At 39.2% G+C, this 60,948-nt stretch overlaps 2 protein-coding genes across 6 annotated transcripts; both read right to left on the minus strand.

The window, feature by feature from the left end:
- Positions 1–9,095: 9,095 nt before the first annotated feature.
- On the minus strand, positions 9,096–26,749 carry CLDN11 (claudin 11; the record flags this gene model as incomplete). The annotated part of the gene is made up of 3 exons (XM_081328283.1): positions 9,096–9,414; positions 20,791–20,955; positions 26,524–26,749. The coding sequence occupies 3 exons, from the start codon at positions 26,747–26,749 to the stop codon at positions 9,182–9,184; spliced, it is 624 nt and encodes a 207-aa protein (XP_081184409.1). The 3' UTR covers positions 9,096–9,181.
- A 12,328-nt stretch (positions 26,750–39,077) lies between these two features.
- SKIL (SKI like proto-oncogene) lies at positions 39,078–60,598 on the minus strand. 5 transcript variants are annotated; one of them, XM_081330037.1, is made up of 9 exons: positions 59,296–59,325; positions 58,588–58,685; positions 56,552–56,620; positions 54,793–55,898; positions 47,371–47,468; positions 44,183–44,430; positions 43,843–44,081; positions 41,701–41,925; positions 39,078–40,586 (listed from the first exon to the last, which is right to left on the minus strand). In XM_081330037.1, exons 4-9 carry the CDS (start codon positions 55,894–55,896, stop codon positions 40,431–40,433), a joined length of 2,070 nt encoding a protein of 689 aa, XP_081186163.1. In that variant the 5' UTR covers positions 55,897–55,898; positions 56,552–56,620; positions 58,588–58,685; positions 59,296–59,325; the 3' UTR covers positions 39,078–40,430. The 5 variants fall into 5 exon arrangements, with proteins under 5 accessions (XP_081186163.1, XP_081186165.1, XP_081186166.1 ...); XM_081330039.1 differs by lacking the exon at positions 58,588–58,685 and having other exon boundaries at positions 56,552–56,701; positions 59,296–59,353; XM_081330040.1 differs by lacking the exon at positions 58,588–58,685 and having other exon boundaries at positions 59,296–59,321.
- Positions 60,599–60,948: the final 350 nt, after the last annotated feature.

Consider the following 60,948-nt stretch of genomic DNA (forward strand, 5'->3'; position numbering starts at 1 on the left):
TAATAATGCCGCTTGGGGGGTGTATGAAAGCCCTAATAAGCAGGCATATACATAGAATGAAGGCTACTGCTAAGCTTGTAAGCCGCCCTGAGTCTTCGGAGAAGGGCGGGATATAAATGGAATTAAAATAAAATAAAATAAAAAATCACCTAGATAACCACTATCTACAAACATCTCTCTTGAAAATAAAGTATCAGCAGCTAATTCTAGAATGTGAAGGCTTCTTCTCTAAAACATAACTGGTTACTAGCTTCCATTATTCTTCCTTGAGTGTACTTGAAGCAAAGTTTGAACCAAGATCACAATATCTTTGATTTAGGTCATATGAGCCCTGATTAACATGAATAAATACATACTACCGGTAGGTGTAAGATTACTTCACTCAAAAGATACCTAATTTTGATTATTCTACAATAACTTGTAGTTATTTTGTATACTGATATCCTGAAAGTTCAGTCCTGCTTTATTTGCAACACATAGAGGAAACAAATGCCACCCTTCTGTTTCCTTTTATCTAAATCATAGGCCACTAAATAAAAGTGGCGTGTGTGTGTGTGTGTGTGTTTGTGTGTGTGTGTTACATCTGGAAATATATATATAGGAAGAAAGGGTTATTTTTATTTTTTTATTTTATTTTGATTTCATTTATATCCCGCCCTTCTCCGAAGACTCAGGGCGGCTTACAAGCTTAGCAGTAGCCTTCATTCTATGTATATGCCTGCTTATTAGGGCTTTCACACACACCCCCAAGCGGCATTATTACAAAGTCAGCTTAATTGCCCCCAACAATCTGGGTCCTATCTGAGGAGTTGTATGTATCTCTTTTCCATTCCTTTGCTTCTGCAGCTCCATGTTTTCTGCACTAAACTCTGTAGCCCAGGTTTATTGATAGGACTGAGCTTAAGAGTCCACAAAATCCCCTCTTCCATTATGAGTCTCATTTTTCTTCATCAAGCCCGTTGAGATTTGCACTTGGAATCTTATGAAGGCCATGAGTTCAAAAGGAGGAGGCTGCAGAACCCTTCACTGAACCCCATCATCATCATCATCATCATCATCATCGTTAACATTGTCATCTATTGAATTTATGTGCTGCCCAACTCCCAGTGATTCTAAAGCAAAGCCCAAAGGAATATTTCCGTAAGAAGGGTAGGAGATTCATTTCAGTCTGTTCTTTCTCCAAGTTTCTATTTAGCTGCAGCACGTTATCCCTGTGCTATGGCACCCTTCTCCAAAAGAAGGTCCTCTTCTTTAACTCTCATAAAATCGGACTTAGAACAAGAATAAGAAAACCCTATGGCATTTCCATGGCTTAACTTCTCTGAGTCAACAAGAACTCAATAATAATAGAATTTGTAATCTCACATTTACAGGAACAAAGGTTTCCCCATCCTTGGTCTAGAGCCCCTCCAGGGGTTGCCAACCCAAGTCAAAATGGCTAATGGTCAGAGAAACTAGCAGTTGTAGTTCAAGTGAAAACACCACTTACCCATCCAGACTAATATTGCTAGGTTGAAGTTGGCCATTTTTATTGGAATCAATGGCTATTTAATATGCTATTGCTAATAAGATTTAGGGACTAGGTGAAGACTTTGTTGTTCTGTGGTATGGGAAGATAAATTAATCTTTCTTTACCACAGATCATGATGCCATGGCTGCTATTTAGCTTTCTAAGCTACATATTAATTACAAATTTGGAGATTTTATCATGTTAGTTCCAGATGTTTAATTATCCATGTTTTCTTGCTCTAGTATTGATTTGAACTAAATTCCTCTGTCTTAAAAAAAGATTGTTATTTACAAAGCCCCTTCCCAACTGTGTCTGCATAGCTAAGTGCTGGAACTAGTACTTAGTTCCAACTCAATGGTACAAGTACTTAGAACCAACTCAATGAAACCAGTAGCACTCAATTGGCCATACCTACCTTGAGAACCGTTGACAGATCTGCTGTGTTCTCATCATAACATTTATCACAAATGATTGCTGTTCAGAGTTTTGCATCCCAGTTCAAACCGTAATTTGAAGATTTATCATGTACCGTTAGAAGCTATTTGCCTTGGAAGTGCTTCGCTGGGGTGGGTCTCCTTGTTTTCCTTGACTGCTATCACTAAAGTCATGGAAACACTTTCTAAGGTCAAAGCTTCAACCCAAAATAGGATACAGTCATCGATATAGCTCTGCTGCTCTTTATGAAGCAAACCTCGGGAATCTATCGTTGATATACAGTTTGATGGATTTTAAGAGCATGGAATTGGTCTGCACATGCATGATTATCATTAAGCGATTGTGGCATCAGATGGTGACATGCATTGTCAATGAGCCATTTCTGATCAAACGGCAGAAATGAGACCGCCATGGTAGCTTCCACTGTCACAAACACATTGCTTTTCCTGGGATCAGTTCACACATACACAGCAAAGTAGTCAATGCCAGTCAAGTGACATGTCTGTGCAACTAATGTATTTGTTTGCCCATGTATTTGTTATGGGAAAGGTGGATGGATGCATGCCCTGTTCTGCATTTACCATGTGGCTTTTCTTTGGAAGCAAATGAAAGGCTCTTAAGAGCTGCTTGCGTCACTCCTGTGTCCACAGTGAACCAGTGGAAAAAGGGCAGGGATCCTGCAATTATTTAACTATAAGGCCCTTTACTCAAGCTTTGTTGCTGCAAAAGACTGTCACTGTGCGTCAAACAAAGGCATTTGTATTCAACATGCAATTAGTAAATGGTCTTTGCTGCATTGAATTTCGGTCCGTCTCAATATTGTCTCCTTGGAAGTTGTTTTTGTTTTGTTTTTACAGGTGGCATTTCCTGCTGTGAAGATTATTTGCACTTCTTATATGAAATTGATGTATTTGTTTAAAAGGAAAAATACTTGTTCTCTTATTTATTTTTGTGATTCCCATACCCCGTTGGTGTACTATGCAATGGGCTTTTGTGGTGTGTCCTGATGACAGTTTATGCAGATATCTTAATGAAGTGACCTTTATTTTGAGAATGATTGTGTTGTTGATTATTATATAATATATACAAATATATATAATGATGTCAGAAGACACTTGGAAAAGAAATCTATATTTACCAAATGTGTATATTTTAATAGATGCATAATGCTTCATTGTGTGCCTTTATATTTACAGAAAAACAGGGATGGGGTTTTTAAAAAGCCAACATCTCAGCTGAATTGTCCATAGGTTTTAAAATGAAATATTAAACCAAAAAAGAGAGAAGAAGAAAACTCATAGTCTATACTGATATATACAAATAGTTCTTAAAATGACCAATATCAGAAGATCTGGTGTTTTTCAGCACTAAAGTGAATTAAATACATATTATGCCTTAAGAAGCTGGAAATATGTCCTTTGTAGAATAGTAGTTGAAATGGGCTGACTTTGGGGATTTATTTGCATTGTTGGGAAAGGAAAATGGTATTAGATTTTGCAATAAAACTTGGAAAACAACAACAACATGTTTAGGGCATTTCCATCATTCTCTGTCTCCTGATCTTTGTTTCTTCCACCCCTCTCACTGTCTGAACTCAACATGTCTCATTCCAGCAGTTTTAACTCTTCCCCAAGCAGTTTTAGTTCAATGAATAACAGAGTTGGATGGGACCTTGGAGGTCTTCTAGTCCAACCCCCTGCTCAAGCAGGAAACCCTATAGCATTTCAGACAAATGGTTGTCCAATCTCTTCTTAAAAACCTCCAGTGTTGCAGCACTTACAACTTGTGGGGGGCAAGTCATTCCACTGATAAATTGTTCTAACTGTCAGGAAATTTCTTCTTACTTCTAGGTTGCTTCATTCCTTGGTTAGTTTCCATCCATTGCTTCTTGTCCTACCTTTGGGCGCTTTGGAGAATAAATTGACTTGCTTTTCATTGGGGCAGCTCCCTAGATTTTGGAATTTCTAATATGAGGAGTATCTAATATGAGGATGCTGAAACCCATAATCCCCAGAAAAGAATTATTCACGCCAATAATTTACTAAGATCAAATTATTATTAAAGCAATCTCCATGACGAAATTGCACACTTTGTCATTTTGGACTTGGGAATGAATACGTCGGCTCTGTATGTTACCAGAATGGCATCTGTTGAGTCTCTGCTATTTCAAGGGAAACTCAATTCTCTTGTCAGCCATAAGTAGGCCTTGCTGAAATGAACAGAAATTGGGCCATTAGAGTATTGCAAGGAGAAGATTGGATGCTACAGAAAACTATGTCCACTTTTAGCCTGTTAAGACAGTTTGCCTTGGGCTCTCATGCAGATCAAACGGTCTATTTGGGTAAAGCATCCATGCTATTTCTCCACAGAAGCCAAACCCATTGACACTGACAATGTGAGTTTTGTGGCACATCTTCTCCAAAGCCACCAAACTCCACGCTAAGATTTCCCTCTCCTGAGGACCTAAATTTGAAGAGAGATTGAGGCTGCAGACAGGACATAAGAGTCCTTCCTGCCTAGCACCATCAGCTGCTGGCAAGGCAGAGAGGAGGAGGTGGTGCAGAAGAGCCCAAGAGAGATTTCTAACTCAGTCCCTCCTCCACTTGAAGAGCCAAGGACCTTCCTGCCCACACAATGTCCCTCAGTGATCCTACCAAGCGGCTAAGCCTCTGCATAGCCTTAGGGAAAGTCACGTGACCTACTGATAAACACTATTTATAGCCTTGTATGTGCATACAGTACCATCCTTGTTTGGGCAATGTTTGCAACAAAGAAGAATGCCATTATCTTCTCCCCCATGCCACCCACCCACAAGGCATCCACCAGAGGCAGTCAGTCCACATGCGATCATAAACCACGGCCGCAAGAGACAGGGGATGCGACCCAGAGAAGAATCACCAGAAAGCAGAAGCATCAGGGCTGTATTTGTACCCAGAGATGATCTTTAGCATGTAATGGTAAGATTTGGCTGTGTAGAAGTGTCTGCTCAGATATGATTGTCATGGGTTGTTCTACTAAATTTGGGCTCCACAGCCTGGTACCATTGACTTACAGCATGCCTGTAAGAATTTCCTTTGGTGCCTATGATGCTTTGCAGTACACACACACACACACACACACACACACACACACACACTTATTTCCCAAAAAGAAAAATCAATCTGAACTTAATCCCTTCCTTACCCAGTATAAGGATGCCTTCTTTACTGTATTCTCAGAGTATTTAAGACAATTTGAGAGATAAACTGTATGTGAAAGAAACAGATGATCCTTTCAGAGAAATACAATTTGCACGTACATGTATATACCCTTGTGGACGCAAAGATAGAAAATTATTGTAATTGCAAAAATTAAAAGTGCCACAGAACTCTTGCATCATCATTTGTTCTAATAATCCTTTCTCCCTTTTCCCCCCCTCCCTCCCAGCCTGGACATTTGCAGAAAAGAAAAAAAAAACACATCTTTGGAAACATATCAATTTGCAGAGGAAAAATGAGGGTAAACCTTGAGTACCTTTAAAATAATTTTTAAAAAGAAAAACAATCGCTCCTTAAGTGTATTTAAAATAAATATGTAAAAAAAATGAAAAAAGACAAGGTTGTGGCCACCATTTTTACTTGTTTATATTTTTAACCTCCTTCTGCCATACATAACCCCCACAGGTACAACGGTAATCCAGAATTATAACCACCACACTACTGTAGCTCCATACAGTAATTTCTCATTTGTATTCTTTGTCTATTTATTTATATTTACTTATTTTTACCCCACACATCCTCCAAGAAACTGTATTACAGTGTTCTATGCCCTTTTGCAATTCACAATGCAAAATTCATTTGAGGTGGTGATTGATTCAAGATCAGCTACTGTAGTTGTTACCTGAGGCCTGCTTTCCTATTTACAGTATCCAGTGACACTGTAACCTCTGTGCACTCCAACTGGCTGTTGAATATCAGTTCCTCAGGTCTCCTAGTTCTCCTCTTCTTGTAACAGCAGAATAACAGAGTCGAAAGGGAACTTGGAGGTCTTCTAATTCAACCCCCTACACAGGCAGGAAACCCTATACCATTTCAGACAGATGGTTGTCCAATTTCTTCTTTAAAACTTCCAGGGTTGGAGCAACCACAACTTCTGGAGACAACTTGTTCCACTGATTAATTGTTGTAAGTGTCAGGAAATTTCTCCTTGGTTCTAGGTTGCTTCTCTCCTTGATGGGTTTCCATCCATTGTTTCTTGTCCTGCCTACAGGAGCTTTGGAGAATAGGTTGACCCCCTCTTCTTTGAGGCAACCCCTTCGATATTGGAACAATGCAAAGCAGAATACATCCTTCCTGGTGGGACCCTTTCAGACAAGTCTATCTTTCTCAAAGGAAAGCAGGAACTGGGGGGGGGGGACTGAAAAATACACCTGAGATGTTTCTGGCAAGCAGGAGATATGCCTGTGAGTTGGGATACATTGTTTGGGTGGTCTACTAGACCAGAGGCCTTTTGTAGTTGAGTTGTTCCATCCTTAAGCTAGAGTACCTGACCAGACATCCTTTTGATATATGTATAGTTATGTGCATAGAATGGAAGTTAGGCATGGACCTAGAAACATGAAAAACATATTAGGTTTTGAAGAACACTAAGCAGAATTGTAAATGTAACATAAAATCATCACTGGAGAACACTAAGCATGAATGCTCACTTTAGAAGTAGGTACTCCATGTTCCTTATTTATATCTTAATTTCAGTTTTGCAGCTTCTCATGCCATTTGCCATCCAAAGTATTATGATCAATTTTAGAATAATCCAAGATAGACTGGCCATAATCTTCTAAGCATCTTTGCTCTCCAGCCATATTTGGACCCCGGTTGAGCTGCTCAACCCCCTTCCAGGCCTTTCAATGGGAGTCATTGAGCAGAAAGCGGCATACACCAAAACAACACAGGCCACAATCCTGGGCCAGTCTTCACAAAGCTGCACAGCTGTGTGTTACACATTCCTTTATAGCGCCCACATATTACAATGGCAGTGGTTATTGTTTCTTTTGGGGGTATACAACAAGCAACTGTATCGAGAGCCTATGATGTAATGAGCAGAAATGTTCTGCCAAGATGCTCTGGAATTAGAGTTCACACTGTGAACATTGTGTCAGATAGTGAGAGAATGAAAAACAATATGAAATTAAGATAACAAATTGCAGTGAGTGACAGAATACACATTTTGTTCTAAATCTGTTTGACTCCCAAGCCAGTTTGCTACTAACATGTTCAGTGCCAAAGCGGTGGTGTTCTGAACTAACAAATATCTATAGCCACTGCTGAAATGGAGATCCCAAAGCCCATTGAAAACAATGGGATCAGATGCACAAAAGCTTAAGATTGGCAATTAGGTAACTCTTGTCTGCAGTTCAAACAGAATAGGTGAAATTCCAATGGCAGGTTCAGGGCCCATTCCTGGGATAATAATCCATGGTCTACAAGCAAATCTTGGTTATCATGTATTGGTTCAATCTGAAGAGGGGATCATTTTTTCTCTCTTTCACATGTCGTCCTATATTTCATTCCCTTCTTTCACTGGACAAGTCATGCATGATCATGAGGATCTGAGTCCAGGGCTTTTTTTGTCATAGAACGCTCAGAACGGAGTTCCGGCACCTTTTTTGGATGGAACCTTGTAGGGTAGGCAAGGCAGGTTGTATGACATGTGTGAATTCCGGCACCTTTTTCGCTTACAAAAAAAGCACTGAATATAACCATCAACTACTAGGCAGGAAATATGGCCAGCTCTCAAAGAATAGGGCTAGCCTTACATTTCCTACTCTTGTTTGTAGCCACCCAGTTCTAATCTCCAAGAAAGGCTAGATTTTACCTAGCCATATTCTGGGAGCACATCCTAAATAGTTAATTTAGGTTTCGTCTGTTGTGAGAACCTAGAAAAATGGGTTCATTCAGTGAATCCATGAATTAAGTTAATCATGGGTTAGACACATTGTAGGAAAAGTGTCCTAATCACTAGATCAAACTATATTAATATTTGTTTTTTAACAGGGAAAAGGCCTGTATTCTCCAATCAGTGAGGTCTGCATGGTCAAAGCCCCACCCCTCTTCTACTCACATCAATGTCATGTACACGTAAAAGGGGCAGGACTTTACACAGTTACATCCCGCCATCTTGATTTTTTTGACCCTCCTGAACGCCTGTGTCCCCATTTATATTAGAAGCCACAACCACAACAAAACTTGCACACCACATTCTGAATTGCTAGAAGGACTGGGTTGGAGCAATTTGAAAGGGAAGATATCAACAGGCAAAATGAGAAGAAAATAAACTCGTTAATTTCAACATTTATTTCAGTATATTGCGCAGTATTTCACTTCAGAACAAAAAGCATCATTACCATCATCAGTATTCATTGGATGTGACTTGAATTGGCTCTGATTACAGTACAAAAATTTAGATAATAGTTCAATCGCTTATGTCAGAATACAAATTAATTGAAACAAAGTAAAAAAAACAAGTTGGCAGAAAGGAGACTGAAGAAAAAACATTTAGGATCGGTCCCACTGCATATATATATAAGGAGATATATACATTTTTTGTGTTATTTACCTTGCAATTAGAAATGGGTCTCTTTAATTTCCTTCATACTGATGCATGTAGACAAAAAAAAAGAACTCCCCACTGTTACTGAAATAGTCATCTTCCTTGTAGTGCTTGTTCTGTTTTCAGACTGAGAAAACAAAGAGATATCCCTTAATCTTTGGGGAAAGAAAACATTTCTGCAGTTGGAACACAGAGGCTTCTTTCACCTATCTTGGTAAGCACTGCCAGATAAGATGGCCTTGAGTGATATCAAAGGAAGGGGTAACTTGCATTCTCTGAAATCAGTTTCAGACAATTCAGATACATATTTGTTAATCCTGTTCCTAGCAAGAGGGAGGGAGGGAGGAGGAAGGAAGGGAAAAAGAAAAAGAGGCTTAATATTTTGACAGAATTATGAATGAAAAAGCCTGACCAAAGAAGACTGTGCCTGGACCTAGCTTGATCTTTATTTGCTATTTCAATTCAGAGAAATGGGGTGTTTACGCTTTACAAACACCAGGTTGTGGTTTTGTTTTTTTTCTATTTTCTACAACCGATGCAGCTTAGAAGATGGAAAGTGGAAGTAGATGGATGACCAAAAATTGAATGTAAACCTTTCCACTTGTGCCAAAAAATGTTTCTCCAAGGCCTGGGAAGTTTCAGGAGCTCTTATACGTGGGCACTCTTTGCGTGGGTGGGAGAGCTTGATCCAGAAGCATAGTAGAAGCGGTTCTCTCCAAACGTTTGGGCATCACCTGAACAACAAACAATGATGCATCCACCGAAGAGGCAAAGAGCCGAGCCGATCCAGCCGGTGTAGAGGGAATATCCAAAGCTCATAATCATGGTTTCACGGTGAGCACTCACAGGGAACCAAATGGTAGCCACAATGCCACACAGAGCTGGGGAAACATTTAAAACAAATCACTGCAGCCCATCACAGAGTCTAGAATTCCACAGCAATTTACAAATCCTAGATTTAACAAGTGTCAGAAATAAAATTAAAGGTCAGAAAATTGTGCAGTCATATCAACGGCACTTATTAGAATGTGTTGTCATGTAAGCCTTTTGATTGATTTTTCTGAATGCCCAAAGATGCTTTTTCACGAGGCAACTGGGCTTTCTTGTTTTTCTTTGAAGACATTTATCTTCTCATCCAAGAAGCTTCTTCAGCTCTGAAGCTGAAGAAGCTTCTTGGGTGAGAAGCAAAACAACTTCAAAGAAAAACAAGTCCAGTTGCCTTGTGAAAAAGCATCTTTGGGATAACTATGACCTGGATGACTGAGAATCTCCATAGACATTTTTCTGAATGAATTCTCTAAAAAGCAGACACATTAAGTACTATTTCTTAAATGCTCAAGCACTTAACAATTATCTTTCACTCATTGGCTTAAGGTGCAAAATAAACTTGTGACATTTTTTTTTAAATTGCCAAACATGGCTAAGCAGAATATGGGATTGTTAACTCTTAGATCTTCAGTCTTTGACTACACCAAAGCCTAGTGGTCTGAAGTAGCAAACTGAATTAATGCGTTATATATTGTGAAGAAATATCTCCCTTTGGTGAATCTGCAATAGACTCTTTTCTAATTTTATTGAGGATTCTAACAGAAGTCATTTTTTTCCATCTCTCTGCTACTTCTTTTCATTATGCTTTTCTTTCTTGTGTCTTTTTTTAGTATAAGGAAAGGAGATAACGTTCCTCCCTCCAGTCATATAATTTGGCCTTGCAAGAACTGGATCCCTGAATAATTAGCTAGACACTGAAATAAAATAAACATTCTAAGCATGCTCAGTCAAGAGTCCATCTCATCAAAATCAGTTATTAGTTTGAAGGAAATAAAAAATTCATTGTGCAATCTGTCTTTTATTTTACAATCATCTCTTCAACCATCCGAAATACCCTTGGCTTTCCATGTGACCATTAAATCCCAAAAGAAATCATTAAGAGAGACTTTTCCACAGTCACTTTTTAGATATATTGGAAAATGTGGGCAGCCAAAGAAGCTTCAGAGTGCAATAGAACAAAGGATTGCAGCAGCATCTTTTTCTTCCTCCAAAAGCCGAGTTGGTGTAAATGCTCCACTAAGAGAAATCCAAAAGAAATTCTCTATCGTTCTGAGGATAAGATAAAATAATAGATGCCTTTGAAATAATAGAAAATACTTGTGGCTTGGGTTTTAGATTTTGAGCAGTGGTTTGCTCTCCAAGCTTGTTTCAATTTATTTCCCGACCATTTTGTTAACCAGACTAGGTAACATCGTCTTTCCTTGTCCTATTCTCCTTAGCTTATAAATGTCTTCTGTAATAGTAATAATAGATGCCTTTTGGGGGAAGGGAGGCAGAAATTGGACATCAGATTTCAGCAAGGCATTAGAAAGCATGCTTGAGAGGGGACCACTGAAATGGGGCACACAAAACTGCACAGGTTCTTTTAATGTGGGTGTGACACATTGCATGCCCATAAAACAGAAGTGTGGCCTGGGTCACACAGTGGGAGCCACCATCCTGATCTTTTTGGCCTCCCACACCACTGTGTCGAGGGCTTTTTAAAGAGCCAAAATTATTCCGTTTTACATTTATGCCACAAGAATCCAACACTATGGAACTGTCAAAACATGAAGTCCCATCTTGGTTTAGGAAAAAGCAATGACTTGACAACTGAACTGGCCAATTATTTTATTGCCTGCAGTGGAGAGACACACTGGATTCAATCATTTAAATTCTTTGAGAACCCAAGTGTAACAAAACGCTAGGAGAACTTGTGTTGTCCCAGAGACCACATGGAAAACATAATAAGGCAGTGTCGAAATCCCAAGGTTACAAAAGGAAGAAAATTACAGGGGGGAAAAATAGAAAACAGGGATCAAATGTTTGACTTAAGAGGGATAACCCCATTGCCAGGCCTCCAGGACTAGGATATCACAAGCAAAGTTGTGGCTGTTGAAAAGAGAAAACAGCAGGACAGATGACAGGATCTTAGTAAATTCAAATAGTTTCTATCTAGGACCTCCCAGAGCATCAAACGTCCAACCCAAGTCCATGATGGACACTGTTAACTGTGTGTGAGCAACCCTGCCACAAAGTTTTCGAGCAGTGAAATGTTATGGGGAGTGTGTGTTTGTTTGGAGATTCCATTAATTCCACAGTGATTTAGGTAGTGTCAGAGAAGAGCAGAAGTGGGAACTTTAGGACTTGAAATCTCTGCACTTTCAATAGGTAACTCTCTTTGTCATATCCAGGGGCAGCATTTTAAAACAGTGTCTGGAACCAAGAAATGTTGCTGTCAGAAAACCATATCATCATAAAACCATAAGGGATTTCAGGAATCATCTAATCCAGCCCCTTGCTTGGTATAGGATCCACTAAAGTGTTTCAGAGAGGTGTGGAGTCGTTGCTGATCTCCGGGCTTGGTTGTTTTCTTGCAGACATTTCAATACCCAATTTAGCACTGATGATGTTATCTAGTTGGGTAATGAAACATCTGCAAGAAAACAACCAAGTTCAGAGAGCACCAAGCACTGCTCAGTGCAACCATGAGCTATAAATATTCTACTCTTTTGGTCTCAAGCCACTGTTTGAAGACCTCTAAGACAAGGGAAGGAAACTACTTCATGAGGAATCTAATCTCCTGATGGAAAGAGAGACCTCCTGATTCCTGCTGATTCCTAACCTGAATCTACTTTCCTACAAAGAGGAAGCAGATTTACAATGAGGCCATACACTCTTCTCTTTTTATCTCTATGTATCTCTTTCTCCATTCTCCATCTCTAACTCTTCCAGTCAGCACCTTCACCTCATCTTTGCTTTGTCCTTGTTTCACTTTGCTAACTTTTTGGGAAGGCTTGTTCTCTCAATACTTTTTGGAGGGAGAATCAGCAGCAAATGCAGCAAGCCTTGATTATTTGCTTTAGATCCTGTACTGGATTCCTCAGAACAGACCAGTACATCTACAGAGTGTCAAAAGCATCAAAACAGCAAGAATGACTGACAGTTAACTCTCTGCCTTTTTGACATGTCTCGCAGGCATCACATGTGCATAAAAAAGGGAGGGCCTTGATCATCTGGTCATGTTGCCATTTTACCCCAGATGACCCCTCATGCACATCCAGATGTTTCTGGTGCTATCCAGCCAATACATTTGGACAGACAAGCACAGCTAGGAAATACCAGCCCAGAGAAGCTGGATGGAACGAGACTATGATTGTTCTTTCAAATTAATTCATATGAATGGCTCATCTCTCACTCTTCTGGCTTCAAAGATTTCCTTGCAGAAGAATGCATTAACTAATTAGCTGCCAACAAAGGGCTCTTCCTTACAGTTGGGCTAATTTGCCTTCTTACAGTGTTTGAATTGCCACAAAAGAATACTTTATTTTATTTATATTTATTTAAATTTAGATGCTACCTCAGGGGTCTTCAAACTTGGCCCTTTTATGACTTGTGTACTTCAAGTTCCAGAATTCCTCAGCCAGGCATGCTGGCTGAGGAATTCTGGGAGTTGAAGTCCACAAGTCATAAAAGGGCCAAGTTTGAAGACCCCTGTGCTGCCCATTTCATGGTTTGTGGTGACTTGATATACACTGAGCTGCCCCAATCACCAATCCCTGTTTTGTCACAATGACAAAGCTGGTGACTAGGCCTCTCCTTACATTTTTAAGGTAGTATAATTAAAGTATAGCAACTGATGCATTTCCCCCTCCTTCCCAGTACAGGTAGTCCTTGACATATGACCACAGTTGAGCCCAAAACTTCTGTTGTTAAGAGAGACATTTGTTAACTGACTTTTGCCCCATTTTACGACCTTTCTTGCCACAGTTGTTAAGTGAATCACTACAGTTGATAAGTTAATAACCCACTTGTTAAGTGACTCTGGCTACCCCATTGACTTTGCTTGTCAGAAGTTCACAAAAAGGGACCTCAAGAACCTGGGACACTGCAATGGTCATAAATATGAGCCAGAATTTGGATCATATGATCGTGGGGATGCTGCAAAGGTCGTAACTGTGAAAAATGGTCATAAGTCACTTTTTCCAGTGCCGTTGTAACTTTGAATGGTCACTAAATGAAGTGTTGTAAGTCAAGGACTACTCGTATCACTCGTTGGCAGCAAAAACTACAATCAATCACTACCTTTAATGTAAGACAGGCTTGGTGACTACAAATGTGTGTCTGGGACAGAAGTTTTAGCCACATTCCTGGTTGCCCTGCTCCTCCTGAACGATCTTGCAGGTTATTTCTGAAAATGCATCCAGGTCAATGGATCTGTTTGTTTAAATACAGGTCTAATGGTCTTCTGGAAGTGCATTAAACCCATGTCCCCAAAATAGCCCCAATGCAGTAGAGGAGTGCAGGATGATGCTCAAATTTTAGTTTCTAAAACTAAATTAAACTAAACTTAGTTTTTTTTCCAGGAGATCTATCCTGCTTCATCCCATGTCTTTCTTACTGCTCTGCATGTGACCAGTCAGCCAGGCTGTTTTTGGGACATGAGTTTGGTGGGTCTTATGAAAATCACTAGTCCCATCTTCAAAAAATAGCTGCCAACATGGCAAAGAGCCTTGGTGGAGCAGTGGGCTAATGCCTCCTTAAGTAACACCAGCTGCCTAAAATTAGTGCAGGTTCGCATCCCACCAGGCTCAAGGTTGACTCAGCCTTCCATCCTTCCGAGGTAGGTAAAATGAGGACCCAGATTGTTGGGGGCAATTAAGCTGACTTTGTAATAATGCCGCTTGGGGTGTGTGTGAAAGCCCTAACAAGCAGGCATATACATAGAATGAAGGCTACTGCTAAGCTTGTAAGCTGCCCTGAGTCTTCAGAGAAGGGCGGGATATAAATGTAATAAAAATAAAAATAAAATAAAAATAAAGGGATTGCAAGGTGCATCAGGAGAGCTCGCTTTCCCTTCAATCCATGCCCTTTGCTATGAATGCTCATCTCTCGGACACCAGATGAAACCTGAAGGAATGAACAAAAAAAGGGGTTGCAAGAGAATTGAAGTATGGCCAATTGGTTGCAGCATCCAAATCACTCTCTCGTCCACCTTTCCTCAACAGCTTCTCCTCTGCCCTGACTTTGCTGGCAAAAAGACCAAGACAGAAGAAGAATGTGGAAGAGAGATAATAATTCTTGAAAGAAGTAAGCAAGATGGAGACTGGAAACAGCCACTACGTTTCAGTATACTGGTTTCCAGGAAAAGCAGAGAGTTAAATCGCCTGCAGATGGGAGGAACCATGGTAGGAGCAAAGCTGAGCTTGTCTGGCACTAGAGGTAAAGGAGGGGTTGACCTGGACCCAAGAAAACCTTCAGGGAACAGAGATTAATGTCTCTGGGAAGGAGAAGTGGCAGAGATTCTAGGCTGGCAGAATGGATGGCCTGGGACTGGTAGTAAAAACTCAGCTAAGAGTGTTGGAATGGAGGTTAAAGAATTATAATGCAGAAACCTCCAGGGTGTCAAACAGGAGCTAAAATAAAATGTTCCAAAAGCTTTGATTAAAGGTTGCAATCACAGGGAGTCATGGATTAGTCAGTACCAGCAACTTGGAGAAGCAAGATGGGAAAAAATCTCTCTTCTGGTGGGAAAGTAAAAGTTCTAGGCTAGGATTTGCACTCAGGTACATTCTTTTGTTTTCAGGAACATTCCTCTCCTTTATGAATGCTAGTATTGGGGAAGAGATGGCTAATTTTGCCCTTTGTTTTGCATCATTTTATGGTAAATGTACCACTCTACTTGTATTATTTTACTGTATTTTATGCTAACTCAAGCCTTGCAAGTTTTCTGCCATCTTAAGCCATTTCAGCCCAGTTCTTACTCTATTCAGTGGGGGGGAAAAGATGTTGCTTTTGACATTTCTTCCAAAAGAAATAAAACATTTTGGTGAAATTCTCATGGCCAGAATATACTCCTGAACTGATTTTGTTGCAAGTAGCCAAGAGACGGATGTGAATGTCCTATCTCCCATTGAACAATAATCTCTTTGGCAGTTTATAGTCTCTCTGGCTTCCCACATTTCGATTAAATTGTTTTTAAAAAAAGATATTATAAAGGAACTTCCCATAGTTTCCCCCCAAGATGGGAAAGATATTGAGTATGTTGAAAGCCCATCTGATGGGCTGGTTAAGGTGCTGGCCTAGGAATTAGGAGACTGTGAGTTCTACTCCTGCCTTAGGAAATGAAAACAACAGGTTGGGTAACTTTGCACCAATTATTCTCTCTCAGCCCAACATACCACACAGGATTGCTGTTGTGGGAAAAATTGGAGGAGGAAAGAGTATTATCCATGTTCCCTGCCTTGATTTACTTAAAAAGTGGTAAAGGCAGGATAAAAATCTAATACATAAATAAGTTACGCCACATCAATATCCTTTCCACTGGCAGATTGTTTCAAACCAAACTATAAAATTCCTCCACTTTCTCCTATCTGCCAGTCAAAGCATGGCACAATTATTATGGCTCTGAGTTTGAAGTTTGTGGAGGACGTCTTCAGCCAATCATTGTGCAGCTTCAATGGGCCAATAACAGAACACAGGAAATACCAGCTAATGAGCACTCATTCTCCCATTTTCTAACTTTCCCATTCTGGAAGCCTTAGGGCTTCCCTTATCCTCTTCAAGGACAAACAATTTTCTATCCCACACCCCGAACAGAGTCAATGCACTCGAACACATGTATTTGTGTTTCTTTGTAACTTTGAAGGACAACTTTTGATGCCAGGTGATTAAAGAGGAGATAGTTTATTTAAGTAGTAGCAAATACAAAGACAAGTCTAGGAAACCTCATATTTTTTTTAAAAAAAATACATTTGTGAAAAGTTCTGAAATTAATCAAAAGAACTTCTGTCACATAATCTATGAGCGACATAAATAAAGAATGATATTAGGGTTGAAGCCAAATTGTTATCATTGTCATTTTTGCCAGCCTCAAAACACTATTGTGAAGAGTTGTGGCTAAGCTGCCAAAGTCACCATTCCTTTGTTATTAAGGAAGTTATCTTTCCATTTTCAGACATAGTTTCTTTACTAAAGGCAATAGCACCATCAAAATATGCTAGACAATTTTTTTAAGAGAACTGATTGCAACTCAATTCCAGCCTCATTCAATTTTTGCATTCACACATGAGACTAAATCCAGATGTCCTTTTTTTAAAAAAAATGAACAAGCCATAGTGTCTAGTTTGTATACAGCAATCATAATGACTAGAATTATATATTATGCTAAGCCAAGTGAAAACAAACTATACAATGGTTTGTGAAAATGGAAAGATAACTTCCTTAATAATGAAGGAATGGGGACTTTGGCAGCTTAGCCACAACCCTTCACAATAGCGTTTTGAGGCTGGCAGAAACAAGAATGATAACAATTTGGCTTCAACCCTAATATCATTCTTTAGTGATGGAGGAGGAGGAGGAGGAGGAGGAGGAGGAGGAGGAGGAGAAAAAATCCTATAAATCTGCAACCACCAGATCTGTAAGAAGTGGAGTAGAATTTCACTTTCAGATCTAAGAAGTTTGGAATTACAAGTAAGAAGAGTTAGGGATGGTCTCTAAAGCAATCTTCTCTCAAGTGGCCTCCTCCAGATATGCTGAGTCTGCAGTTCCCCAAACGTCTGACCAAACAGAATAGAATAGAATAGAGCTGGAAGGGACCTTGGTCTTCTAGTCCAGCCCCCTGCTGAAGCAGGAGAACCTATACCATCTCAGATAAGTGACTGTCTAGCCTCTTTTTAAAAATCTCCAGTGATTTCTGGATCAAGCTATTCGACTAGTTAATTGTCCTCACTGTCAGGAAGTTTCTCCTTAATTCCTGGTTGCTTCTCTCTTTGATCAGTTTCCAAACATTGTTTCTTGTCCTGCCCCCTGGTGCTTTGGTGAATAACATGACCCCCTCTTCTTTGTGGCAGCCCCTCAGATACTGGAACACTGCTATCATGTCTTCCCTAGTTCTTCTTTTCTTTAGACTAGCCCAGAGGTAGGCAACCTTGGCTCTTTTATGACTTGTGAACTTCAATTCCCAGAATTCCTGAGCCAGCCACGAGTCATAAAAGAGCCAAGGTTGCCTACCCCTGGACTAGCCAAGCCCAAGTCCTGCAGCTGTTCTTTGTATGTTTTAGTCTCCAGGCCTTTGATCATCTTAGTTGCTCTTCTCTGATTTTTTTCCAAACTGTCAACATCTTTTTTGTGATATGGTGACCAAAATTGGCTGTAGTATTCCAGGTGTGGTCTTACTAGTGTTTTATAAAGCGGTACTAATACCTCTATGCCTCTGTTTATACAACCCAGGATTGTATTAGCTTTTTTGGCTGCTGCTGCACACTGCTGGCTCATGGTTAAGTGATTATCCACTAGGACTCCAAGGTCCCTCTCACAGTTACTGTTTTTAAGCCAGGTATTGCAAAGGTGCTTGTACCTTTGATTTTTCCTACCTAAATGTAAAACTTTGCTTTTCTCCACATTGAAACTCATTTTCTTGAATAGGTCCCATTGTTCAAGTTTGTCAAGACCTTTTTGGATCCTGAGTTTGTCTTCTGGGGTGTTGGCTACTCCTGCCAGTTTGGTGTCGTCTGCAAATTTGATGAGTTCCCCCTCAATTCCCTCATCTAAGTCACTGATGAAGATATTGCAGAGTACTGGGCCTAGGACAGAACCTTGTGGTACCCCACTGCTTACTTCTCTCTAAATGGCTAATATTAATAAGATAAGAGCTGAGAAAGGTGCACCCATCCAGACTATAAAGTTCCTTTGAAGTAAGCTCAGCTACTCATGTCTTCATCACTTCTTCCGTGTAGTTTCGTTGGAATAATACTGTACAATAATGCCTTTTTCTAGGATGCTTTTTCAACTTTCCAGGCTAGTCTAGAGAGCTGATTAGCAGCACTCAGGAATTATCTGGCTTCAGTTCTGCATAGCTATCTAAGATAAGCTGCTTAACTATAATTCCTAGTAGTCCCAATCATTATAACCAATGGTTAGGAACTCTTGTAGGCTGGCTACATCTTGAAATCTATAACCTCCTTATCCTTTCTGTCAGTCTGTCTAGGTCTTTGGTTGTTTAACCTGTTGGAACAGTTGGATTTTGGGCTACATATTGCAAATTGCAGAGAACTTGGAAGTCTCTACTGCAGCTGGACATGTCTTCTCCAGTATGGTGGAAACTGGGCATCCATTATAATAAAGCATGATGTCAGTGCTGGCTACCAGAAGCAGAGAGTCCACTTCAGGGCAAGGCAGCACAAAGAAGCTACTCTCCTCTTGGCCAACCCATCCTCCTCCTCAGCTAAACAAACTGGTGAAAAAAAAGACACCAAGGCTTCTTGTTGTGAGATGGCCAGGCTCAAAAATGCACAGGTGCTAATGATGGTTGTATTGGCCATTGTTGTCAGGGTGATACTGACTGGGTCTTCCATACTGATCAGAAGAAAATACATTATATGAGAATTGCTCCTGATCAACATAAGCATAACAGCCCAATAGTAGGGGGAGGAGGACACATAGGGACAATCATCTTCAGAATTCTGTATTAACAAAATGCAATTGACCTCTTTGGTTTCCTGAAAAATGACAACCCCGCTGAATTTGATAGCAGCTTCCAATTTGGCAATTGTGTGAACCAGCCAGCCCCAGTACAAGCTTCCCCATAATGTTGATCCTCAACTGTTCTGTCATCCTTGGTCATTTTTCCAGGACAGGTAGTCCTTGACTTACAACCACAACTGAACTCAACATTTCTGTTGCTAAGTGTGACAGTAGGTTTTGCCCCATTTGGCGACCTTTCTTGCCACAGTTGTTAAGTGAATCACTGCGGTTGTTAAGTTAGTAACTCAGTTGTTAAGAGAATCTGGCTTCCCCATTTATTTTGTCTGTCATGTTTATAAACCTGCAGCTGTCATAAATATGAGCCAGTTGCCAAGTGTATGAATTTTGATCCTGTGACCATGGGGATGCTGCAACAGTTGTAAGTGTGAAAAATGATCATATTTTCAGGGTCGTTGTAACTTCAAACAGTCACTAAATGAATGCTGCGTGCCAGCGGTGGTTAGAACGCAGCACTGCAGGCAAACTCTGCCCGCAGCTTGGCGTTTGATCCTGACCGGCTCAAAGGTTGACTCAGCCTTCCATCCTTCCGAAGTCAGTAAAATGAGGACCCACATTATTGGGGGCAACATGCTGACTATGTAAACTGCTTAGAGAGGGCTGTAAAGCACTGTGGAGCAGTATATAAGTGCTGCTGCTATTGGGGCAGTATAGTTTATACTGGCATCCTTTTCACTGAGTCAAGGACTGGAGATAAGAACTGGAAGGAAGGCTCTTTAGTGTGCCCACAAACCTCAAACACAGCCTCAAGGAGCTTTAAGCCTGTTAGCTCTGGCATCTAATACTTGGAAGTCAGGCAAGTTGGCAGCAGCTGGGAACAGAGGCAAGACAGGGATCAGCAACTGGAAAAGGACATTTTATGCCAGCATTGCTTTCTTCCAACTCAAGGCTGGACAGAGAGAACCCTAATTTAGTAATACAGAGAAGCCCACCACATCTGCATAAAGTAGCTACAGGCAGTATGCATGGCCCCAGTTGGAGATGGAATGGTCTGTTGCTAACCATGGCAGTTGTTAAATGAGTTGTGCCTGATTTTATGTCCTTTTAATGCCACAGTTGTTAAGTGATCACCCTAACTGTTAAGTGAATCATATAGTCATTAAGCGGATCCAGCTTCCCCCCCCCCCATTGAGTTTGCTTGCTACTGCTATTGTAAATCAAGGACTACCTGTATTCCCAAAAATTGCCTAGCATAAAATGGATGGAGTCTTGCATCAATACTTAACCAGCTCAGGAAAGGACGTAGTACATGCATTCACACATCTTAAGCTCCATTCATGTCAACATTGGTTAGATTTGTTGAGGTTTAGAGTGAGTTAGGCAGATCAGTGCCATTTGGGTAAGATATAATTCAATATATTGTATAGATCAGGGGTCTTCAAACTTGGCCCTTTTATGACTTGTGGACTTCAACTCCCAGACTTGCCTGGCTGAGGAATTCTGGGAGTTGAAGTCCACAAGTCATAAAAGGGCCAAGTTTGAAGACCCCTGGTATACAGTAGATATTCAAAACAGGTTAATGTAGCATGCTTGAATGCAGCCTTCAAGGAGAGGCTGGCTCTGTTCCAGGTTAGAGTGATGATAACTATGATCCGGGGGTCAAGCACAGCTTTGTGGATCTCTCACTTGCTAGATTAGAGTTTGATTAGCAATCAAGGAAGAGAATTGAGACATGGGGAAAACCTTACCCAAGAGGATTAGAAGGATTCCACCCAACTGAGAACGCCGATACTTAGCCACTCCAGGTTCATGGCCCATCCGAATGCAAGGCAAAACAGTCACCAAGAGGAAAACAGCTGGGAGTCCCAAAACTGTGGCAGCAATCATCAGGGCCCGACATGCCTGTACATACCCTGTGGGAAGAAAGAGTTCAGAACGTGCAAACCTACAGTGTTCGATGGTGTATATCTGCTTTAAATAACAGGGATGACCTCGACAATTGCAACTACCAAACAAAGGCCTTCCCCAGAGGGAAAAATCCATTTGCATGACTGAAAACTTCCATCTGCACTTCCTCTCAGTGGGACCTCTAAAGCAGGGGACAGACAACCTTTTTTTCCAGAGAGGAAAGGATAGTCCTTCCCTTCCAAAGGCTGCACAGATGACAACACAATAGAGGAAGCAGAGTCTACAATTTTGAACTGGTTTGTTGTTGTTGTTGTTGTTTTTCCTGTGGCAGTGGCAAACATGCTGGCTTGTTACTTTTATATCAAACTTTCCAGAAAGTGACATCAGCTATTTTTATCATTTTCTTCCTAATTGTCAGTTTTAGGATTTGGGGGTGAACTAAAACTCAACAGGAATGCCCGCTGCAGCCACAAAGTCAGGTACACGTACGGTGCTCTGTACCAGGAATCCTCAAACTTGGCCACTTTAAGACTTGTGGACTTCAACTCCCAGAATTCACCAGCCAGCCATGCTGGCTGTGGAGTTCTGGGAGTTGAAGTCCACAAGTTTTAAAGTGGCCAGGTTTGAGGACCCCTGCTCTGTACTGAAGCCCCTAGGCATGCCAGGTACCTTCTAAAAGGGAAAGGTGGAAACTTTCTTACTTGGAATAATAGGCTGGCAAGCAGACTGAAACCAATCAGCTCAAAATAATAATCTCCAAGGCTAAAAAATGTAGCAAAAAGTGAAGCAAGAATGCCTAGGAATTCTCTGAGCTCACAAATTGATTTCTAAATTAAGTATAGGGCATGGGTAGGCAACCTTGGGTCTTTTATGACTCATGGACTTCAACTCCCAGAATTCCTGAGCCAGCCATGCTGAGGGGAAAGGGAGAGGTTTCCAAGCTGAGCCATGCTGGCTCAGGAATTCTGGGAGTTGAAGTCCACGAGTCATAAAAGAGCCAAGGTTGCCTACCCTTGGTATAGGGTGATAATAGGTTGTCTTCTTCCAACTACGGGTTGACTTACAATCACAACTGAGCCCCAAAAGCAAGAGAGTTGTTAAGCTGTGCCCCATTTTAATGACCTGTTTTGCCATGGTTGTTAAGTGAATCATGCGGTTAAGTGAATCTGGCTTCTCCATGGACTGTTTGGCAAAAGGCAGCTGGGAAGGTTACAAGTGATCCTGGGATGGCACAACAGTTATAAATATAAGCCAGTTGCCAAGCACCCAAATTTTTATCATGTGACCATGGGGGATGCTTCACTGGTCGTAAGTGTGAAAACTGGTCCTAAATCACTTTTTCCAATGTTGTTGTAACTTCAAACAGCCACTAAATGAACAGCTGTAAATCGAGGACTACTTGAACCATGTTCCTGTCACTTGCAGAATTGCAGTTACAGAAAATAACAGTAAATCATCTTCAATATTAGGAGGGAGCAAAAGAGTTTTATGACTGCAACTTGCTAATGACATCAGATTTAAATAAAAGAGGAGGTTGGTGTTTTGGAGCTTGAATGGGGAGATCTAGATTTAAATCTGCATTTCTCTATAGAACAATTGGAAGACTTGGGGCCAGTCACAGTCTCTGCCTCTAGCTGACCCCACAAGGTTGATGTAAGAATATGGTCTAGGCCAGGGGTCCCCAACCCTGGTCCATGGACCGGTACTGGGCCACAGCATGCCAGCAACTGGTCCGCACAAAAAAACGAAGCCCCATTTGCAGGATGCAGGCAGCACACAAAATCACGTACTCTCTGGTCCGTGGAAAAACCTTTCTCCACAGAACTGGTCCCTCGTGCCCAAAAGGTTGGGGATCTCTGGTCTAGGGGAGGAAAATAATTGTATGGACCTCTAGAGGTTTGAAGATAATGAGATTTACAATCATGCACATCAGAATAGCTCCAGGTTAGAGAAAATTGATAACAGCAAACTGGAGAATTAGAAGTATAAAACCTAGATTTATTATATGCAAACAGGAGCTGGTGTAGAACTGAGCAGTAAGTTAAACATTCTGGGAAAACAGAAGGTCTTCCAGAGAGGAATAACCTATAGTTTGAGTTTATGCTGGCTGTTAATGATGTCATGTTGCCAAAAGTGAGCAGAATTCCAGCTTTCAGGTGCTATTTTATTGGGGACTTTAAAATTTTAATCAAAATATTTGTATTCTGACCTTAAAATCCATTACTTGAAATCTGCTGCAAAAGATTAGCTGTCAAAAGATTAGCATTTAAAACATCTCAGCCTGGAAATGTATTCACAGGGACAAAATTGAATAAAATTTACAGTCCTTCTACACTAATGTTCCCTGGGGTTTTTTGAATTTTAGCTCTATCAGAATTGGAACTGATTTATTAAAGTTCCTGCAAAGTATGCAGAAAATATGTGTGTATATCTCAGCCAGATCTTTTCTAACCACTGGACTAATGTAATTCCTGAAAGGGACATTTCCCTGCTTCACCTTTCATGTTATGCTTGAATGTGTGTGTTATGTACTGGGCTCATAGTAATACCACATGGGTTGCTGGAGCAGCTAATGGCTCTCCAGCAACCCAGACTACAAGTCTCCAACGCTACAATTGGCTATTCCTAGGCAGCAATGGTTGTTTCAAACCTATTGGCTGCCGCCTAGGGGGCTAGACTATATATTGCGGCTAGTTGCAGCCATTTGCTCAGTACAGATTCTGCACGAAATAAAATATGAGGTTCCCTGTACTCAGCTACCTCGTCTTCATTCCTGCACCAAAGAACCCGCTATTGAACAGTGTGGATATTTGCAGACTAACCATGCTGTTAGTTAAGCCAATCATGTACATAAGAAAAGCAGAATATAACATCACCTTTTCTGGAACAACTGTCTATTCCTCCATCCTATTTAATAGCTTTTAATTTTGAACTTCTGGAAAACCCTCTAAGTTCTAGCAACCTTCATCAGCTGATATTCAGATGTATCTTTGAATTAGGAGATTACATAGAAACTGGCCATTAATAAACGTGTCCTCCCAGGAGCCCTTTGACTTGGTGGTCATTTCTATCCAATGGCAGGGAGTTCCATAAGTCCATGAAGCAACATATAAAAGGCTATTTCCAACTCTTACCAATCAAACTGGTGCTCATAATGTTACAATGAAATAAAATGAAATAAGACCAATATACCAAGCTTTTAAAAATGATATCATACTGTCTGGGTGAGGTCAAGCTTCTAGTTAGAATATCTCATTAGTCAGGAACTCACTAGCCAGCCTCAAGTAATTAGTCAAGGCTCTGACCTGCAGTTGAGGGATAATAGAGAAAAATATATTATTATATATAACATAATAATATATTATTCTCTATTATCCCTCAACTGCATATATAATATAATAATATATGAGATATTTAGGAAACAAATATAGGTTATAGGTTTGTGACTACATAAAATATTTCATGATTCTAATTTGTTGCATCTTTTAAGCATTGTTTTATGTCATATGCACACAATGTGATCAGTCCTCTCAATTTAATATTTTCAACTTTCTTAAATGTTATATGTGTATCTGTGCATGTGTGTGTGTGTGTGTATGTGTGTGCGTACGTGCATTAAAAAAATAAAAAAATTATGTGGATTATAAATATTATTGTCATAATCTTTATATCCTTTATAATGGATGTGTGCACGCACACAGGATTTTTATACATGCATGCACACATGTATACAAATCCTAAAATCTGGAGAAGAGGAGGAACATCTTTAACATATGTTTAATATTGATTGATAATGACTAATTGATAAATGTATGAACACTGTTTGTTAATAATAATGCTAATTATCATGCTAACCCTTTGTTTAGTTCTTTATTATCAGAAAAACATATCCTTCCTGGAGAAAGTGACTCTTGTAAAGTCATGGTCTAATAGGCTAGAGAGTCATAAAAAAACCCCACTTTTTTTTGACATGGTGATTCTAAAACATATCCTCCCTGATAGCACAAACTTCCCATGCTGGAATAAAAGAATTCAGCTGTTACTGTTTGTATAGCTTTGTATTTTGTACCATACAGTGTGGAAAATATTTTCATTGTCTCCATTCCCACACAAAGTCACTGAAGCTAACCCACCAGTAAAAAAGAGCTTGGTGATACAGAGCAGATGGTATATTAGATTTCATTCCAGGCTGGGAAAGACCTGCCCAATAGTATAAACAGGATTTACCAGATAGCCCCTAAGCCCAACCTATTTTAAGACAAATGTCAAAGCGTCTATGAGTCCCATTTTACTGATAGTTAAATAGAGACCCCAAGATCCAGAATCACACAAATTTCAGTGGCAATTTCTAGGAATTAGGGCCTGGCTGTGGAGTCAAAGACAGGCTTAAAAGATGACCCCATGCCAACCACTCAGAGTGACTGGAAGTTGGGTGGAAAGTAAATTTAAAAAAATTATTACAGTTAGCCTGATTTTTGCTCTGCCCCTTTTGAATATTTCCATTTGCCAGAAATTGGGATATTATGATCTGAGCATGTGCACAATAATAATAACTGATGTGACAATACCAGAACAGAAGACAAAGAATTGGAGAAGAACAGAAAGTCTCAAGATCTGAAAATCGAAACTGAAAAGATTGTGGCATACAGCAACTATGGTGGTCCCATGGGGGTTACTGGGCACACTGAGTACCACACTAAAAAAAAATCTTGGATGGCACTTAGAAAATTGATAAATTTTCCATCTCTCAATTGCAAAAGGCCACACTGCTCGTATCCATACATATATACCAAGCCCGATACATTATGATGTCCTAAGTTCTTGGGAAGAATTCTTCAATTGCAGGAATTGGGTACGTCTAGTCTAATGAAAAGAAGACATGACAGCAGTCTTCCAATATCTAAGGGGCTGCCACAAAGAAGAGGGGGTCAAGCTATTCTCCAAAGCACCTGAAGGCAGAATAAGAAGCAATGGATGGAAGTTAATCAAGGAGAGAAGCAACCTAGCACTAAGGAAGAATTTTTGGACAGTCAGAACAATCGATCAGTGGAACAATTTGCCTCCAGATGTTGTGAATGCGCCAACACTGGAAGTATTTAACAAGAGATTAGAAGGCCATTTGTATGAAATGGTACATGGTCTTCTGCTTGACCAGGGGATTGAACTAGAAGACCTCAAAGGTCCCTTCCAACTCTGTTTCACTGGTGCCCTCACTTCATAAATTCCTTCACAAATTTATCTCTCTCTCTGTTTATTCAAATATAATTTCAAATGCACCCTTTCTATAAAAGATTAACCCTCAGTTTGTTGCTGTTATTATTGGGATTCTAAACAAACATAACTAGATTTCCCCACATATTACTTCTTTGTCTGTTCTAATTCTTTATTATTTTCCATGTAGAAAAAATAGCCTGTAAAATCTTTGGAACATTGTTTGAAAAATTTTCAGCAATTCTACCAAACATTCCCAAATTCCCCTAAGAAGTCCTATCTAAAAATATAATAAGCCAGCACCAAAGCTGTGGGGTTTAGTTTGAGTTGGGAGTCCTTGGCAGTTGCTAGATAATCCATACCTGGTAATATGAGGATGTCCACCAGTGGCTTGCAGTGATACAGCCCTGTTGCCATGACACAGTCAGCCCACAGTCCCTTGGACCCCAGCTCGTCCATCTTCCGGCAAGTGGTGATGGTGTATCCACAAGTCACAACCCAGTCATTTGTGGAAGTGGCCACAATCAAGCCAATCCAGCCGACAAAGCTAGACACAAACCCAGTAAGATGTAAACAAGTGGCAACCATTCTTCTCCTAAGATTGGCTGAACACTGAAAAACTGGTAAGCAAGAAGGCGAGGGTCTGACTGCAAGTTGTCAGCTAAAGGCACTAAAATGAGATCAGCTGGGATGGAGATGCTTGGCATCTCTTAGCACAGCCCCTGGGAGGAGACACCTCCCACACAGATGGAGGGAGGTGGCTCAAAATGTGCCAAGTTTTGTTCTTCTTTTCCCTTTGTTTAAAACTTCCTGCAACTACACAGTAGGAAAAGTGAACGCAGAAAGGCAAATGGGAGTAGAGAGTACACATTTAGGTCTGAGCTTAAACAAGGCCTGATCCTAAGTTAGAAAATGCATTGAGGAAAGATTTGAGGAAACACGAATTAGAGGAAGCGATCCTTTTCAAAAGAAGAGGCAGCGCAAAAGGCCAGCTTATTACTGTGCCCATTCTCTGAAGAGTCTTGTTCTACAACACGCAGGCACACCACCACACTTTTTGCAGAAAAAACCACTGCAGCAAATAAATGGGGTAAATACAGATCCTCAGAATCATATTTGCACCCTTTGGAATAGACGGAGTACAGCAGATGGGTTGGTGGGCATTTTCAGTCTCTTTTCTGCATTGGGTGAAGTTAGGGATGTTTTAAGGATAAAGTGGATGCTTTTGGCTTAGATTACATGGGTCTTCAAACTGGGACCTTTTATGACTTGTGGACTTCAACTCCCAGAATTCTTCAGCCAGCCTGGCTGAGGAATTCTGGGAGTTGAAGTCCACAAGTCATAAAAGGTCCCAGTTTGAAGACCCCTGGCTTAGAAGAAGCTTCGGGCACTCAGAGTAACTCTGACTGCACTCCATGATTGGGCTGATTTATTTTCTCTGGAAAGGTTGTGGTCAGTCATGTGCCTTAAGCCTCTACACATTACAGGTATTCTATGACTCACGACCACAATTGAACCCAAAATTTATGTTGCTAAGTGAGAAATTTGCCAAGTGATTTTTACTGCATTTTCCGATTTTTCTTGCCACTTTTGTTAAGGGAACCACTGCAATTATTAAATTAGTAAGTGAATTTGTTTTCCCCATTGACTTTGCTTGTCAGAATGTCACAAAAAATGATCACATGACCCCGGGACACTGCAACCGTCATAGATATGAACCAATTGTCCAGCATCCGAATGTAAATGACGTGACCATGGGGGATGCTGCAATGGTCATAAATGTGAAAAATGGTCATAACTCACTTTTTTCAGTGCTGTTGTAAGTTTGAACAGTCACTCAATGAACTGTTGTAAGTCAAGGACTACCTGTACTTTATTCATTTCTACAACTCCATTCATAGCTAAGATTGCTAATTTTACAGGTGGGATATATTTTAGGGATTGAAGCAAACTAGGGATTATGTCTTTTGGTAAACTGACTTTATGCAATTGTACTACAATGATTAATCTCAGGTTTGACAGTCTCAGTAGCTCAATGCTTTTGCAATAATCCTAAAGGTTATGGAGGGGGGGGACAGATTTAAGGTCAGTTCATAAACCTGGAATAAACAATTACAAGTGGATTCTATTTTAATATTCAGAGAGATTTTAATCAAAATCTGAAAGACTTGTTTGCTAACATCAAAGGTGAAAAATAAATCTTCAAGAGAGTTTTCAAAGCAAAACCTAATAGAATCCACTTTGCATTCAAGTTAGAATTTTTCCTTTCTCGAATAAAACGTGCCTATAGCGACCACCAGTGGCATTTTGAGGCATTGCAGTCCTTGTTGCAGAGCAGGTTGCTTGACCTTTTGGCAACTCACAATGGAATAAAATTAAACATGTGAAAGATTGCATTGGGAGAGCACTGTGGGTGCAAGTCATGCATTTGATCGAAGGTGGTTCCCTCACATATGCAGGGGATGGACTTAAATTAGCAAATATTGAATATCCGGCAATCAGCAATATTTATGGTAGGGTGAGCAGATGAAATCATCCCTACATTTACAGTTTTACTCATCTCATGTACATGTGCTGCAGACTCCCTTTAGAAAATAAAAAGAGAAAATCTGATCTATGGAATCAATATGTGTGTGTGTGTGTGTGTGTGTATGCACACACACACACACACACACACAAACACATATATATATATATATATGCACACATACACATACACACACACACACACACACACATATATATATATAAGGTAAAGGTTCCCCCGCAGATGCATGCTAGTCGTTTCCAACTCTAGGGGCCGGTGCTCATCTCCGTTTTAAAGCCGAAGAGCCAGCGCTTGTCCGAGGACGTCTCCGGCATGACTAGACGCCAGAGGCACATGGAACACTGTTACCTTCCCACTGTAGTGGTCCCTATTTTTCTACTTGCATTTTTACGTGCTTTCGAACTGCTAGGTTGGCAGAAACTGGGACGAGTAACAGGCGCTCACTCTGTTACGCGACACTCAGGATTCGACCCGCCAAACTGCCGACCTTTTGATCGACAAGCTCAGCGTCCTAACCCACTGAGCCACCGCGTATATATATATATATATATATATATATATATATATATATATATATAAGGTAAAGGTTCCCCCGCACATGTGTGCTAGTCGTTTCCGACTCTAGGGGCCGGTGCTCATCTCCGTTTCATAGCCGAAGAGCCAGCACTTGTCCGAGGACATCTCCGTGGTCATGTGGCCGGCATGACTAGACGCCAAAGGCGCACGGAACGCTGTTACCTTCCCACCGTAGTGGTCCCTATTTTTCTACTTGCATTTTTACGTGCTTTCGAACTGCTAGGTGGGCAGAAGATATATATATATATATATATATATATATATATATATATATATATATATATATATATATATATATATATATATATATATATATATATATATATATATATATATATATAATGTTTTCTGAGGTTTGCGCGGGTGTTTGTATGTGGATCTTTCCGTCGAAACGTTGCTCCTACACCTTCAACTCTACACAGGAAAAAACCCGAATGACCAACTGTGACTGTCCCCAACTGTAATTCTTCTGCCTCCTTCACAGTTTTTAACCTGGGCACTGGAGGAGTTAAAAAAAACAATCCATATTTCATTGTCTTCCATTTATACATCTTTTACAAACATAGAGAAATTTTTTTCAATGTTTTTCTCCTGCCATATCAAAAAGAAAACCACATTATGTTACAGCAAGATGAAACAGCTACATGATCCCTTCATGACAGCTCCAGGATCTCTTTTGTTATCTAAGAAACTTGGTTCCAGAATCACGTTCCTTGTGTGTTTGAAATACTGAATCCATCCTCCCACAGATTAGAATCTCAGAAAAACTGCATTCTTGCTTTCTGCTCTTTTTATCTTCCTTGGCTTTGGGGAGTTGAAATATATCAAAAATCTTTTTCAAGAGAAAAGGCAAAGTTGCCAAACCGGATAAGCAGAGTAGATACTTCACCCAATAGAATTCCTTTGCTTATATGAGTAGGAAGAACCATCAGTCAGCACTCATATGCTTCTCTTAGCCTTATCCAATCTGGGCACAAATCGCTATGTATTTAGCTCCTAGAATTCCCCAACAATATGGCCACTGCTGAAAATTGTCCATCCATCTTGAATGTGCCAAGGCCGATTTATATATACAAAGGTAATTCTCACTTAGCAGTCTCAACTGGGACCAATGACACAGTCACTGAGCAGAGAAATCACATTATTACAAATGGGCTTACAATTTTACTTACTCTGGTTGCTAAGTTCAGTGCCAAGGTTGGTAAGTGAAAAATCGCTTGACAAATGCTTTACCATTTCACTTCTGCCTCTCATACTTACAGTATTAATCCTGGCTATCTCAAGCAGAAATATGTGCCAGTTGTGAATTACATGAATGACAGTCATGATTGCAATATATATTTTTTTCAAGACTGTGGAATAATTAAGATTGATATCAGTATCAGTCTCCGAAGCATCATGAATACACAGGAAATAGAAATTCGTTCGTTGCTGATTTGCTTTATTGTGGAGGCAATATAATTAGACCAATATTTAGACTAGTCATTCTGGATAGTCATTGCAACAGTGATAAAAGTAAGGACTGGTCTCAGTTATTTTTTTTTAGCACCGTCATAACTTTGAATGGTCGCTGTACAAGGCAGTCAGTGAAGACTATCTGCATCTATCTATCTCTGTAAATCAGATTGATCATCCCAGTTGCATGCAGAAGACTTTTGATGCATGTTGTTTCAACAGGAGTTGATATAACATAGCCAGGGAAAGCAGATGCTTTTGTTAGTCCTTGAGCTAATGACCATGACTGATACCCAAAATTGTGATTAAAAATCATGTCAATCATTAAGGTCATCATGTGATCAACCTGTTTTTAAATTTTTTGGTCACAGTCATTAAGTGAATGTAGCGGTAAAGCAAATGTCATGGTCATTAAGCAAACCCATTGTTTGCTTAATGAAGGTATTTTTTTGCAGGGAACTGGACATGCATGCCAGTTTCCAGCAAAAAACATTGTAAATTGTGGTCACATGATCTCTGAACGCTACAAAGTGCCACAACTATGGGCTGGTTGCTAAACACCCAAAATGCAATTGTGTGACCATGGGAGAGGGGGTCTGAATGTCAGAAATTCAAATCTGGGTCTTAAGTACCTTTTTTCCCCCCAGTATAACTTAGAACGGACTACCGAGCGACCTGTCATTAAGTGAGAGCTACTTTTATCATCAAAGCTTGGTGATAAATGGCAAAACAATCTTTAACTGCTTGGAGTGAGGAGATGCATAATTTGTCTTCTGTTCAGGGCTATATGTTCAAATATTCTAAACAATTATGTGAGAATGAAGGCATGTTCAGAATTATGGGCTGAATTGTCACTGTGTTGACCACATTTCATTTTCCTGGCTTTGCAAACAAAATGATGGGAATCCAGGGGTGATTGGTATAAGAGGCTTTGTTATTATTTCAGATATCTGTTTTTTTTTAAAAAACGGGGTAAATACAATGGAAAGCAATGCTTTTCAACTTAGGTAGCCATAGAGGTCCCCTGATTTATGCCATTATAAAGACTACAGTGAATGGCACACTGTCAATGTACAAAACTAGCATTGAGAAATAATTGGAACAAACATTCAGTTCACAAGGCTATATGTACAAAGAATAGAAAGGGAGGAAGTCTTTGATATTTGAATTGTTTATTTAAATGTGGATCACAAACTATACAAGGTATTTACAATGCATGAGAAATGGAAAACTGCACAAAATACATTTGAGGTATAAGCAAAAAGCACAGTATGTCATATTTTAATAAATAGAATTCAAAATCTGTAAACTAAGTGAACAGCTAAATGCATTTTTTGTTTTACTAAAACTGTACAAAATCTCTCTCTTGTTCTGTCTTATTTTGAATCACATGAGGTAGAGGACAGTTTTGTGTATCAGAAGATGAACTCAAACTGTACATCATTGGCAAAACACGGAAAACTCTTGGTTTGCACCAAACATTTTGTCTTAGACCTGTTTGACCAAACTACTTCTGGTCTTGACTCCTTGTACAACTTCTTACAGTAATTGTTATAAACTCTTCTAAATGTTTTCATTGTGATCCAGAAGGTCGTTAGTTTAAGAGTTTTCATGTGACCATTTGAACATGATAGATAGATAGATAGATAGATAGATAGATAGATAGATAGATAGATAGATAGATAGATAGATAGATAGATAGATAGAACAACATGCCGTACAACTATATATAGTAGGGAGAAATTCTGTTCAAGATACATGTCAGAGATCCCACTGAGTATTCAAAATATATATTTTTCAACACTGTGGAACAATTGAGATTAATAAACATTTTCAAAAGCATCATGAATACAAAGAAAATAGAAGTTTGTTAGTTCTTTGTTGATTTGCTTTATTGTGAAGGTAATCTAATTGCATCAAGAACATTTAAACCAGTAATTCTGTGTATTCATTAAAACAGATGCATTTACAACTGTGCTTCCCTTTTCTTAATCAGAGGTATTTGAAAAAAATTACAGGATTGCTGTCCTTAAAAAGAGACATTTGGGGGTGGCAGGGAGAGTCTTGGTGCTTGTGCGATCTGTAAATGATAGGACTTTTGCTTTTACAACAGAGAACATTTGCAATAGTATTAATCAAAGTAATTCCTGTTCTGAAATTATGGACTGTCTTACATTATGATAAGTATTGAAGAACCAATAGAAAGTTATAATTAAAATATCAAGTTGTTGCTTGCAGAACTGAATTATTTTACAGTGGCAATATACACTGAAGCATTTCTAGTCTAAGATTACAAATGGTGTGTTGTGGTATTACGCAATCAGATCTTTAATACAGTACATATTGTTCCATATTCTGTGCAAAAGAAGAAGAAATAAGCATTTACACTTTCCTAAGAATTTTTGACTTGGAGATTGTTTTGAGGTCAGCCAGATAATCCTATAACTGCAAATTAGCCCCACCCCATCGCACTGAAAATTCTGCATTTTGAAACTGAAGCTAAATATAGAAGTGTAATCATTGTAGGGTTCTAGGATGCAAAGCTAAGCCAACACTAAGATAACAAATTGCTTGGCTGGATTCCTTCCCTAGTATATTTTATTCCAAGGGTGCCATTAAAATACACTATGTACAAATTATCATACAACTATCAATATATTAAATACATAATTAACATTAATCCAAAAATGTAAAGCTATCACACTTACCTGAAATATTTAAACTACGTAATATAAATCCAAAATGTAAGCCAAATCTGCTGAAATACCTTAACAGCCAATCTTTTCAAGTCTGAAGTCTTTAGTGCTGCCAATCTGGTTAAGAGAGCAGTTGCAAATTTCTAGCAGAAACTAACCCTGTCATGCCTAGTTATTTGACAGTGCAGACCTAGCTTATCTAATCACTGTCATTTTGGGTTTCGGTATTTAACCCTTTATAAACAGAAACGTTTAGAAAATTCCTCCAGAGAAGAAATGAAGAACTAAAAGCAACACAGCAGAACAAAAAACCAATAAGTAGACCAACTCATAATTCCTCCCTGGGCAAGGAGAAAATTTCAGATTGCCCACCAGAGCTCCATACAGCTGTGGGAGACAAGGGAATAGCCATCTTGCTAAATTGGAGCCTTTGAAAGGACACAGCATTCCCATGTTTCTTTTGTAATCACTTTCAGAAATTGGTTAACTGTGTTTCAGCTAATAGGAACCTTTGGATCAATAGTACCATCAATTATTAGTGAAAGGAGTTTTAAAGGCAAGTGTAAGAACTTAAAAAAAATAGGAAAAGGGTGATTAAAACCTTGGATTTTAAAAAGTTAAAAACAACCTAAGAATCCAGAAAAAAATTGAAACAATATTTTGGAATTAATTGTAGAGAATCTTTCCAATGGGAAAATGTTTTGCGTTAAATTCTCTAAAAAACATAAGATGGGATTTGAAAGTTAGGTATTAGAGGAATTTAGAAGAAATTAAAGATTACAATTAAAGGAGAAGAGCACTTAAATTTGACTTACTAATACCAAACAGAGCAAAACAGTTTTAACATTCAACATGTTGAAGAATATTTTTGATCAAGGGTCCCAGAAATAAATTTTAAGAATGTCTGTGTCTATATATGCACTTTGTTGAAAAGAAGTTATGAAACAGGAACAATTTTTATTGGACAAGATTGAGACTGATCTGAAAATGGATTTAAAAATATCAAGCTACAAGAATGATAAAAGAAAGGAAAAAAGGTTACACCAGATATACCAAGGAAATTGGTTGATGTCTTAATAATTGAAAGGGATCTACAAATAACAAACCAAGTGTTACTTGGATAATCTTCCTATATTGGATTTACAAAAGTGTCTTGTTAAGGCTTTGAAAAATTTGTGAGGAGACAAAGAAAAAAAAACCTAAATTTTAGGACATTTGAAGAGACTAAAGACCAAGACTGTCAAAAGTAAAAGAAATGGATATAAAGTTGGTTTATTTATCACGGTTAAATAGACAAACTGTCTATCTCTAGAAACCCTTAATAGACTTTTCCTGATCAGGACTGAAATGATGACTTTAAGGATTTGTCATAAATAAAAGATGGATATGGGAAAAAGAGATCATTTGCTGTATTTTAAGAGGTATAAGTTATTAAAATTGCTTATACTTGTAATGAAGAGGGAAGACTAATACACACACACACACACGATTTTCTATATTCTTCCTTTTCTCTGTACCTATTTTTATTTTTTAGTTTATCATTTTAGTTTTAGTTTATCACTGTAATTGTTATTTTTAATAACACTACTACTAAAAAGATTTTTTTATAAAATTAACTAGCTTCTTTGGAGATCTTAAAGATATACAAATTCTAGCTTTCAGGTTTTGTGAATACTTTAGCCTAGACATGAATTTGACTCATCATTAAAGCATATGCTGTAATTTGTGTCTTTAAGATACCACAAAACCTTTCATTATTTTTGGTTTAATTGACACACCCTTCGGAAATAATGAAATTTCTATGAAGGTTAGACTGGAAGTTGAAAAAGTATCCTTAATAATAGAAATGGCAAGCCACTTGTGAATCACACTGAAGTCAGTTCCCAGAAATCTAGACTTCAAACTTGCATCACCATTCTTAATACTCATATATTTTTATATTGTGATACTTATGTGCCTATTTTATATTCTGAAATGTTATTTATGGCTGAGACTGTGTCTTAAGGAATTTGGACATATTTCTGATTTCTTTAAGGATCGAGGTACATTATATTATTGTACAAAACTTAATTTCATATCAGTACCACCACTGCTGCACGTTACTGAGCTAAAATTCTTCCTGGTAAAACTTCTCTTTAAAAAAAAAAGCAAGAATGTTGATTTTTTTTCTTTTTAAAGACCTTTTGGCAGCCTTGCTGTTAGTCCTTAATTAAGATTTAAAGCAGCCTTTGAGAAAAGCATGAAAGGAATAAAACAGAAATAAGCATCAATGTATATGTGACTTAATAATTAATGTTATAAGCACATTAAAATAAATTCAAACAGACAGGATTATTTGTTCCCTTAAAATGAGCAGCCTTATATCAAATCAAACTGTATAAATAATGGAATCAATTATTCATCAAGCACATTGTGCCAAGAGATCAACATAAGAAATTACTTGCTCTATGACATATGTAAAAAGGTAAAGGTAAAGGTTCCCCCGCACATGCGTGCTAGTCGTTTCCGACTCTAGGGGCCAGTGCTCATCTCCGTTTCAAAGCCGAAGAGCCAGCGCTTGTCCGAGGACATCTCCGTGGTCATGTGGCCGGCATGACTGGACGCCAAAGGCGCACGGAACGCTGTTACCTTCCCACCATAGTGGTCCCTATTTTTCTACTTGCATTTTTACGTGCTTTCAAACTGCTAGGTTGGCAGAAGCTGGGACGAGTAACAGGCGCTCACTCTGTTACGCGGCACTCGGGATTCGACCCGCCAAACTGCCGACCTTCTGATCGACAGGCTCAGCGTCCTAACCCACTGAGCCACCGCGTCCCTTATGACATATGTAGTTTATTATAAAACTAACTTTTACTATGGACATTTATGGCACAATTTTATGTACAGGCTTTTTAACTTCTGCAGAAAAAACTTATGCAAAGAAGCTGAAATTACTGTGCACAGAAATTATACTTATGATTTTAATTATGAATGTGGAGATTTGGTCTTATGTATTTTTAAACATAATAATCTAAAATCTATTCACTTTCTTTCACCACTACCCCTTCCTATAACCGTAAAACTATTTTTCTAAAATAAAGTTAGAATTGCCCTCACTAGCTCAGCTCCAGTATTTGTTGGGACTACAAAAACATTTAATATACTTACTTTTGCAGCTTCATTGTTGCACTGTGCATACACAGAGACAACACTGTAGCTATTGCTGAGATCCTAAAATACATTCTAAAAATATATTTCTCTATATGCAAGAGTGAACCTTCTCTTGCATCCACATTCAAAAAGGTATCCCTGTTCAAAAGTAAAAACATGATCTACTCTATTAAATGAACTAGTTGTTTGCAATAGTGGCGAACAATGAACTAGTTGTGTTTGCATTATTCTGATATTGAGTATGAGGAAGATACTGCTTGAATGTTAACTACTTATACATTTTCTTTCATGCTCTGGTCAAACATATTTGTCTTCACGAACCTTCAACCATCTAGATAATTATTAACTACCAACCACTGAAATCAGTACTATTACTGGTGAACAATAAAATGTACCATTTCATGTATTTATACATGAGTATATATTTTAAGATGAAACAACATGCATAAGTAGTGACTTATGATACTCAAACTGGCCTTCAATTTATGATAGAATACTGTAATAATCATCCTATCAGTTTTGTCAACATATGACAAAATACTGCAATAATCGCCTTAGCAGGCTACTATATCAAGATTTCCAATATCCAATGACTACAGCTCGACACTTTACGCATCTGATTTTGGAATGAATTGTAGTCACTAGATATTACACACCTAGGAAGTCTGATTATGACTATGCTTGTTGATCTATTACCATTGTAGGCAACATTTCTTTTAAGGTGTACAGCCAATTATGTAAACTGATGAAGTGACCTTTTTGAGTGCTCTTACCCTTATATAACTGGTCAGTTCCATAGCCACATGCTTACGGTGATCATCTTGGATTACTTGCAGACCATCAGGATTGCCATGTTGTTGGTATTTAGTGGGGAGCTTACAGCATCAAAATATAACGAAACAGCAAAACAGTACTTTCCACATGGTCAGTTCCCTTCCTGCCTCCCACCATTTCAAAGGACAGCATAACTAACTGAGAAAAGTTTTATAGGGATTTTACTGAAATATCATAACGGATTAGTTCTGTTACCTTTCTGAATAAGCTATACCACCTTATTTTTGGAAGACTGAATGACTCGGGAAATGTTGAATTCACCTGTTTCAAAGAGTCCACACTAATCCAATGTAAGGAATGCAAGTTTACATGCACTTTTGATGTACTCTTTGAACTTCAGTTGTGGTTAGGCACATTCTTTTGAGGTTAAAGTCCACCCAACAGCAAATGATTAAATTACGTGCTTTACAGGAGTTGCCTCTGAGGAACATTTCAGCCAGCTTCAACTGAAATAGCTGAATTGTCTTACACACACAAAATCTATTGTAATTTTCCTAACACACTGCCATGGGTTTTAGTGTTTAAGATTGCACAACATGCTAAGCCGACATTAAGTGACCACATTATGGCTTTACATGATTCTGCAGCATTTTTATTGGTTTCCAATTAATTTGCAGTGAAATTCATAGAATTGATTCTGACTTTTACAGTCCTAGATTGGGCCTAGGATACTTGGAAGGTTCTTCTCTGCCTGCATAAACCACTGACCCACCAGAATTGACCACAAAATCAGATTATTATAGGTGCTGCTGCAAAGATGACAATATTTCACCTACAAGTAAAATTCTTTATACGGCTGTGAAAAAGCTGAGTTTTTTTAGCGTTTTAGTACTGCAGGCATTTATTTAAAAAAAACACCTTCTTTTAGCCCAGTTTCCCTATTGATTATATATCTTATGGAATGATCTGCCCTTATCAATTTAAACTGATGTATACAGGTAGTGCTTGACTTACGACCACAATTGAGCCCAAAATTTCTATTACTAAGCAAAACAGTTCAGTAAATTTGGCCGTTTTTTTATCACCTTTCTTGCAACAGTTGTTAAGTGAATCACTGCAGTTGTTAAAATTAGTAACACAGTTGACAAGTGAATCTTGGCTTCCCTACTGACTTTGCTTGTCGGAAGGTTGCAGAAGGTGATCAGGTTGCAGCGTTGCAGCACAGTGTTGGCACACTGCAACCATCATAAATATGAGTCAGTTGCCAAGTATCTGAATTTTGATCACCTGACCATGGGGATGCTGCATTGATTATGACCTAAGTAAAACGTCATAAGTCACTTTTTTTTCCAGCGCCGTTGTAAACTTCAAATGGTCACTAAGTGAACTGTTGTAAGTCAAGGACTACCTGTATGGAAGTATATGTGAAATAATCCTTATACATAAATATGTTTAATCCTTTCCCATAAATACGTTGTATATCTATCTACATTACAGGTTTCCAGCAGAAGGGAAAGGAATGTAGACGGCCATCGGATATACAAATCTGCGGCCTAATTACTGCTGCAAAGGCACATTTCCATAAATTTTGCAGAACACTTTCCCACAAGCGTTCTTGTACCATCAGTCACACAAATCTATGATAAAAGTAAGTTAATACTTTTGTGAATAAAAGGTAACGTTGCTATGTATGTACAATGATCTGAATAGGGAGGCATAGCCAACAATTGGCAAATATTTAATACAAGACATTCTGAGCAATTAAAACTTTGTCAATCTATATACAATATAAAACCATATTATTTCTTTCCTTCTGTACAGTCAAGCACTGCATTTCCTTTTCTGTGCAGAATTGTTTATTTAGTCTTTGTGCGATGAAACTTTTTATTAATCAACATTTTTAGGGGGGAAAAATCACGTCATGAAATTCTTTCAGTCATTTATCTTTCTGACTTCCAATTATATAAATTCTGGAATGAACGGCTTATGATTTAGCACCAGACATTTTCCCACACCAATGTCAAATACTAAAAAGATTTAGTATTTTCAAAGAAATAAAGTTTTAGTAACAGCGTTATTTTTGAAAAATGTTAATGGTTTAACTTGGTGCTTTTTTAAAAAAAAAGAATAACCAAACTTTCCCAATATCTGACACCATTTGTTCCCTACTGGCTTTGTAACACTTTTTAAAATGACAAGATCACCTATTTTCATGCACTCAAAGATCATATGTGGGAATGCTATTGCTACCGAAGTAACGTGATAATTAAAAATGCTTCTCCACAAAATAAGACTGACATTATAAAGCCCTATTGGGGTTTAGAAATGCTCAAAGAACAATATTAAATATGAAATTATTTACTATCGAATTGTTACCCTAACCCACTAGAGTGAATAAATAAAATGTTTCAGCAACCCCTTTTCAAAACAGCACTCAGCATAGTACTAAAAACTGGTATTTAACCATTAATAATTAACATTTAGTGTAAAAGTTCAACATGAAAATCTGAATTTAAAGAAGTTTTCACTGTTTAGTGATTTCCAATTAACAGTTTCTCTTTTGATACAGCATCATCAAATGAAATATTGGAGCAAAGCAAATATAAAACTATATATTTTTTCAGTTTGATTCTTGAATTGCATGCAAAAAAGGTACTGTGTATTTTGAATCAAGGATGTTGCATTCAGTGAGAGTCCTCAAGACACTTTGTAAAATAAACAGATACACACCGACCATTGTAAAACAAAATTTCAATGTTGCTCATAACTATAAAAGAAGCAGCACAAATACAGATTTGGTCAGTCTGGAAGCTGTATAAATATACATATCGTTGTAGATTTCTACGCACATGTTGGACATAATCTACTGAGAACTTTTCTTGTGCAGATCACCATAGAAATGATTGTGAGTTTCCAAACACCTCTGCTACTGATGTGGGATGCACAGGAAAAGTTTTCCATAATTGTGCCCAATACCTTCACTTTTCCATGGCTTGACCTCTCCTTGGCAGGCAATTTTTTTTTAGCCTTGCTGAGAAAATGCAGATGCACTCTGGATGGTATTTCATTTTCATTTTCCATTTTTTGAAGATTTCTGAATCTGAAGTTTTAATTCTTTGATCATCTTCTCTAACTTCCGTCTCGCTTCTCGTTCCTGCCTCAGTTCATCTTGGAGCTCCTGTCTATCAGCCTCTGCATGATCCAGCCTCTGCCTCAGCTCTGCTAACTGCAAGTTTGAAAAGTAAAGACAAGTTAAAACAGCTGCTATATCATTCACTTGTTTCTTAATCCTGGTAAATATGCAAACATTTCATGCTGTTCCAAAAGGAAGCAACTGTCAGTAATCATACCATAAAGAAATACCAAACTGGAACATTAAATATGTGCAAATACATACAAAAAAAACCAATACAAACTTAAAATACTTCCTATACGTTCTCTTTCCACTTTGTTATTGCATCATTTTTAGTGAAAATATTCTTACTTCTTTGAAGTAGACGTTACTAAATTGCCAGAAAAAACATTCATCCATTAAAACCACACCCAAATATTTGGATAGAACTGAAATAGCAATCTGAGTTAGTAAACTGTAAACAATGTAGGAAAAAGCAAATAGTGTAGGCATGAGAAAAGTAAGGCATATTTTAGGGTTAAATGAAACTGTTTTTAAAGATAAAGCTGCAATCCATATGCTGCAGACTTGAATGCATGGAGCTCCAATGTGTTAGCAGCTATTCGGGCATCTGAGGGGCAGAACTAGCAAAAGTGTATATTTCATATTTTTACCAGCAATCCAGCATTACATGTAATCCTTGGTTTATGACTGTTTAACGATGGTTTAAAGTTATAACAGCCTCAGGAAAAATTACTTACAACGTGTACTCACATTTATGACTGTTGCATTACCCTCACAGTCATGTGATCACAATTCAGGTGCTTGGCAACCAGCTCATATTTACAACTAGTTGCAGCATTTTGTAGTCACATGATTGTGATGATTTTTTTAAAAAAAACCATTTATATCCCACCCTTCTCCGAAGACTCAGGGCGGCTTACAATCTAAGCACAAATCAATGTGCTTAGCAACCTTTTTTGTCAATTACTGGCAAAAATCACCCATTGAGGAAGTTGAATTTGCTTAATGATGAGATGATGCATTTAATGACTGTGGTGATCTAACTTGCTGCTGTCAAAACTAACATAAGATTGTGCCAGATTCAATTTATGACCACAATGACTTATAATGGAAATTTTGATCCCAACTGTGATCCTAAGCTGAGGGGTACTTGTATCAAAGAAACATAGTCCACTCCCAAATGAAACTCAATTTTGCTGCTCACCTGAGCTGCGTATTCTGCTTCTTTGTCCTTTTCCAAGCTGGAATCACAGGTACATTTTTGCTTTATTACCTGCTCTAGCTTCTTCTCTAAATCTCTCTGCTCAACATAAAACTCTTGCATTCTTTGAGCATGCTCAGTCTGCAAAGATTCAAGTTCTTTTTGTAAATTTTGTTGCTCTTCTGTCAACTCCTTCATGGCTTTGGAACTACTTAACATTTCAACTTCCTATGAAGAAATGACAATTATATATAGTTTTCAAAACACAGAATTACAAAAAAAAATTATGTTTCAAATTTCATAGCCCTCAGGCTCTATTTCACTTGAAATAGGACTTAATATGGATATGTATCTTGTCCTTTTAAGATTTCTTCTCTCAGAAATGTAACTCACGGTAGTTGTTAAGCATGTACTTATATGTGTATGTACACTTACTATATATACTCTATCAATACACACACACATTAGACACACACACACAAATATGAACATCAATTAGGCACCAGTATTTCTACTTCAACATTCTCCATTAATATCTTCTCAGATATTTGGGGGAAAATATTTCAGATACAGTTTTTTAAAGTAAAAAAACCATATGAAATGTTGAGAAATTTTTCCCTCTGCCTTTAAATATTATACTATAAAGAATTTTTCCCCATGTTCCAATTAAAATGCTAATCACAAATGTAAGCTTACAACAATCTGAAACTGCCCTAATTTTATTTCTACTAGCTATCTTCTAATAGTCATGACTTTCTGGACACCCTTTTTTCAGACACGAGTGCTGAGCAATTTTCATCATAGTAACCTTAGGGAACACAGTTTAACCATGCTCATTATCCAGTGGAGACATAACAGATGCCAATGTAATACAAGATGTTATTAGGAATTTCAATCTTCAAAGAGGGTGTGTGTGTGTGTGTGTGTTTATGTGTGTGTGATTCAACAAAGTTTTAATCAAAGCACTGTCTCTAAGCAAAGCACAGAATCAAAGGGGCATTCCTCTTCAAAGCACTACATGAGAGCAGCACCCCATTTTTGACCCAGATATTAAAAGGGGCTTCTCTGCATGCACTCCAGAGTGGGAAAGTTCCACCAATGCAAAGAGAATGGCTGAAATGGGTCAGCCTACTGCAGCAAAACATTAAGCAGAGATCTACTACGGAGATTCTCAGTCATCCAGGTCATGGTTGTCCCAAAGGTGCTTTTTCTTTGAAGAAGTTTCACTTCTCATCCAAGCAGCTTCTTCAGCTCTGACTGGATGGTAGGGAATAGAAGAATTTATATTCCCTGAAGACAAGTTGGTCATTTGCATTCTTTTAAAGAGTCGTTGAGGCCACTTGGAGGTTTGTCTGTGTCCTCAGGGTTACCTGAATAGTGCAAATGGGTTTGGAGACTTCTTGGAACTGCTGAAAGGACTGTGTTGTGGAGCTGCGTTTTCTGCAGGATGTTTTCTGCCCGGTGTCCTTTCACTGGTGTGAGAGTATGAATGATTTACAGAAAAACTGCAGACTACAGGAACCATTTGCGCTTCAGTTTGAAATGGAGACAACACAGACTGCGTATCTGTTCAACAGCAAAGGGACACAGGGCAGACAACATCTTATAAAAAACATAGCTCCACAACACAGTCCTTTCAGCAGTTCCAAGAAGGCTCCACACCCATCTGCATTACTCAGGTGACCCCGAAGATACAGACAAACCTCCAAGTGGCTTCAACAACTCTCTAAAAGAATGGAAATGACCAGCTGTCTGCAAGGAATATAAAACTTTCTATTCCCCACCATCCAGTCAGAGCTCAAGGAGCTTCTTGGAGGGAGAAGCGAAATGTCTTCAAAAAAAAAGTCCTGTTTCCTCTTGAAAAAGCACCTTTGGGACATTAAGCAGAGGGACAACGTATTATCAAAGTTACGTTTGATAATAGCTGAAGTCCAACTTTCAGGTTTGCATTCTTAGATGAAAGTCAGCTTTTAATACAAGTAAATATAAAATGAAACAGAGGTTAAAGTTTGGGGTTTTTTTAACCCTGTCATGGTATGATTCATAATTATAAACTTTCATCTTAATATTGGAACCAATACAAAAAAAAAGGGGGAAGACACCGTTTGGGTGGCAGACAAAAATAAAATCGAGTTCACCTCATACCATTTGAAGATGCTGCTTCTTTTGCAGAATTGTATGGAGCCTTTCTTGTTGTTTAATATACGTTTTCATTACTTCTTCCATCATTTTCCCTTTATCATCATCAGATCCAATACCATCGGTAAGAGCCTGAGATGAGGATTGGGCATCACTATTTATTTCCATCTCATCTTCTGTAGTCTCCCTGGAACTGACCTGCTCTGTTTTCCTTCTGTTTGCAGGCTTAATGGGGATGGATTGCTCTACAGAATCAAAAAGTCAGGAAAGCAACGCTTGTTGATTTTCTACAAAAACAATTTTGTTAATGTTATTATTACGAAACAGTGTCATTTTTTTTACTTACCTATACTGGCACAAATTCCAGATCTGGGCTTTAAGTCAAACTTCTCTTGTCCTTCGAGAGCGATGTCCTGATAAAAGACACTTTTTTTGTGTTTGCCTGCATTTTGCTGTTTCAGGGACGTCCCCGGAAATGATTTATATACCTCTGATATTTTTTCAACAGTTTTCGTGGTTTCTTTACACTGTGGCATTGAAGTACTAAGAGATACATTGGGAGCAACCACTTTATCACACATGTAAAAGAAATAGCTGGAAACAACAAAATTGAAAAATTATTAGAATATATATATGTATAAGTTAAAGTATACCAAATCAAGCACAAAATAGAAAACCATGGAAACAAACAAACAAAAATCAACTCTTTAATCCCCAGCCTGCTACACAGCAGTTGTAGATAATCATTATTTTGTGTAGCATAGGAACCATCAAATCAATTACAAAGTAAAAGAAAATATATTGCCATCAGTATATTCAAAAATCTATTGGCGAAAATGAATGAAAGTCCATTTTAATTTTCAAAGGTATCTTAACACTCCTAATTTTATTAGTCCCCTTATGCACTTTAATGTATTTTTTTTATAACTATATATGTTTTATAACTATATATGCAGTGGTTCAGTGGGTTAGGACGCTGAGCTTGTCGATCAGAAGGTCGGCAGTTTGGTGGGTCGAATCCCGAGTGCCGCGTAACAGAGTGAGCGCCTGTTACTCGTCCCAGCTTCTGCCAACCTAGCAGTTCGAAAGCACGTAAAAATGCAAGTAGAAAAATAGGGACCACTACGGTGGGAAGGTAACAGCGTTCTGTGCGCCTTTGGCGTCTAGTCATGCCGGCCACATGACCACGGAGACGTCCTTGGACAAGCGCTGGCTCTTCGGCTTTGAAACGGAGATGAGCACTGGCCCCTAGAGTTGGAAACCACTAGCACGCATGTGCGGGGGAACCTTTACCTTTACCTTTATGCCAGCCCACTCAAAAGATTCTGGGCAGATCAAAGAGCGGGTGGCAACTGTGGCCAAAAGGACTTTTGCAAAGCTCCATGTCACACACCAACTGCAACCTTTCCTGGAATGACAGGCATTGCTCACAGTGACTCATGCCTTAATTACTGTATGTCTTGACTGAAGTATTGCAATATGCTCCATACACACGTGCCTATCTTTGAAGAGCATTCAAAAGCAGTAGCTGGGTTCAGAATGCAGGGACCCGGGTAGCAAGAGCACTCTCAGGTCATCCACATAACTGAGATCTGCCCTGCTTGCTACTGTAGTTGGCTTTGGTGAGCAATTTATTTATTTATTTTATTTATTTAGTTATATTTATATACCGCCCTATTCCCTGAGGACTCAGGGCGGTTTACAGGGAACTAAAAATCCAAAATACAAAAATTAAGAACCAAATTAAAAAATATTAAATTGACCCTGTAGTCGATTAAAAAGAACCCCAAATTAAAATTTCTCCTCAGTCTGGGCCCGAGAGCTCGAAGAGCCAGGTCTTCAGGCCCCGGCGGAATGATCGGAGGTCGGGAGCAGTCCTCAGCTCCACCGGCAGCTGGTTCCAGAGGGCAGGCGCCCCCACTGAGAAGGCCCTATCCCTGGGTGTCACCCGCCGGCAATCTCTTACCGGCGGGACCCTGAGCAGACCCTCCCTGTGGGAGCGCACTGGGCGAAGAGCGTTTGATGACGGCAGCAGGTGTTCCCTCAAATACCCCGGACCCAGGCCATGTAGGGCTGGTTGAACTTTGAAAGTCCTTTGTGCTTTGAGGCCAGAATATCTGCAGGACTGGCTTTACCCTGCAGTATCTATCCACCAAATATGATCCGGTAGGGTGGATTTGCTACATGTCCCCTCAATTACAGAATGTCACCCTCAAGAACCAAACAAGCATATCTTTTCAGTTGCCACTTCTCCTCTCTGGGATAGCCCCCCCACCTCCCCCAATCTGTGATTTCTTCTGGTCTTTTAGGAAACTAGTGAAAACCTGGTTGCTTCACCAAAACAAGGATTGCTGCAATTGACTCCCAGTTTCTTAATTGTTTTATTTACAATCCTCACTTCCATAGGAACATTGCTAGCTATTGTTTGTTCAACTGTCTATATGATTTTAATCCCAATTACATAACTGAGGAATTGTTTGCCACTCAGAGCAGGCAGATTGAATCAGCATATAAGCAGCCTGTAAATAAATATGTAAAAGCACAAAAAGGTTTTTAAAATGTACGATACTCAAAATTTTAAAGGCCTAGAGCAGGGGTAGGCAACCTCGGCTCTTTTATGACTCATGGACTTCAACTCCCAGAATTCCTGAGTCAGCATAGAGTTCTAGAGCACTTCGAAAGTAACCAGCATTTTTGTTTTATTTTTAAAACAACTTTTGAACATGGGCTGAACTTGCTATTCTTTTTCAATGCAACAATAACTAGAATGAAAAACAACTACTACAAAGCTATTATTAATAAGCTACTAGTTGATTTGTCACATAAATTATCCCAAGGTACTTGAAGACTCTGTTTCCTACTCACAAAGTTTTGATGATATAACACTGACACCCATTTCATACTAATAATGTAAGTTCTATCATAGAGGAGGTCCCAAAAATGGAGCAAATTGGGATTCAATGTCTTATGCAGTTAATTTCCAGAACAAATGGGAGGTACTTAGCTTTGATTCACAGAGATGTAAATCAGATTAAGTGCAGAACTTCAAAGATCAGCTGATTAGACCCCCTGAGGACACTATATATACAAATGGAAATTCCAGGATTCACCATATTTTATATCTGGAATAAAACAACGTGGTCCTTATGATGCTAATAAAGTAGAGGTCCCAAGCGTTAAGCAGCATCAGAGGATGGGAAACACTAAAAGTCTCCAGGGGAAAGTTTAAAGGTTTTGAAGTGGAAATAAGTTCTTAGCAAAGATACTGGTAACAGTTATTTCAAAGAATGGAATTAAGAAGAGAATCTCCTGTGCAAAAGCTACATCTAACAATGCTTTGCTCTAGATTTTTTTATGTAGATCCAACAGTATGTAAAAGACATAGCATATTCTCCATACAAACCCAGAAAGTGTAATTAAATTATGTAAAATATCCATTTAAATTATGTAAGCCATGCAATTGTATTTATAGCTGGCTTATGAAATAATTAAAATAAGATTATCTGATCATTTTTATTAACGGAAGAATTTTACCTGGGATGTATAAATGAATGTGGCTGATCTGTAGAATCCGTTTCTTGCTTTATAACCGGATACCACTGCTGAAATTCTACATTATAATGGGAATCTGCCTAATGAGGGAGAAAATATTTACATTTGTTATATACCATTCTAGTTTTAAAGCAAATTGCAATTGCAATTTTTATCAATTTTGTTATATAAAAAAAATAGATCACAAATATAAATCAGCATCATTTCCATTTTCCCTACTCAACTATACTGTAAATAAAATCATAAGCAGCTTTCATATTGTAAGACAGCTAATGCTCTATGTTTCCCTTTCAGTCAAAAGAAATATTGTGCAGTATTTTGATAATTAATATCAATTAATTATTGTTCAATAAAATGGTCGATTAATATTAATTTGATTTAATATTGCCTATTTTAAGAAATGAAACTGACTTTGTCAGGCAATTCACTCAACATCTAAGAAAATTGTAAGCATGAATAAAGTACACTGTGTACACAAATCTATTCATGCCTATCAAAGTTTACATGGAAGAAGTGAAAAAGCAAGAATTCAAAACCAACATGAAGCAATACAAGCACACTCCCTAGGTCAGGGGTAGGCAACCTTGGCTGGCTCAGGATTTCTGGGAGTTGAAGTCCACGAGTCATAAAAGGGCCAAGGTTGCCTACCCCTGCCCTAGGTGACCAATCTAATATTAGGCAAGATTGACTCCATATGGGAAACTTGACTTGCTACCAGCTTTTGCTTTTCATTCATTCAGTTTTTATAGTTTTAATATGGTTTTTATATTGTTGAGTTTGTTGTAAGACAGGCAGCTATTTTAAATAAATAAATAGATATTTAATAGATCCAGGAACTCTTACACATTCATTAATTCATTCATTAATTCATATAGCCTTATCTTTTCAAAAAGATTTTTTTTAATCAGTGTTTTCTTGTAGTCTTATAAATAGTTTTTATTTTTATGCATCTACTAAAAGCAATACATCTACATTTTCAAACTGAAGGAGGGAAAGTAGGACCACCACAAAAACCTAGCAAACCTGTTAAGAGAATACACATTTGTTCCACCTTTCTCTCAAGCCATAAAGTTGCTTAACTTTATGTCATTATGCTATTACAATTTCTGCCACCTAAGACAACCAGATAAACATTTGAAGGCCAGTGGGCATAGTACAAGAACAAATCGGTTTCATTTTGTATCCCTGTTCATCATCATCATCATATTATTATTATTATTGTTGTTGTTGTTGTTGGACTGGATTTGGCATTTTTATCTATCTATCGAATCCTTCCCAAGTACCTGGGAGAGGTAAATATTATTATTTCGGTTTGTCGCATGGTCAGTCAGATGTTCAGGCTAGATTTGGCCCTTTCTCCACCTATCGAGTCCTTCCCAAGGAATCTGGATTATTGATGGTCTTAAAGGTATGTATCTGGATGTAAGGTGTTCTGAGCAAAGCTGCCTTTTGCAATTGACTGGTAGTGATTTTGTCAATGCTGATCATGTTAAATGGTGCACTCAAGATGCCTATTACTATCAGTACTATCTTTTCTTTCTTTTGCCACAGTCGTCTATTTCTATTTGCAGGTTCTGTTTCTATTTATTTTCATTACCAAATTTCACTTTGCAACAGATTAAAAGTAGTAAATAAAATTAAAAGTAATAATCAGAATGGCTGACAATAAAGTTAATTACTATGATAACTAGACTTTGATTTTAAGAGTTATAATTAGGTGAATACTTTTATTTGGGTCCAAAGAAGCTTTTTTGCACATGAATAAAATATTCCCATGAATAGAATATTATATAATTTAAAATAATGTATTTTATTTTTGAATGGCTGTGATTCTTCCATTCATGCTTTTTCAACAATTCTTCAGAATTAGGACTACTTCATACTAGTAGAAGGGTATCCCTGCCCAAATCATAACCCAGTTAGTTTTTCCTCTTCTGTTCAAAATGTGAAGATTCCCCTGTACTCTGCATTTTAACACTTGTTACTTTGCTGTTCACAAATCAGAAGTGTTAGAAGCACTGCTGAAACAGCAAAGTGTTTCTGCACTTTCTGTTAGTGCATATATAATAGGAACAATTGAAGGTTTTTACTTTTAAAAAACCTTGCATATTTTGCATTCTATTTCTAAATCCACTTTAATTTGGGGGGGGGGGCAAGAGCCACAGTTCTGCAGTTAAGACTAAAAGGAAAAACATAGACAATTACTTTAAATGTTGATCACATTTGTTTTACAAAGGAGGCTAAGTAAATCAACTAAAAATGTGTTTGAAATTATGGCTGAAATGTATGTCTTGCCTTAGACCAGGGGTGTCAAACTGCAGGCTGGATGTGTCATCCCAAAACCGTGCCCACCCCATTGCCGGCAATGGAGAAAAAGCTCTGATACGTTGCGCAACGCCATGTGACATCGCGAGTTTGACATGTCTGCCTTAGACCATGAGTGAATGTGTAAGTGTTATACAATGGCTCTACTCACTGTGGCCTCAATTCCCTCCATGTAGTTCTCATTTAACTACAGTAATAGGAACCAGAATTTCCCTGGCTAAGCGGTGCAGTTGTAAAGTGTAGCATCACATGACTGTGTCACATAGTGATACCAATCCTAGCAGTCTCTGTTGCCAGAAAAGGACTGTGGCTTATTAAATGAGACCTCACTTGACTGAGACTTGCGACTTCCTACCAAATTCTAACAAAGCCAATGGGGAAGCAGCAAGAAGTTACAAGTCCCAATCACAAGCTTTTCCTTAGGTGACTTGGAAGCAGAACAGTCAGCTGGCACTAGCTATGGAGTGTAGGGAGGCAGGATGGGCCTTGTGTCATAAGTGCAGCAGGGAAGTGGGTGCAATGGGGGGTGCATGAGTGCAATGGGGGTCCATAGGTGGGCACTGTGATGCTAGTGCAGGAGAAGTGGTGATCACGTGATTGAGGAATGATGCAGCCATCCTAAATGTGATCCAATTGCCAAAAGCCCACTACAATTTAGAGGACCAGTCATAAATCCTTGTTTAGCACCATAAGTTTGAAGGGCCACATAATGGTTTTAAGCAAGGACAATCTGTATTTTTAATGTACACAAGCAACTGTCTTATAATGAGCCCAAGAAGGAATTCAAATCAAAACTAGAGATCATCCCTTCCACAATTTAAGAGGAGAAACATGGCCCCCCCAAAATATTTATATATTTACATATTTGTTTGTATGTATGTATGTATGTATGTATGTATGTATGTATGTATGTATGTATATTCATTCTGCAAGACAGGAAAAAATCATTGGCCAGAAGAAATTCAAAACAAAAGAAACCATAGACTCTAGTAATATTTAATATTATATTAAATATTAAATCACTGAATCAATATCTCATGTTTCTTTGTTTTATTAAAATGTTTTTCCCTAAAAATCATTTCTTGAATCTGTATTATGAAAGCTCCAAACAGTTCATATGTATGTATGTATTTATATGTGTGTGTGTATATATACACACACACATACACATACACATACATACACACAATAGTTTGATATCACATAGAGATCATATATCTATAAGACTGCAACACTATTATGAAATGTAATTACCTTAGGCAACTATAGTACTGCAACTGAATGCAAACAAGTAAATTGGCTACATCATTAATGAGTATATAAATCATGTTAAGCTTACAAATGTAGTTTCAGCTTCCATATGCTGAGCTGTATCCTATTTACATACAGCTAATCAAATAATCTTTTAATAACTGATCTGTACAAGACTAATTTAAAACATATTATTGCCAGTCAGCATATCCTGGATAGCCTTAAGTGAACTCTACTTCTCTCTGCTTTAGTTATTTTATTTTTACTTTAACATTCCAATGTGCAGGCAAACAAGAAGCAAACTAGGCCTTCTTTTCCTGGAATGAATTTGATTCTATATCTGAGAAATCAATGTTACTGAAAATGGAATCCTCTCTGGAGCAAATTTTCCTCCTCAAAAACCTTAATGTTCTAAGTCAGACATGTCAAACTCACGACGTCATGTGACGCCGCGCGACATATTGGAACTTTTTCCCCATTGCCGGCAATGGGGTGGGTGTGGTTTCTTTGTGACGCGTCTGGCCCGCGGGCCGGCAGTTTGACACCCTTGTTCTAAGTGAAAAAACTGAGGCACGATCTGGGCATTTTCCAGCTATGAATTTTCAGTTTCCTTCCTGCCTATGAAAAAAAACATAAGATGATTTTTCTACAACATATCTTTGGCACATGCCAGAAAGATTATGAATTGTTCAGGGAACAGGAATGGCGAGGTTTACAAACATGCTTGTTGAATGATAGCTTGATTTGTACATGTACATGTAGAATTTGTGCATTCTATATGTATCTGACCAAACAGATGCTCTTCATGAAAGACCTAATAAATGCCCCTACCATTTTAAAGAATCCGTGACAGCTTATTGTGATTTGGGTCAGGATCAATCCTGTTGTTTTGTTTTTTGTTATGCAAAAAATATGTTAACTGCTGCCCAGAATATAGGCTTTAGCAGTACTAATAATGGGGGGGGGGAAAATTTGGGGAGATTGGGCAGAGGGGGTTCCTTGGAGTCACTGCTGACTCTTGCAACTGCCTGAACAAGCCCTTGTAGTTTTCTTGGCAAGATTTCAGAAGTAATTTGCACTGTCTCCTTCCTAGGGCTCAGAGGGAAAGACTAGTGCAAGGTCACTCAGCCAGCTGTGTGCCTAAGCCCGAATTAGAACTCGTGGTCTCCTGTACCCCTGACAGTAATAGCCCTTAGACGTATATATCACTTCACAGTGCTTTACAGCCCTCTCTAAGCGGTTTACAGAATCAACATATTGCCCCCAACAACCTGGGTCCTCATTTTACCGACCTTGAAAGGATGAAAGGCTGAGTCAAACTGGAGCCAGTGAGAATCGAACTGCTGGCAGTTAGCAGAATTAGGCTGCAATACTGCATTCTAACCAAGGTTTATGGTAATTAATTGTCCCTTTTTTCTAACAAATTCTACATTAAATATTTATCTCATATTTCCCTGTGCATTTCAAGCTACTTCTCCATAGTAGAATGTAGTGACAGGTTGTATATTTTAGTTAGATGGTCTACAAGCTAAGCTTTAAGACACTTAGTAACACTAAAGTGGAGGCTATCAAGGCCTGTTTATTTGTTTATGCTGAATAAGACCTAGCAACTATAAAACATATATTTGTATTTTAAATGGCAAACTACTTCCGTATTATTGCAAAGAAAGTCATATGTATACAGCTCAACAATTTAGACAAGTTTGAATGTGAGATGAGAAATCCCAAGGTCTGAATTTCAAGTTCTCAAATTACTAGGAGAGAATACTCTGTTTTCACAATTAGGTCTGAAGATAAAATGGACAAGTCAAAGCTGAAAAGAATGTGCCAGTATCGGCAGAAGATTTTCTCAAAGTGCACATAATTGGCACATGGAATATGAAAGCAAGGAAAACTGAAACTGTCAAAGTGAAATAAACCATGCTAATTGGATGACTTACAAATAAGTGGAATTTAGATAAGATTGAATGAGCCACTTTAATCCAGATAAATGATATGATATTCATGACGTCAGACGTACAAAACACGGAAACAGTGAATATTAGTGAATTAGTGAATATCAATGTTACACAATATTTGAACTTGTAACTGCAGTGGTGGAAGACGCTGAAAAATTCTATGAGAAATTGCAAAAGATACTAAATGCAACTTCAAGAAAATACATACTGCTACTAATGGATGGATGGAATTCAGTATAGAAGAAATGGAGAAACCTGAAATTTTGGACCAGATATCTCAATTAAAGCATATAAAACTATACATGAAAATAACAAAAGAACGAGAATTAAGAACTATTTCAGAAAAGGAAAGCAGAGTCAAGGACGGACATTAGCTGCAAGTCTATTAAATGTCTTCAGTGAATATATTATAAGAATGGCAGGGTTGGAAGAAATTACAGGCTCAAAACGTGAGGTCAAAACATACGCAGAAATCACCACTTTGTAGCTTAATGTTAGAAAAGCTCATTATGTAAGTAAACCAGAAAGTGGAAGCTCGGGTTAATGTTAAATATTAAAAGGTAATGTTAACCAGCGTGCTTAGTGAACTTACAATTGACAACCAAGAAATAAGGGAGGGGGGGTGAATTAGGGAGAGAGGATCAATAATTTATAGAACCGGACCGAAATACAGAAGGAATCAGTTGTAGGGAGGGAAACAATTACAAGCATAAACAGGATTTTGAAGAATAAGTATATTTCTACAACAAAACCATTATAGTAAAAGCACTGGTCTTTCTGGTATCACTATAGTGAAAGCAATGGTCTCTCCAGTAATAATGTACAGCTGTGAAAGCTGGGAATTAAAACCGAACAAGATAGATTCCTCTGAATTATGGCTCTGGAGATGCTTATTAATAACAACATGGATCACAAGAAAAATAAATTAGCCAATCCTGGATCAAATTCATTGCTCCTTTAAGGCAGTGTCAATCAGCAAAAACTCACTCTAATCCTGCAGATGGATGATGGAGTACAAAAGAACTAAAAAAGTAGATAAGACAAAATCAAGAAGATTACAGGATTGGCCAAAAAACAGCTATGTCATACTACTGCAGACAGATCAAAATGGTTATTATCTAACTATACAATTATCAGAACTCAAACCAGACTTGATGGAACCTATCTAATGATGATGATAACTTTATTGTCACTTTGAATGTACACCAATCGGCATACATCAAAATGAAATTTCGTTGCATACAGCTCTCAAAGGGTCACCACTTCTGATATATACTCCTTGTTCGGGGCCCGCTCAAATTTCACATTGTCCATTTTAGTCTCTAGGGAACGAACGATGGCAAACAGGACAGATGGAAATGGGGCTCCATGTGGATTAGCCCTCAAGTTAGCTTGTATTCTGACAACCTCGCCTTCTTTCCTTTTTCTGATGCTGACTCTTCCACCCTTTCCTTAAAGAGGCCTTGCTTCTTTTCACCCCTGGAGCACGCTAGCCATGGCTTTAAGTAAGTACAGTATTTGAAAATCTCCTGAGTATTTTTTTTAGAGTAACACTCCTGTGTGTCCTTTTTTCACATACTCCTGCACATCCAAACTGAGCTCCATCTTTATTTTTATCAATGCACAATTTGTGATTATTTTAGGCATTCAGGTTTTATACATGAAGCAAAATCACTTAAGACATTTTTACAACAAAATTCTATGCCTTGTTGTAGACATACATCAGAAATAACTATTCCAGTACAGTATTTTGTGCTCACATTTTTTCAAAACTATAAAGAAACAACTCTATAAAGTATACACTTAATGCATGTAAAAGCAATCTTTACAACCAATCTATTCAAATATTATATTTTATAAACAGACTTACCTTAGACTGGGGTATTTTTTGACTCTTCGTGCTAAATTTTTCTTTCATTTGTTCTAAGAGTTGCTTCACATTTCTTTCTTCAGATGTTCCTAAATATTTTTGGTTAATGTGAAGGTAACAGTGCCACTTTGCTGACTCAAAGCCCCAGTGACAAGTCCTCTTGTCTGGAGATCGATGGGAATGCATCACAAAGGTTTGGGGTGAAAACATCCCATAGCATTCTGAACACTGGATACATGGGGAATCTGGCTGAAGATAAAACTGTGGAGCAAACAAACCTTGACACTTGCCCAAGCATTCATGTTCTACTTCAAAGGCACTTCCAGTCTCCTTTAGTTGGGGCAGTGAACTTTTAGTATGAAGCAGGCTGCCATTTTGAGGAAAAGTACGAGGGCGCAACAATGCATTGCATAATCTTTGAGCATCGGTCAAAGTGATAAGTCCACAAGAAGGAGCATTAAAGGGCAGAATGCCCAAAACTTTTAAGATGTGAAGCTGATCAGAACTGCATCTAGAACAATAGATGTAAAGTTCATCACACACTGTGTTAATTTGCTGTAGAGAATAGTCTCTGAGGACAGAATTCAAAACTTGAGGCAAACAAAGTCTCTTTTCTCCTCCAACTTTAAAACAAGATATAGACTCCCCTTCCAGTAAAGTCTGAGTCAACTCTGTAGAACTATCTGATGGGACAAGCAATGGGCCAGGAAGAATCTGAGGTGATGGAAGAGGTACAAAAACAGATGACATATTTTCTTGTGAATGGCGAGCAGAAAATGCTGCTGGTCCACCAAGTGAACTCTGACTGCTTAAATGGAATTGTGCCAATGTATGTTTCAAACCAGGATTTAGGTTCAAAGGCTCTGATGCTGCAGCAATATTTGGTTTAACGTCTTCTTCTCCTCTGTCGTGCATAAGACTTTCTTCACATTCATCCAAATGTTCCTTCTTAATTACTGGCAACTTATTTACTACCATTGTGTGTATTTTATCTTTTACATGGATTTCTGTCATAACTTTTTTTGATGGAGGGCTACCATCTTCCTGTGCAACAGTCCCTTTTGATTGATGTCCCAAGATGAAATTTTTCTTTGGAGCTTCCATAGCTAAATTTGAAATTTGAACAAAGATAACTATTTCACATCTCAGTTTCCAGTTAACCTAGTTGCAAAACTAATATGGTTTTTTTATTTTGAGGTAAATATAATGAATTACATAAAATTTCTGACATTTAATAAAGGATTCTTTCAAAATGACAATATAAAATGTATAACTCAATATCATACCAAAATAGTTGGCTTTAGACCATTTTGTTTTAAAATTATCCAATAACCCAACATAAAACTGTAATTTAATAGAAAATCTACTTTTGAAATTTTCTATTTTTATAGAAATAAAGGATCATATTTCCTTCCATTTGAACCTGAATCACACAAATGCACCTATTCTCACATCCAAAGCATGCCAATTTCAAACTAGACTGAGACATTAGTTGGATATAGCTTTATGCAGAAGAATTCTAATATTCCCAGTATCAGAAGCAACACTTTGACACTTGTTCTTCTAAAACACGGGTGTCAAACACACGTGACGTGACGTGACGCAACCTATAGTGACTTTTTTTGCATTGCTGCAGCTGGAGCATGGCCTCCATATGATGCAACTGGCCTGCGGGCTGGCAGTTTGACACCCCTGTTCTAAAAGAAAGCCAAAAGAAATCTGATCCCAGAGTCCCGGTTTCAACACTATCTATATGTACCTGACGAGGTGGCAGTATATCTATACAGAAATAAAGGCCATTCTGAATTCCAATGTTCCAACCACAATACTGAATCAAGACAAGTAAGTTTAAGACATCAGCATAATTTCTAGAGCTAGTATTTCACATATATTCATCCATTAGGAGAATCTTAACAGAGGGAAGAAAAATAAGAAATTTATAGCTAGGAATAGGTTAAAATCAAAAAGCTCCAAATACAATAGGACACATCCTAAATGGAGATATTACTATATTGGGCCCAGAGATTAAAGCACATGAAATACTTACATAGCAACTGTTCAGGAACGAATATAATTTATACTTTAAGATTCTGGATTAAAAGATAAAGATTCTAGGTATGTCTTTGAAACTATTTAATTAACAGACTAATACAAAACCTTTATCCTCTTAGAATACAAACAATTTCTCTTGCAAGAAAGATCCATGATCAATCTTGCAAAGTATTTGTAAAGCACAAATCAGCCATAAAAATAGAGTAGCAGCAAAGAGCAAAATGTGTTTTAGATTCCCTGCTCCCCTGTACATGATAATCCTCTCCCCAAGCTGCTATTTTCTCCCCTGGAGGGTGGGTAGGGGGTTTCTCCATTCTACTCTCATACTTCCTATTACATTTATTCATCTGTGCATGCTGAAAAAGGACAGTTGCATCCATAAACTCCAGTGATTTTCAGTTCTTGTAAATGTGTCATTTAAAATACAATTCAGGCAACTTGATTACATTATATCCTGACCTTCTTTCCCCCTGTTTTTAGAGGGAAACCTTTCCCTCTACCGCTAGACACAAATACTAACATAATGATAACAACAGAATAATGAAGCCTACACCTATTTTGAAAGAAAGGAGAACACAAGGAAAGCTTCTACTAAATTTTCTCCTTCCCCAACAAGATATTTTACACTTTCACAAAGCCCTCAATTACTAGTGCATGATTTCAGAACTCATCATAAACACGTACATGGTGCCACATTTCCTCAATTTTCTTTTAAAAAATATCTTCTTTCCTCTCTAAATCATTAATTTTGCTTCAAGGCTGTAGACTTCCTCTGACTAGAAACCCACTCCTGTTTCCCCATTTTCATTTGGAATTCATTCTGAGTTTAGAGAGCACCAGAGACTCCAGTTTAATCCTGTGCTACATATCTTGCCTTTTACATTAACACATACAATTAGAAAATAAATTGTTTGTTGTCTACACACAAATTCTTCCTAAGTAAGTAATGTTTTCCATGGATCTGGAGAAGAGACCTCAGTCTTTTAAGATGGTGGCAACACTCCAACCATACTCATGCTTAAAATTTATTTCTATACTGCACATTCTACCAGAAAACATTAGAATAAAAAAATTCAAAACACTAAATCGTAAGTATATTTTAAAAACACTAAAACTACAGTCAAATACTAAAATTACATTCTATATTTAGAGCAACTTTGGCCTTTTCCAATCAATGTAAAACTAAAGTTAGATGAGCCTCCTATTATGGAAACTTCTGTTGTATACCAGTTGTTGTGCAAAAACAAAACAAACCCTGTCACTATTGTTTTACATAAAGCAACTCAAACATAATGAGGTTTAAACAATGCAGATTGTATTACAAAACATGAACAGCCAATATTCTTCCCGTTTTCTATTATTCAGCATATTTCTCAAAACCTATCTCCTCAGCTCTAGAGGATCACTCTCTCTCGTGAACTAATGTAAAAAAATGTAAATCATCTCCTATGACTGTGTATGTACATTCAACATACTTTGTCTAAATTTCAAATACATGCTACAATAATATATTTCACTCCTAAACGGAATCATCCAAGCTTCCTACTTACTAGCCACATTCTCCTCCTCACTCAATGAAAAAACCCGCATTATTTTCCCATAAAAGCAGTGAAGCCTTCAGAATTATATATAAAAAAAGCTCCTTTTATTAATTGCCACATTAAGTTCCCACGTTGCAGCAACCTCACACAAAATCTTTCTCAAGCTAGGCATTCTAATAATTCATGGCTTATTTTGCACAACCTCTTGTCCTTTCACACAATGCCGGTGTCCTTAAGAAAGCTATCTGAAGTCTCGGGCAGGCGGGCGGCAGTTAAAGCGAGCCTATCCTCTGACAGCAGCTATTTTCAAAGAAACAAGAGTTAGAAAATGGCAGGCAAAGCTTTCCTGAAGGCTGACTTAGCCACCAGTCCGCAGATCGCAACCACCACTGGATCGGCTGAGGGGCTCTAAGGTCTGCTGTCTGCCCTTGCAAAAAAAGAACAAAAGTTGGGCCCAATCCACTGCAAAAAAACAAAACAAAAAACAACCACCATATTCTCTGCCTGGGAATATCCTCGCACCGGCAGACACGCCAAACTTCCCTCAGCAGATACGTTCACCTGAATAAAGATTACCTGGAGCTGGGAAACGCAACCCCCTCCCCTGCGGGCTTCCCGGGTGTGGGGTGTTGGGGGTGTTTGGGGGGGATGGCCGTCGCTCATCTCATAACCCCCCCTCTCCAAATAAATAAGCTGCTCGCCCCCCCCCCTGAGAAAAGCGAGGGACCTCCTCTTTTGTCCCTGACCCCACTTTCCTTCGGGTCCCGAATTTGCTCCTCTCCCCCCCCCGCAAATATCACTTGCTGAAGCTACGAAGGTTCCTCGTCCCCCCACCCACCCGGACCTTTCTTCCAGAAAGCCGCCTCTTCTCCTCCTACCCCCCCCCCCCGTTTTTGCTTTTTTTTTGTACCCCGGGCTGGAGGCTGCTGCTGCTGCTGCTTTGGCGGGCGGAATTTCCCCCCTCCTTGCCCTGCCTTCAACTCTCCTCCTCCTCCTCCTCCTTCTTCCCCTTTCTTCAGCCAGACGGGCTGGCTCGTCTGCTGCTCCAGACGCTCCTCCCCCGCGGGGGTGAGGAAGGTGAAGTCTAGCAGTGGAGGCGGGGAGGGCGACGCCGCCGCCGCCGCCGCCGCCGCCGCCGCCGCCGCGCGGGGCTGGGAGCCTGGAAGCTGCTCCTTCAGCTCCTGGCCCTGTCTCCCACTCCCCCCACCCCCCCAGGATGATGGGCCGGGGAGGCCCCTTCCCCGCCGCTCCTGCCCCCCCTAGGAAGCTCTATTCCTCCCCGCAGCCCTGCTTCCCAGCCCACAGCGGCAGCCCCAAACCCAGTCCCGGACCCTGCCTCCCTCTCTCTGTTCCTGCCTCCAAGCCCCCCGGGCGATCTAGGCCAGCCTTCCCTAACTCCCAGCCCCTGTCCCCGCCGAGCGGCTGGATTACAACTCCCATCTTCCTTCTCCTCCCGGGGTGATCCGGGCAGCACCGGCGTCGGGGCTTAGGGTCAGGTGTGTGTGTGTGTGTGTGTATGTGGGGGGGGGAGAGAGAGGACGAGTCCTGAATGTGCGTCGCCCCCCCCACTGTAAGCCCCCTTCCCCACTGTAAGTCCCCCTCCCCCCACTGTAAGTCCCCTCCCCCCACTGTAAGCCCCCTCCCCCCACTGTAAGTCCCCTCCCCCACTGTAAGCCCCCTCCCCCACTGTAAGTCCCCTCCCCCCACTGTAAGCCCCCTCCCCCCACTGTAAGTCCCCTCCCCCACTGTAAGCCCCCTCCCCCACTGTAAGTCCCCTCCCCCCACTGTAAGCCCCCTCCCCCCACTGTAAGTCCCCTCCCCCACTGTAAGCCCCCTCCCCCCACTGTAAGTCCCCCTCCCCCCACTGTAAGCCCCTCCCCCCACTGTAAGTCCCCCTCCCCCCACTGTAAGTCCCCCTCCCTCCACTGTAAGCCCCCTTCCCAAACTGTAAGCCCCCCTCCCCCCACTGTAAGTCCCCCTCCCCCCACTGTAAGTCCCCCTCCCCCCACTGTAAGTCCCCCTCCCGGGGCGCGGGGGGGTTGTCCTCACCTCTCCCCCCTCCCCGCCGTTCCATTACTTCAGCGTAACCCACACACCCCCACCCTCGCTCCCCCTCCGCTCGCTCTTTTTTTTTTTCACAGACTCCCTTTCCCACCCCCCCACCCCCAGGGAAACGTCCTCTCCTTACCGCACATCTCAGCGGGCGCCCCGGTTCTTCCCAAAGAGTGGAAGGGAAGCGGCTGCCGCCGCCGACGTACCGCCCACCCGTGACCTCACTGCGGAGACAGAGGAGGAGGAGGAAGAGGGTGGGAAAGCCACCGTGACGGTGACGGCGGCGGCGGCGGCGGCGGCTGAGGCGCACGGGCAGGAATCCGCCCGGCTCGCGCGTCTCGCCAAGCCCCGCCCCTGTCTGGCCCAGGCGGCGCCGGCGCTGCGCTGCGGCGCGTGTGTGTGTCTGCGAAGAGACGTCATCCTGCTTCCCCCCCCCTCCTCCTCCTCCTCCTCCCGGCCTTGGGGGCGAGCGAGGGAACCCCCGTCTGCTGCGCCGTTTTCAACGCCGCTC

This window comes from Vipera berus, assembly GCF_964194415.1.
Source record: "Vipera berus genome assembly, chromosome: 5".
Taxonomy (NCBI): Eukaryota; Metazoa; Chordata; class Lepidosauria; order Squamata; family Viperidae; genus Vipera; species Vipera berus.

Coding starts and splice junctions, on each gene's coding strand:
- SKIL (XM_081330036.1), bottom strand. Junction 47,469..54,792: donor AAAAAATACCCCAGTCTAAG/GTAAGTCTGTTT, acceptor CTCCCTCATTAG/GCAGATTCCCATTATAATGT. Junction 40,587..41,700: donor AAGCAGAATACGCAGCTCAG/GTGAGCAGCAAA, acceptor TCAAACTTGCAG/TTAGCAGAGCTGAGGCAGAG.